General features: G+C 45.8%; 2 protein-coding genes across 4 annotated transcripts in view; one reads left to right on the top strand and one right to left on the bottom strand.

Moving 5' to 3' along the window:
• The first annotated feature begins 18,238 nt into the window (after positions 1 to 18,238).
• Nrde2 (NRDE-2, necessary for RNA interference, domain containing) lies at positions 18,239 to 58,569 on the top strand. 3 transcript variants are annotated; one of them, XM_036206196.1, is made up of 14 exons: positions 18,241 to 18,466; positions 25,839 to 25,947; positions 27,080 to 27,313; positions 30,705 to 30,857; positions 36,012 to 36,462; positions 38,143 to 38,548; positions 40,576 to 40,709; positions 42,681 to 42,801; positions 45,681 to 45,856; positions 47,686 to 48,072; positions 48,975 to 49,900; positions 50,864 to 51,002; positions 57,774 to 57,845; positions 58,265 to 58,569. In XM_036206196.1, exons 1-14 carry the CDS (start codon positions 18,403 to 18,405, stop codon positions 58,388 to 58,390), a joined length of 3,498 nt encoding a protein of 1,165 aa, XP_036062089.1. In that variant the 5' UTR covers positions 18,241 to 18,402; the 3' UTR covers positions 58,391 to 58,569. The 3 variants fall into 3 exon arrangements, with proteins under 3 accessions (XP_036062090.1, XP_036062089.1, XP_036062088.1); XM_036206195.1 differs by having other exon boundaries at positions 27,077 to 27,313; XM_036206197.1 differs by lacking the exons at positions 57,774 to 57,845; positions 58,265 to 58,569 and having other exon boundaries at positions 18,239 to 18,466; positions 27,077 to 27,313; positions 50,869 to 50,935.
• A 1,733-nt stretch (positions 58,570 to 60,302) lies between these two features.
• Psmc1 (proteasome 26S subunit, ATPase 1) overlaps positions 60,303 to 70,770 on the bottom strand; it is a 16,067-nt gene continuing 5,599 nt past the window's right edge. The window contains exons 5-11 of the mRNA XM_036206458.1: positions 67,519 to 67,704; positions 67,204 to 67,332; positions 66,419 to 66,515; positions 63,943 to 64,132; positions 63,071 to 63,222; positions 62,062 to 62,216; positions 60,303 to 60,643 (exon numbers count right to left, since the gene is read on the bottom strand). Of these exons, the coding sequence (XP_036062351.1) occupies positions 60,509 to 60,643; positions 62,062 to 62,216; positions 63,071 to 63,222; positions 63,943 to 64,132; positions 66,419 to 66,515; positions 67,204 to 67,332; positions 67,519 to 67,704 (1,044 nt within the window). The 3' untranslated portion in view covers positions 60,303 to 60,508. The remainder of the gene's footprint in view (positions 60,644 to 62,061; positions 62,217 to 63,070; positions 63,223 to 63,942; positions 64,133 to 66,418; positions 66,516 to 67,203; positions 67,333 to 67,518; positions 67,705 to 70,770) is intronic.

Raw genomic sequence — 70,770 nt, 5'->3', positions numbered from 1 at the left:
CTTTTCCAGCCAAGGTCTTGTCACTGGTTCTGTCATAGGGCACTGAAGTTCTGACCTTTTCTTCCCATTCTTCCTCGGCGTTCATTAAACTTTACAAAGGAGTCTAATGGGCAGGCAATCCTGAGCATGCAGCTGGGTAGCAGTATTGGGCCTTCCTTTACAAAGGAAATGGATGGAAAAGGATTTGGCAAGGACAGAAAAGTCAATTTATAATAGAGGAAAAAAATTCAGAATACTACATACTGTAATTTCTTTCCAGTAACAGTGAAACCCCCCAGGTGTTCAGGGGTCCTGAAGGACCCTGCTTGTATCTCCAAAAAAGCTAGCTTGACTTTGCTAAGCATCCCAATCTTTGGCCCAGGTCATCTTTATTAAAATAAGAGAGGCAGGGTGGTTGTTGAGGGCTCTCCTTGTTTTAAAATCCTACTCTGGGTTTGAGGCACAGCTGAGCAATGTGGTCTGGATGCTGATGGGATGCTGTGGACAAGAAGCCTAGAGGTGAGTTTCTAGTGTTCTTTGTTTGTTTGTTTGTTTGCTAAGCAAGTTCTCTACCACTGAGCTATATTCCCAGTTCTTCTTTTTTAAAAAATTACTTTATTTTATGTTATGTGCATTGGTGTTTTGCCTTCAAGTATGTCTGTGAGGGTGTGGGATTTCCTAGAACTGAAGTTATGTGGCGCTGGGAATTGAACCCGGGTCCTCTGGAAGAGCAGTCAGTGCTCTCCACCACTGAGCCATCTCTCTAGCCCCTGTTCTCAGTTTTTTAGTGATTTCCATCAGAAATACAATTGAAAGGTGTTTTTAAATTTTTCTTTTTAAATTTTATCCAAGTCTGTGTCTATATGTGGTGTATGTGCACATACATACACACCTATGTACACATATAAGGGTCAATAGAGGATGTTGGGTCTTCTCTATCACTCTTCACTGGTTTGCTTTTGTTTTTTGAGGCAATGTCTCTCACTGAGCCTGTAGCTAGCCTACTAGCCAGCGTCCTGCCTCCACTTCCTAGGGGCTACAGTTACACAAGGCCACACTGGCTTTACTAGAGTTCTGGAGGTTTGAACTTAGGTCCTCATGCAAACATTCTACTTGGAATCATCTCTCCAGCCCCACCTGCAAGGTTCTTTAAGGGCTTTGTTCACAGGGCCAAGGACATGGTTAAGTCCTGGGGGGAGCTGAGATATAACTGGGTCAGTATTTGGGAGGGAGCTGTGTTCCTGGATGCTGGGACATCATTCATCATACTGAGGCCCAAACTGACTATTGGGGATGCATTACTCCCTAAAAACCAGCACAGTTGGTTTAGGATTTGTTCTTGGGGGCTGGAGAGATGGATCAGGAAGCTGCTCCTCCAGAAGATCCAGGTTCAATTCCCAGCACCCACATGGCAGCTCACAACTGTCTGTAACTCCAGTTCCAGGGGATCTGGCATCCTCACACAGACATATGTGCAGGCAAAACACCAATGCACACAAAATAAAGATAAGCAGATTTTAAAAACTGTTTTCTCCCCTCTCCTTCTTCTGACAGGGTCTTGCTCTGTGGCGAGGCTGGCTGTGAACTCCCAGCTCTTCTGCCTGACCCCTCTCTGTAGCTGTCACCATAGACGTTTGACAGGTTCATGCTTGTTTCTAGTTGTGTTTTATTTTCCACTCTATTTTCACAGTATTTTGAAAACTTTATTACTGTTGTCTGTGTGTGTGTGAGAGAGAGAGGTGAAAGTGAGTCCACACAACACACACAGAGCACAGCGTAAGTGAAGGTCAGAAAACAACCTGTGGAATTGTTGCTCTCCTTCTATCTTTATGTGGCTTATGGGGATTGAACTCGGTTCACTGGGCTTCTAGGGCAAGCACTTTGCCTGTACTGGGTGAGCCATCTGTGGTGGTTTGAAAGAAAAGGGCCCCCAAAGGGAGTGGCGCCATTAGGAAGTACGGCCTTGTTGGAGGAAGTGTGTCACTGTGGGGGCGGGCTTTGAGGGCTCATGCATGCCCATTGTCTCAGACTACTTCCTGTTGCCTGCGAGATAAGATGTAGGATACTTAGCTACTTTTCCAGCACCATGTCTGCCTGCAGGCCACCATGTCGCACCATGATGATAATGGACTAATCCTTTGAAATGTAAGACACCCCAATTAAATGTTTTTCCTTTATAAAAGTTGCCAGGGTCATGGTGTCTTTTCACAGCAATAGAAACCCTAATTAAGACACTTTCTACCCTTTAATGTGCTGTTCTCATTTTTTTTTAATTTTTTTTTTTTTTATTTAATGTGTGTGTGTGTGTGTTTGTTTGTTTGTTTGTTTGGTTGGTTGGTTGGTTGGTTGGCTTTTCGAGACAGGGTTTTCTGTGTAGCCCTGGCTGTCCTGGAACTTGCTCTGTAGAACAGGCTGGCCTCGAACTTAGAGATCTGCCTGCCTCTGCCTTCCAAGTGGTGGGACTGAAGGTGTTTGCTGCTACCACCTGGCCTCTACTCTCCTTCTGTAAGTGTCAAATGCTACCCTTTGTTGAAGCGAGTGGGAAATGGAAGGACAGAAATTGAGGTTGGCGTGTTTGTGCTTTCATTACTTTGGAGAGCGTTCTTACTCCAGGTACCTCGGAGAGCTCGTTCTTTTTCAAGGTGTTGAGTAGTATGCAGACACCTCTCACTTGGACATTATTTATTTATTTTTTTAATTGTGTTTTTTCTAGACAGGATTTCTGTGTATCCCTGACTGACCAGGCTGGCCTCAAACTCAGATATCCATCTACCTTTGTCTCCCAAGTGCTGGGATTAAAGGTGTGTGCCACCACTGCCCTGCTGGACATTTTCCTTTTTAACCCTCCTCCCTCACTCAATTATTTGGGCTTCTGAAATTAAAATCTCTACCATCTCTGCGCTGGTCTTGACCTTGGTCAAGTGGCGGTTGTGGAGAAAGGGCCAGAGAGTCGTCCCAAGCGTGATAGTGTCGAGCGGAGAAATGGCAGTAAGAGTGATTTGGCCGCATAAAGGGGAAGAGACGGCGTGGGCTGCCAGAGCGGAAGCCGCAAGCCTTTCTCCTGCTCCATGGAAACAGCAAGATGACATTACTGCACAGAGTGGACCGGTGGAGGAGACGGGCTGAGGGACAAGTCAAGATGCTGACTGGCCATTCCAAGAACATACTGGCAAAACTGATCAAAGTGACAGAGTCAGCCTTTTTGGAGAAGACAACAGAGGATTCATTGAGAAGAGAATTGGGGTTATGGATCTTCTCCTTAGTAAAAAAGACACATTGCATGTTCCGAGAATGTAGTTTGGGGGCTTAGGAGTCCTGGTGGAAAAAGAAATGGATGAATTCGTAATCCTGGGCCCCAAAGAAGGAATAACTGTGCCGTGAGGCTGGTGGCAATCAGTAGGTGACTTGGAAGAGGTGGCAGTGTGAGGGAGAGTGGCTGGGTTTTGTTCCCTCCGCTAGGACATGAGGAGGTTGTGCTTTGGGCAGCAGAGTTGGAGGGGACGGTGTGAGTCCTTAGATTAGATCATGAGAATGTTCATTTTGAGAATGAATGAACCCCAGGATAGCAATGAAAACCAATGAGGGAACGTCAATGCGAATGACAGGGACCATGTCTATGCAGATACTATTCCTAGGACTTAGGATCACTGTTGTTAAAAACCATTCATAAAAATGCTTCATTGATATATTACAAAGCCTGAACATTATGTTTGTACAAGAGTCAAGATCAAGGGCTGAGGAGATGGCTCAGTGGGGAAAGCGCTCACCTTGTCTCATGAGGATCTAAGTTCAGATCCCCACCTGAAGAGACTGGGTATGGGGACTGGAGAGATGGCTCAGTGGTTAAGAGCACTGGCAGCTCTTCCAGAGGTCCTGAGTTCAATACCCAGCAACCACATGGTGGCTCACAACCATCTGTAATGAGATCTGGTGCCCTCTTCTGGCATGCAGGTGTCCATGAAGACAGAGCACTCAAGTGAAAAAAAAAAACCCTAAAAAAACAAAAAACAAAAAACACTGGATATGGCAGCAGGCACCTGTGATTTCAGCACTTTCGGGACAGAGACAGGAGGGAGGATTCTGGGGCTTTGCTGGCTAGTCATTGTATCTCAAATGGCAAACTCCAGGTGGACTGAGAAACTAAGGTGTCAAATGATTGAGGAAAATACCTGAAGTTGACCTCTAGCCTCCACATGTATCTGCACAGGTGTACACACACACACACACACACACACACACACACACACACACACACACACACGGGGGGGGGTGGAGACAATATTTAAATGTATAACTCTGTCACAGTGATCCTATTTAGAATAAACTAAACATGAACAAGATATGCTGAGTCTCTACACTTTTACAGTTCTTTCCACTGCATCTCCAGTGAAAGCAGAGCACATCCCAAGAACCTCTTTGCTGGCTAAGTTCTCTCTCTCAGTCACCTCAAGGTAGCAGCTGGGGTACTAGCCTCTTTGGACACTATAATCTGCATTCAAGTGGCAGTCTTTTGAAGAATGTTCCTAGTGGAGATAAGAAAGAATGATACAGTTATTTGCCCAAGCATCTGGGGACTGTTGTCCACTTGCACAAGAGATCATTGCTGGGATGTTTGTGTTTGAGGGAATCACCAGTTCTCTCTCTCTCTCTCTCTCTCTCTCTCTCTCTCTCTCTCTCTCTCTTTATGGTTTTTCATGACAGGGTTTCTCTGTAGCCTTGGAGCCTGTCCTGGAACTCGTTCTGTAGTCCAGGCTAGCCTCAAACTCACAGAGATAGGTCTGTCTCTGCTTCCCAAGTGTTCTGGTTAAAGCCGCGAGCCACCACTGCCCTGTGGGAGCCAAAGAGATACATTGTTTCAGCCACTAAGACTGGCCAGAATCTCCTGTCACCCTCCCAGGCAGGCTGTTGCTATTTTCCTGTGTCCAGTGGTCTTTGGATAGGCCAGGTAGAGATGACAGCCTGTGTGGGTTTGCCATGTCATATCCACCCTAGATCTAAGCAGCAGTCCTGACTGGGTTAGAGGTCAAACCCCTTTATTCACTATGGTTACATCAGTCCTCCCATCCAGACTCCCCAGGTAACTGGAAGCAGACACCTCTGGTTACCTGGGTCGTTCTGGGCAAAGTGGCTCACATACTGAAAAGTAGGTGAACTATGTGACTATGATCAGCTTAAGGAGAGAAAGATTTGTTTTGTCTTACGGTTTCAGAGGGTTTCAGTTGGCTGTGGTGGGGAAAGAGCTTAGTGGGACAGATGTGTTCTCATGGTGACGGACCAGGAAGTGGAGTAGAGCAGACGCAGGGTCTGAGCACAGTACAGTAGCAGACTACTTCCTCCACCAGGCTGCCCCTCCTAAAAGTTCTACATGTTGCCAAAAGATTGTCACCAGTTGGGGGACATGTTCAAAACATGAGCCTGTGGGGAACTTTAGACTCAGACCATTACAGATGATTTTGGAGGCCTCAGGTTGTCTGTTTTCCCAGCTGCTCCACAGCTTTGGGTTCCTTTGGGATAATTATAGCCTACTGTCCTTAAAAAGGCTCCCTGACCAGGACCAATTAGAATCTCGTCCTCTCTGCATTGAACCGCTCGCTTCCTCTTCTCGGTACATTTCCAGTGTGAGCAGATGTAGACCTTAGGTGGGATGGCTGGAGCTGCCTGGAAGAGGCCTGTGGGAGTCTCAGCCGCTTGGATATTTACTGTCAAGGCCAGGCCAGCCAGCCGGGCTGGTGCAGCAGCTGGATTCCTGCTGAGCCCATTCACACTTCTGTGATTGTGGAAGCAGCACCATGGACCCTAACCTTTCCAAGCTCAGCCTCACCTCCCTGTGAGTTTCCAGCTGGGACCATGTTCTACACCGGGGCGCCCTCCTGACATGACACTGGGTTTCCAGGAGGTGGACACCCACCCTGTGGGAATGTCATCTCTGTGTTATGTGAATTCAAACCCCAGAGCCCAGAGCAGTGCTAAGAGCCCTGTCAAGACTTCAATAGTCAAAGACAGTGACTGCTAGGCCACACAGTCTTGGGGTAGAACCTTACAGTCATCCTGACAATTCTACAAGTTTGCAAGGTAACATGATAAAAGACAGAGCTTCCAAAATCCCAGGTGCCTCTGGCCAGGGCTTTGGACCCTAGGGTCTTGCTTCTTGGTTCCATGGATGATGATAGTGCAGGCATTCAGTTACTCAAGGGTAGGAGGCTAGGTTTCCTGGATGCATTCCAACATTGCACAGACCCTGGTGAGGCTGGCTGGCATATTAGAGATACAGATTCAGTACTTTGTCGTTGTTACGCTATCCAATTCAAAAGAAAAATCTACCCAGCACAGTTCATCTGACTGGGTTTTCACAGCACGATGTATGGAGTTTTACAGCAACTGAAAACATAATGGGGGCCGGGTAGAAATGGCGCACGCCTGTAATCCCAGCACTGGGGAGGCAAAGCTGGACGGATCGCTGTGAGTTCGAGGCCAGCCTGGTCTCCAGAGTGAGATCCAGGACAGGCACCAAAACTACACGGAGAAACCCTGTCTCAAAAAACAAACAAACAATCAAAAAATAAATAAATAAAAAATAAAGAAAAAGAAAAGAGAGAAAGAAAACATAATGGGTAACACCCAAGACAGTAAAAAAAAATGACCGAGCTCATAGCAAGTATCAATTTATAGAACATGATAGCGTGGTATAAAATGACAGCCAGCAGCTTAAGAATGAGAAGGTGGAAATTAATTTTATTTTAATTTTTAATATGCCTTTGACTACTTAAAAATATATTAAAGATTAACATAATGTAATGTATATGTTGGCATTTATTAAGCCATTGATTTGGGAGCAAAGTAAGTGATGTATATGTTTTAAGTATTGAAGAGTCAGCAGTGATAATTAACTGGAAGGTCACCAAGGAAGCCGTGATCAGCGTCTCCTGTAGAAGCCCCCACAGATTATGCAGACATATGCTGTTGGAACCGTAGAAGCTGAGATCGGCTGCTTGGTATTCTTGGGAGACATTGAAAACCTGCTCGGATGAATCAGTTAGCTAAACATCTGAGGCTTGTGAATAAGCAAGGAACGAGCTTCCAACTTCTATGCAGCCTTTTAATCCACCTAGGAAAGATCAGGCTCTTCTGGCACAAGCCAATCAAGCTGCGTGGCGAAGGCTCTATGACGTCAGCATCACTAATGAGGCCGAATGTTGCTTTTCTGTGGGAATGACAGTCACTACTATATGATTTTTCACTGCCGAGGTCTTTGAAGTTGAAAGCCCTGACTTGAGTTCTGTTTCTTCTTCTTCTTCTTCTTCTTCTTCTTCTTCTTCTTATTATTATTATTATTATTATTATTATTATTATCATTATTTATAAGAACTTATAAGCCAAGGGCTGGAGAGATGACTTCCGAGGTTAAGAATGGAGGACCTGAATTCAGTTCCCAGGACCCGTATCAAGTGGCTGATGACCACCTCTAATGCTGCTCCAGGGGATCTGATACCTCTGGCTTCTGCTGACACCTGTACTCACATGCACACTCCCCCACACAGACATAGACACAAAGGTGTATGTATTAATTGGCTACAAATCTGGGATCCTCACAGCTGCCTTGGCTTCAAGGATTTGCTAGCAAGACTTGCAGGACTCAAGAGTGGGCTCTGTAGTTGGCTGTCTGTGTCCTGGGTATTATAAGGGGTTTAGAGGGGATTCAAAGAGTAAGAGGGTGTGTGTAGATTATGTGAAAATGGCATATACATAATTTTATAAAAGGGACTTCAGAGCACCCAGTGATTTTTGCATCCATGGAGAGTCTGGAGCCAATCTCTCATGCATATTCATGATTGTACTTACTATTACAGTTTTATAATGAATGCTAGATATCAGCATCAGCGGAAATGAGACGATGCATGGCTTGAGCTCTGACAGGGTCCCAAACGTGGAGCTTGTGTGCCCTCTTCCTGTGGAATCGAGATGTGCGACTCCTGGCACGGCGCTCTGTTTCTTGCCCAGGAAGCTATTCAGCCTCGTTCTGGAGTGTTCTCAACTTTGTTTCATTACCTATGCACAATTAGACTCAGTTTCCAGTCACCTCTCCAGTGCAAGGCCATACCTGCTCTTCCTGGCCTGGGCTCCCTACCCACGAGGATGCTTAAACTTAATTATATTTGCTTAAACTTAGCTATATTCAAGCCTACCTATTCTCCCATCATATTACTTGGGAAATTTCAAGGGTTTCATCTTTTCCTCCCAGGAAGAACCAAGAACAAAGATCAAATAAACTCCGGTATTTTTAACTTTCTTTCTTTTAAAAAAAAAAAAAAGATTTATTTATTTATTTATTATGTACACAGAAGAGGGTGCCACCATGTGAGCCACCATGTGGTTGCTGGGAATTGAACTCAGAACCTCTGGAAGAGCAGTCAGTGCTCTTAACCTCTGAGCCATCTCACCAGCCCCCCCTCCCCCTTTTTTAAATTTTGAGACAGGGTTTCTCTGTGTAGCCCTGGCAGTCTTGGAACTCACTCTATAGACCAGGCTGACCCTGAACTCACAGAGATTCACCTGCCCCTGCCTCCTGAGTTCTGGGATTACTACTTCCTGTGTCCTGACTTTTATATAGACTTTCTGTTCTGCCTTCTCATTGGTTGTGAACCCAGCCACATGACCTCCTCATCACTGCCTGTCTGTACAGACCTCCAGGTCTTCTATGGTTGGTATTGAGATTAAAAGCGTGTGTCGCCATGCTGGCTGTATCCTTGAACACACAGAGATCCTGCCTAGCTCTGCCTCCCAAGTGCTGGGATTAAAGGTGTGTACCACCACCACCCAACTTCTGCTATGGCTTGCTCTGACCCCAAGGCAACTTTATTAATATACAAATAAAATCACATTTCAGTACAAATAAAATATCACTATAGTTAAGAGCACTGGCTGTTCTTCCAGAGGACCCAGGTTCAATTCCCAGTACAGTACCTACATGGTGGCTCACATTATCTGTAACATTAATCCCAGGGGATCTGATGTCCTCCTCTTCTGGCCTCTGAAGGTACCAGACACAGACACACATGGAGACAAAATATCCACACACATAAAAATAGGAAGTTCAGCTCTGGCTGGCCTGGAACTCACTTTGTAGACCAGGCTGGCCTCAAACTTTGCCTGCCTCTGCCTCTCAAGTGCTGGGATCAAAGGTGTGTTCCACCACCACCCAGCAAATAAAAAATTTTATAAAGTCACTTTCCTAGTCAAAGAAAGACCATCAGAATAGTGAGGATTTAGCCATTTGCTTATTTAAAATTTATCTTTAATGGTGAATGCTGTTTCATTGATCTCTTTTATTATCAAGAAAATAAACATGGAGCTGTGAGGATAGTCTAGTGGTAGAGCATATGCTTAACACGTGTGCAGGCCTGGGTTCAAGTCAGTATCCTTAACCAAAACCAAAATGCGTATCACTTTGGGAAGAAGCACTAGCTTAAGAGTGATATCTACCTGGGGCTGGAGACATGGCTCAGTGGTTGAGAACACTTGCTGCTCTTCCAGAGGACTAGGGTTGGATTCTTCTGTGTATATCTGGGGGGGGGGGTTCTCAAAACCTTTTGTGTTTTAGACATATTGTAGATTATGTGAATTATACATTATGCACAAACAGGCTGGTTTAACCAAATAATGATCCTTGGGGTTGTGTCTGGTCACTGAAACCTTTTCTGGGCTAGAACGATGGCACTTGCTGATTTTGTAGAGGACCTGGACTTAGTTCCTAGCACCTAGATCAGGTACTCCCAACCAGGAGATTTGATGTCCTCTTCTAGCCTCCATGGGCAACTACACACATGTGGTACTCATACAAAGGAGCAGGCACAGATACACATCTGTGCTAACTGAAATAAAACCTAAATAAAACCAAAACCACAACTTTTCTATCTAAGACTCCCACTGCAACCCCCCCCCCCCCACCTCCATCCACTCTCATCCCCACTTTTATCTCCACCCCACTCTCATCCCCACCCCCACCCTCATCCCCACCCCCACACACTATGAAGTGGATCCAGACCTTTATTTATCCCCTTGCTGTTAGCTCTGGTTTCCACATTTCCTTCACTTCATAGAGACTAACAGAAAATTCCTGAAGATTGAGTGGGTTGATAAACCTGTTTCTCCAGTTTCCCTGAGTTAGTGTGGATTCTTTCTCCAGAGAGAAAGATGAAAAGGAGTTTGACTTTGACCTACTTTGACCTACTCTGGGTAGACCTGTTTAAAAGTCTCTGATCCCCCAAAACTACCTGGGAACAGGTCCAGGTTCTGGGATCATGACTCTGGTGTGGAAATTGACTCATTCATTTTCTATTAGCTAAGATCCTTGGGTTCCAGGGACAAGTGAACTTCAATTTGATTACCAAAATGGGAAAAATATGGGGGGGGGGAGATATTTGTTTCCTAGAGCAGAAGCCCAGAAGTGAGGGTGGGTTCCAGGGACAAGAAGCAGCAGCTCTTCAAAACCTCTGGGACTCCAGCTCACACCGGCCTTTCTTTCTTCTCTGCTTGGCTGACTCATCTCAGCTTCTGAGCTATTATAGTCTGGATGCACATGAGTGACTAGCTTTTTGTTTGTTCAGTTCCAGTTCTGAAATCCTTGGGGAAGGTTGGGCATGGTAGCACATACCAAGTTGAAGCAGGAAGGTGTTAAGCTGAAGGCCAGCCTTGGTTATGGAGTGAGACCCTGTCTCTAAAAGCAAAAAATTAAAAATAAATAACACAAATAAAGAAAATGACAGGAAAAGACCTTTGCTTGGCCTGGCTTGATCAGAGCCCAGCTGAACACCTATCAGCTGAAGACTTGGCTATGTTGGGCCACATACTCACCAGGACATCACAGGAGACAGGCTGGGATAATGAGGCCATATTGTACTGACACAGGCTTCTTGATATAACATTTCCTTCCCAAAGGAAATAAGATCATGCAGGCATTGTTTTGCCAACAAACTTGTAAGGGTGAAAGCTACATGCACCACACAAATTGGCAGTGGACTAATTTGCCATGGCTATGTCTGCTAGACCTTTGCAAAATTTACTGTTCTGTTGGACTAAAAGTGAAGTTTTGAGCTGGTCATGGTGGTACATGCCTTTAAACCCAGCAGAGGCAGGCAGATCTCTGGGTTCAAGGTCAGCCAGGTCTACAGAGGGAGATCCAGGACAGCCAGGGCTACAGAGAAATCCTGTCTCAAAAATTTTTGGTGTTTTGTCAAACACTGAGTACCTGCATATTTTTGTTTCTTCATGATGTTCTGTTCCCATCCCATCCTCTTATTACTGAAAAGGGGTGGGGGGGAGCTTTACAATGTTTCTTATTAACTAATTGATCCTGATTAATTAGTTAACCAATTGTGAGTGTATGTCTGGGCTTGTGTGTGTCAGTGTGTGTGGAGGTCAGAGGTCAACATGTGGGACTTGTTTCTCTTCTTTCGCCACATAGACCCCAGGGATTGAACTCAGGTGTCTTGGTGGCAAGCACCCTTTCCCACCGAGCCGTCTCACTGGCCCCAAAGGCTCTTTGACGACTTTTCATCTCACGCTTACCATTTCTCATTCCTCACGGCCACAGGGGCTGTCTTCACTAAATTCCAGCCTGTCTGTCTGTCTGTCTGTCACTCAACCCCTCTGCGATGAACTGAAGCTCCCCTCCCCACACACTTCCCTCTTTCCCTTCATCTCTCTCCTTCCAGCTTCAGAGATGTTCAGAGGGGACCAGACAGACAGGAGCTCTAGAGACGAGGCCGGAGAACGAGACAGATGCCAGAACAGAAGCGTGCCGGCTTAGTGTGAGTTTTCTTTCCCTGCCTCAAACCACAGAGATGCTTATGAAGCGGCTGAGCAGTGCACCGGCTGCCGTTAGCCACGCTACCCACAAAGCCAAGTGGTGATTTGAGACCATTTCCGGTTTATGTTGAGAAATCCCTGCCACATGCACTGGAAGTACCCAGAGTTTACTGATGGAAACCAGAGTAATAACAAGTGGTTCGTTCTCATACCCTTTGTGGTGATTTTTTTTATGCAGAAAAGAATATTTAGGGGCTGGAGAGATGGCTCAGTGGTTAAGAGCATTGACTGCTCTTCCGGAGGACCCAGGTTCAATTCCCAGTACCTACGTGGCAGCTCATGGTAACTCTAGGTCCATCCTCACACATACATGCAGGCAAGACACCAATGCACATAAAATAAAAATAAATAAAGTTTTAAAAAAAGAATATTTAAAACTTCTCCTTTAAGAAATTGTTTTTTGAGATGGGATTTCTCTGTAGCCCTGGCTGTCCTGGAACTCCCTCTGTAGACCAGGCTGACCTTGAACTCAGAGATCTGCCTGCCTCTGCCTTCCAAGTGTTGGGTTTAAAGGCGTGTGCCACCATGCCCAACTCAAAACTTCACTTTCAGTTTAACAGAACAGTAAATTTTGCAAAGGTCTAGCAGACACAGCCATGGCAAATTAGTCCACTGCCAATATGTGAATATGTGTGTATGTGTGGTGCATGTAGCTTTCACCCTTACAAATGTTAGAAAAATAGAAATAATAATGTTTCATGGCATTTGAAAAAAACTTTTTTTTTTTTTTTTTTTTTTCAGCCAGGCCGGTGGTGGCGTACACCTTTAATCCCAGCACTCAGGAGGCAGAGGCAGGTAGATCTCTGAGTTCAAGGCCAGCCTGGGTTACAGAGTGAGTTCCAGGAAAGGCGCAAAGCTACACAGAGAAACCCTGTCTCGAAGAAAAACAAAATAAAACAAAAACTTTATTTGAGACAAGGACTCTTTATGTAGCCCTGGCTATCCTGGAACTCTCTTATGTAGATGAGGTTTGCCTCGAACTCACAGAGATCTGCCTGTCTCTGCCTCCAGAGTGCTGGAATTAAAGGCATGAGCCACCATGTCCAGTACATTTGAAAATGTACACAACTAACTTCCAGTGTAGTCGCAACAGAGACTGGAAATCCTGCTTAGTCTCCAGTATTTCTATGTGATCCTTTCCCAAAAAAGAGTGCTGACCTTTGGTTTAACTGATCAATAATCAAGTGGGGCTGGTGAGAAGGCTCGGTGGTTAAGAGCACTTCCTGTTCTTTGTTGTGTTTTGTGGTTTTGTTTTTTTTTTGATATATAGTTTCTGTGCATTCTTTGCTGTCTTAGAACTCACTCTATAGACCAGGCTGGCTTCAAACTCAGAGATCCTTCTGCCTCTGCCTTCTGAGTGCTGGGATTAAAGGCATGTGCCACTACCGCCTGGTGCACTTGCTATTCATACAGAGGACCTGGGTTAAGTCCCCAGCACCCATTTGGTGGCTGACAACTGTGAGCAAGCCCACAGTGCCATACATATGCAGGCAAAACACCGTACACGTAAAACAATGATCACCATTCAGCCTGTTAAAACAAATTTAAAAATTCTTCCTCTGTTTCTTTCTCAGTGAGAAGGATAAAACTTGTGAGTGCTCACTTGCTAGGCAAACACACTAGTGTTGGGGATGTCTTTCTGTATGAGGTGAGTGTGTTGCTCTGATTGATTGATAAATAAAATGCTGATTGGCCAGTAGCCAGGCAGAAAGTATAGTATAGGCAGGACAAGAAAAAGGAGAATGCTGGGAAGAGGAAGGCTGAGTCAGGAGTCACCAGCCAGATACAGAGGAAGCGTGATGTAAAGATACCGGTAAGCCACGAGCCATGTGACAAAATATAGACTTATAGAAATGGGTTAATTTAAGTTGTAAGGTCTAGCTAGCAAGAAGCATGAGCCACGGCCATACAGTTTATAAGTAATATAAGTCTCTGTGTGTTTATTGGGTCTGAGCTGCTGCAGGAGCTGGGTAGACACAGGAAAACTTCAACTACACACTACTACTGAGCTACACATCCTGCCCTTAGTCATTTGTTTTGTTTGTTTTGAGACAGGTTGGACTAAAGTCCAACCCAGGCTGGACTTGAACTCACAGCAATTCTCCTGTCTCTCCCTCCTGAGTATTAGAATTACAGGCATCAGCCACCAGACTGGCTCATTTTTTTTAAATGCTTTTAACAAAACATATGGTTATACCCTTACAACAGTATCACCAAAATCAAGAAACAGAACACTTCTATGATTCCCAAATGTTTCCCTGTGCCTGTGAAGAACACCCTACTGAGCTCTGTTCTGCCATTATATAACAATATTTTCTAAGATTTTTGCATAAATAAAATCATATAATAAGCACTCTTGGTGTCTGACTTACTTTACAGCATTCTGATTTGGAGACACACCATGTATAGTGATATTTTATTTGTGCTGAAATGTGATTTTATTTGTATGTTAATAAATGAAGTTGTTTGGAGATCAGAGGTCATAGCTGCAGCACAAATTTTTTTTTTTAAGATTTATTTATTTATTATGTATACAGTGTTCTGCCTGCATATATGGCTGCAGGCCAGAAGAGGGCGCCAGATCTCATTACAGATGGTTGTGAGCCACCATGCGGTTGCTGGGTATTGAACTCAGGGTCTTTGGAAGAGCAGTCTGTACTCTTAACTGCTGAGTCATCTCTCCAGTCCTGTAGCACAAATCTTAGAAGGTCTTATTAATAAAAACAAACCTGGAGCCAGGTACTGGGGTCAACACTGGAAGATCAGAGAAGCGGAACAAGCCACAGCTACCTCACCTTGCCAGTTTCTCAGTTGATCTTGTTTCCTCAAACTGGAAGCTTCTGTGTCCTCATCCGAATGGTTCTCAGCTGAACTGCTGCTCAAAAGCCTAAAAGCTTAACCAGCTCCAGTTCCTGGTTTTCATGCCTTAATATACCTTTCTGCTTTCTGCCACTACTTCCTGGGATTAAAGGTGTGAGTCACCATGCCTGGCTGTTTCCAGTGTGGTTTGAACTCACAGAGATCTGGATGGATCTCTGCCTCCCAAGTGATAGGATTAAAGGCATGTGTGCCACCATTTTCTGGCCTCTATGTCTATCTAATAGCTGTTCTGTCCTCTGACCGCAGATAAGTTTATTAGGATACACAATGTATTGAGGGACACAATATATCACCACATTTCCCCTTTTTTGTCTAAAATAATAAAAGAAGGTTACAGTCAAGGATTCCATTAACAATGTCTATTCCATTATCATTAGATAGATTCAGACAAAAAACTCCATTATATATATTAACAATGTCCAGTCCAGTAACATTTGATAAACTCAGACAAAAAATTTCATTACTTCTCCTATTTAAAACAAGTAGCCAGGCTGTGGTAGTTCACGCCTTTAATCCCAGCACTCAGGAGGCAGAGGCAGGTGGATCTCTGTCAGAGTGAGTTACAGGACAGACTCCAAAGCTACATAGAGAAACCCTGTCTCGAAAAAACCAAAACCAAACCAAACCAAACCAAAAAAACAAAAACAAAAATAAAAAACCAAGTAGTTCCTTTTTAAAAGTAGACTCAATAATTGACCTTTTTATCTTACCATATCCATATTCTCTCTTTTCTTTTCATAATAGATTCAATAAACTACCTTTTGTCATTTTTATATCTTCCTCTTTTTCTTTTTAGAGTAGATTCAATGATCTATCTCACATAGCCATTAAGCTGAAGTCTGGCAGTGGTAGCACACGCCCTTAATCCGATCACAGGGCAAGCAGAGTCTCTGTGAGTTCAAGGACACAGCCAAGCTTGGTGATACATGCCTTTAATCTCAGTTCGAACCATAGAGACTTGGAGGTCTGTATAAACATGCAGTGACGAGGAAGTCATGTGGTTGAGTTTAGAGCCAATGAGAAGGCAGAACAGAAAGGCAATAAAAAGGACACAGGAAGAAGGTCTCTCTCTCAGGGGAAGGACGGCAGCCACTGATAAGCTAAAGTCTATTAGCTAGTACTCTGATCTCTTGGGCTTTTAACTCGGTATTTGGCTCTTGTTTCTTATTTAAGAAGACCGTTTAGAATTTAGTCTACAGCCATGATGCTTTATCAGCAGTTTATTCCTTCCTATAGTTAATTTTTTATATTTATTTTATGTGTATGAGTGTTTTGATGTATGTATGTATGTATGTATGTACGTACATCATGTTGGGGTGCCTAGTGCCTGAGGGGAACAGAAGGGAGCAATAGACCTCCTGGACCTGGAGTTACAGTGGTTGTGAGGCACCACATGGGGGCTAGGAACCAACCCTTGGTCCTCTGTAAGGGCAACAAGTACATTTACCCATTGAACCACTTACCCTCTCCAGCCCCCTTGTTATAGTTACTTTTACAAAATGTTTCAGTTGAGGAAAAGGCAAGAGGAGGGAGGGTTTGAGCCTGTGCTACAGAGTGAGATCTATCTAAAAACAAAACCCAAACCCAGGACCAAACCAGAAGAGAGCTGGTGAGATGTCTCAGTGGCCATCAGCTCCTGCCATGCAAGCCTAATGACCTGAGTTTGATCCCTCGAATCCACAAAATGGCAGGAGAGAACTGACTCCACAAAGTTGTCTTCTGACTGCCACACATGAACTATGGCATGTGTGCCCTCTCATCTTGCACGTATGCACGAGAACACACACACACACACACACACACACACACACACACACACGTTTTAAAAACAAGTTAAAAAAAAAAACAAAAACTTCCCAGGAAACAAACCTCCAGAAATCATTGATCACATACTTTAAGTCCTTCTTGTGAAGGCTTGCTTATGAAATCTCTTAAATGTTTGTAAATATACAAATACCCACTGTGCCAAGATTCCTTATTACCAATACATTATCATCAGTTTTTTTGTTTTTTTTAAATTCTGAAGCCTTTCACATTTAATTCTTATTTTTCTGAGCAAAAAGAGATGAATGTCGGGAACAGACTGTTACCATCCTAGCCACCTGAAATGAAGGCAGATATTGTCCTAAACAATGAGATACTGTCAGAGATTTGGCGGGACTTGAGATGACAGGATTCTACTGCCCTCCTCTTCCAAGTACTTTTAGGGACCTGAAAACTTGAAGGACATTTATCTTGGACACACACAGTCTAAACATTAGGAAGGGCGCTGCTTTGAAAGATATCCATCCTCCCCTTGGTTAGATGATGAGATTCAAATCTCTGGGTTTAGAATTTTTTACTTATTGTTGTGGGGCATGCTCATGCAACCCTGCACACTTGGAGCTCAGAAGACAACTTTGTGGAGTCTGGATGTAACTCAGGTTTGCTTCACAAGTGACTTTATCATCTGTGCCATCTTGTTGACCCCCTTCCCCTCCAACTTTATTTTTTAAAGTGAAATGTCAAAAATACTTTATAAATATGTAATTATACATATATATACATATTATACACACACACACACACACACACACACACACACACACATATATATATATATATATATATATATATATATATAAAATAGGCAAGTACATGCATTTATTATAACAATATCTTTATTGAGACCTTGAGCTCTTCTGTATTCCTGGAGCATTTATTTATATTATTTTCTTTTTTTGTTTTTGTTTTTGTTTTTGTTTCTTGAGACAGGATTTCTCTGTGTAGTTTTGGTGCTTGTCCTGGATCTCACTCTATAGACCAGGCTGGCCTTGAACTCAGAGAGATCCACCTGGCTCTACCTCCCGAGTGCTGGGATTAAAGGCGCGTGCCACCACTGCCTGGGTATTTTTTTTTCCAGAGACGGAGATCTGTCTGCCTCCCAAGACTAAAGGTAGGCACCACCATTGCCCAGCCCCAGCATTTTTAGGAGTATTTAAAATGGCAACTTCAATTTGGATCACTCACATTTTGCCACGGAGCTTATTACATGTCATACAAAAGCTAACTTTTCTTTTTTCTCTCCCTCTCCCTTCCTCTACGTCCTCTCCTCCTCCCTCTCCTGGAGACAGATTCTCGATGTAGTTCTGGCTATGTAGACCAGGATGGCTCTGAGATTAAAGGCGTGTGCCACTATGCCCAGTTTAAAGCTACTTTTTCTTAAGTGCTTTTTACGGGTGAAACAATGCAATTTGTACATCCATGTACACACACACACAGAGGCAGACAAATATAATCTCAGTATCTTGCAGAGGAGGAAACTAAAGCTTACAGAATTTGATTACTTTGACCCAGTTTACAAGCGGCAGTGCAAGTTTAGGGATTGAGCTGGAATTCCAGTTCCCACGTCTTTTTTTTTTTTTCTTCTCTGAACTTCCTCTTCCGGTTCTTGCTTTTCCAGTTTTCACAGGAGGCTAGTGCACTAACTACCAGGGAACTGTCCTTCCCCGCCCTTACCCTTTCTTCTCCTCCCCTCTCCACCCGCAGGTCTCCGCTCCGCCTTGCCCAAGGGTTAAACCCCAGCGGAGTGCCGGAAAAACTACATTTCCCAGAGTGCATCGCGAGACGGAGTCCTCCAACCAGAGCTCTCCAGACGGCGCCATTTCTGTGGAGGGAGTGGTGGTGCGGCCTGTGAACATGGCGCTGTTCCCGGCCTTTGCGGACATAAGTGAGGCCTCCGGTGGTGGGACATCCAGGAAAGGTAAGCACCCAAAAAGAGTCGAAAGCGACATCCAATGATATTCATGACAGTTTTTCGGGCTCGGGTCTTGGCCTTTGTCTCGGATTTGTTTATCCATGTGTATCCCAGAGTTCTGTGCGGCGCTGCAAAGCCTTCTGGGTCTTGTCTGAAGCCTAGGGTAAAGGCTCTTTCTGGCACTAAGGTGGTCAAGTTAGGGAAGGGTTAACAAAGACTAGGGTGAAGGGACTAACATTACCATACTTTTGGACCTCAGTCTCCCAGAGCTGCAATAATGCAACTCCACTGCACAGAGAAACCCTTTTGAAACACTTTTAATTGTGGTCAGTGTATTCTTTTATTTACTACGCTGTAACCCTCAACAAAGTCTGAGACTGTCTGCTCATCCAGTTGTCAGCACAGGTTCAAAATAGAGAAGTGTTCAATAATGTGTCCGGAATGTGTGGACGGATAGCGCAACGTGTTGCTGAACGAAACGAAAAGCACACAGTACAAGTTAGAATGCTAGAAATGTCGTAGATGAGCCACGACTAACAACATCACAAATGGAACGTCCCAAGGTTTTGTAAGCGTTAACTTTGCACTGATCTTCAAGAGGGTAGGATTTGGACAGATAAGAGCACTCGGGGACCTTCAAAGGCCTATGGAACAGAAGCATGAGACTTATTTAGATAAATGTAAACACAACTATTATTCATAATGAAATTAACTGGAGAATAAATGCATAAAATATATTTAATACTGAAAGTGTAAGATTCAGTTTGAAGGGTTGGTGGCACACGCCTTTAATCCCAGCATTTGAGAGGCAGAGGCAGGTGGATCTTATGAATTGGTCTACGTAGAGAGTTCTAGGACAGCCAGGGCTACATAGGGAGATTCTGTTTTATAAAACAAACAAACAAACAAACAAACAAACAACCCAACAATAAAACTGACTGTATTTTTATATCATATAGCTACCAGTCACTGTTCAGTTTTCTTGAGGTGTCTCGACCTTTTATAATTGGTTTGCTTGTTAGTATTCAAAAGAAATCAGAATTCTCATTGTATTTTACTTTTGTAGACAGGGCCTCACTATGTAGCCCTGGCTGGCCTAGAACTCACAGAGATCTGCCTCTTTAGTGTTGGGATTAAAGGCAAGTGCCACCATGCCCAGGCACATTACATTTTCGGAATGTAGCCCTTAGTTCTCTTTCATTATAAAACAGTTTCTCCTGCTCTCATATTTTTTTTTCAGGTGATTTATTTGTTGAGGAAACTGGTTATTTGTCCTGAAGATGTTTCCCACCAAATCTTAATGTAACATGCTTCTTTATCCCATTATTTCTCTAAAGTGATGATTAGATCTAAAGAACTGATGAAATTTAGATATAATTTTTTGTTGTTGAAGATAGCATGTTTGGAGTGCTGAACAAATAAGTCATTTGAGGGAGATCCAGTCTGATTTGAGTGATATTAAGATTAGACAGTGAATTCATATGTTTCCAACTCTTATCTTTTGGGAAGTTGCTCATTAATTGAACTTTAATATTTTTTAATTTATCTGCATGTATATCTCTGCACCATGTTCATGCCCAGTGCCCAGATCCCCTGAGACTGAAGTTACAGATGGTTCCGAGTCTCCATGGGGGTGCTGGAAATCAAACCTGGGTCCTCTGAAGAGCAGCCAGTGCTATTAACCACTGAGACATCTCTCCAGCCCCTCCATCACACTTATGTCTAATGATTTTGTGGTGATGATGTTTATTTTCCTGTGATGGTCTCACTGTGGGACCCAGACTAGCCTCTAACTTATAATCTTCTTTTTCTTTTTTCTTTTCTTTTTTTTTTTTTTTTTTGTGGAGCTGAGGATCAAACCCAGGGCCTTGTGTTTGCTAGGCAAGCGCTCTACCACTGAGCTAAATCCCCAACCTCAAATCTTCTTGAATGAACTAAAGAGACTGAAAGAGTATAGGTTCTTCTGACTCTAGAATTCTGATTTTTAAAATTATTTACTTTATTTTTGTATTACAGTGTTGGGGTCTTGTGATTTAGACATCATCTTTGCAGTTCCTGGGCTGCTTCATAGGATAGGTCAACTCCCAGGAAAGTGTCTGCCACCACCATCTTGAATGCCATTCTCAGCTCTGTTTGCTGGTGCTTTTTGTATAAATGAGTTTGCACTCCCAGATTCTTTGCCAGAAAATGGGGGTTCTAATCAAAATGAAAGGCTTGGCTTATTCTTAAGAGAACAAACATTTTCGTTAATATCATTGCTTATTTGTTTGTATCATCTGCCCTAAAAATGCTTTTTGAAAGGGTGCCCCCCTGGAGGGGTGGCCACTCATCTCTGAGTTCACTTAAACAGATGAGAAGTCAATGCTACTTTGTTAGGACAAGTTACAGAAATGGATGTTGAACTTGGATAATATGTTATCCAGTTACAACTGAAGTCCTATTTTTAAAGTTTAAGATTATTCATGACAGTTGCTCCTCTGCCTGTGGTGGAACTGAACAAAGGCATTTTCAGTAGAGATGGAGAAGTAGAGCGCCATAGTAAACTCAGCACAGAGGCATTTCAGTGTTGAGTCCTTGGTGATGGTCCATTACCTTGCTTCTGTCCGAGTTCCCTGAAGGTGTAGGTGCTGTGGGTCCCAGCAGTAGGTAGGCAGGAGACATGAATGGCTTTTGTGCAGGGTATTTCCCTCTCTCTTTTGAGGTACCTTGCTAGGCTCTCAGCAAGGTCTAGCCTGAGATATCTGTGCTGACCTCCAGGGACAAAAGGGTTTCTCTCTTCATCTCCAGATGGTAGCTTTCCTTGCTGCTCTTCTCTGTAGTACATTACACCCTGTTTAGTGATCTAAGAGTGTGTGTGTGTGTGTGTGTGTGTGTGTGTGTGTGTGTGTATAATACACCCTGCTTAGTGATTGAAGTGCATATATAATACACCCTGCTTAGTGATCCAAGCATATATATATATATATATATATATATATATATATATATATATATATATATATTACACTCTGCTTAGTGATCTAAGTGTATATATAATATATTACACCCTGTTTAGTCATGTAAGTATATACTTGATTTCTGTTGGGAGTTAGGAGGGTAGGAGTGAGTGGTCATGGCTCCCACCTTCAGGCTGCTTATAGCTTGTGAGAGGTGGGCAGGAGGGGGAGCTGGAGCTGGAAACCAGGAAGACAGGAAGACTTGTGACTACTTGGTGTGTTGTTTGCCTGGAAGATATATATGCATGGACATACGTGTGTGTGTGTGTGTGTGTGTGTGTGTGTGTGTGTGTGTGTGCACATGTAATATTACACGTATATGGACATACATAATATATGTTCATGGGTGTTTTGCCTTCATGTATGTCTGTATCACATGAATGCCTGCTGCCCTCAGGCTAGAGGAGGCTGTCAGATTCCTTGAACCTTGAGTTACAGATGGTTGTGAGCTGCCATGTGGGTGCTAGGAGTCAAACTGGGACTCTCTGGAAGAGCAGCTGGTGAGCCCTTTCTCCAGCCCTGTTTTTTTATTCTTTATTATTTTTTTTAATGGCCAGTTTTTTAAAAAACGGGCCTCAAAATCACAGAGATCCATCTGCCTCTGTCTTCTGAGCTGTGACTGAAGGCATGGGCCACCATGCCCTCCTTAATAGAATTTGAGTTGGCCCCAAATGTTGTAGGAAGGCGGACAAGAGATAATGACGTCACAATTTGTAAATTGACCTGACAGCCTAATGTACCTGGCTGGTGAGTTTAGTTGAACTACAGAGTAGTCCCATGGTATGGTGGAGAGCCTTAGAGGAAGAAGAGTACATCCGGGCTTAAATGTGTGCCCTCGGCCACGTGACTCACCTTCTGTGGGCCATAAGATATTGATCTACAAGGAAGAGGGAGTTGTCCAAGGTACTTAGCCCTATGAACACTCAGGGCATCCCTGCTGTTTTTGTTCTGTGTTAAACTTCTCTGGGAGGTTTGACAATTTGTTTGGTTTAAAAGAGTTCAGAATCTGTCTGTGGACAGTGTGATGGAAGCATCTTGCAAGTGCTTCTATTATTGTTACTTCTGACATTTCATGTGGATTCGTTTAACGTGCTACGAAAGCCACAGTAAGAACGGCTTCTCAGATCAAAATACCATTTGCCTTTTGAGATGAAGGTCACTCTGAGGGTCTCTGCTGATTTGAATTTGTAACCCAGGAGTTTCAGTTCTTTAAGAAAGGACTTCTTTCTCAGTGGCTGTATGTGGCCGACCCTCAGTCTTGTCCTGAGGAAGCCTGACCCGAGGGTGCTCTCTGAAGGCCTTTGGAGAATTCCGCCTTTGCCTTGTGTTTCTTCACCTGCCATCACTGTTTAGAGTGTTGGTGGTGTGAAGAGCCACTGGGATGCTCAGAGAACATCTCTGCCTGCATACTGCTTGTCCCGTCTTCCCCCACTTGTCCTTTGTTTGTGATGGAATCTGATTGATGTGGAAATATTCTGATCTCAGTGAGCAACAAGGACTATTTTCACTTAGCTCCTGCCAGGAATGAGGCTCAAGGGGGGAAAAAAAACCAAAAACCAGCCTCAGAAGGAGCATGGAGACACGAGAGAGAGAGAGAGAGAGAGAGAGAGAGAGAGAGAGAGAGAGAGAGAGAGACAACGAACATGAGCAGTTGGTCGGCGTTGGCTAGATAGGACCTTATACTGACTCACTCCCTTCGAGCCCTGTTTCCACATCTGTAAAGTACTGGGATGGTGCTTCCCTGGAACTGGCTTAGGAGATGTAGAAGATGGAAAGGCTGTCCCCTTGTCCTAGTGTTGGCCTACTGTGTGCACTTTGTTAGTTTCTCCTTCCTTTTCTCCTTTTTAATATTCCTTTTCTCCTTGGGAATCTTCCCATCCTCATTCCTCTTTATCCTGCACCTGAGTACTTGTCAACCACCTGCTGTGTGCCAAGCATTGTCCTAGCTGCTGGAAATATGGCAGTAGTTTAGGCAAAGCACCCGTATTCAGGGAGCTGGCATGCTGTCTGTCTCTTTTCATTAACATGCAGTTACCATGAGGGGCTAGATTCCAGAATATGTAAAGAACTTGTGGAACTCAATAATAAGAGGACCCTATTTAAAAATGAATAGCTATTTCTTCAGACATGGTCCATGAGTGGCCAATATGTAAGTAAAAAGATGTTGTTGTTATTGTCATAAGGGAAATGGAAACATAGCCACAATGAAATAATATTCCACCTGCTAGGATGATGATAACTGGAAAAACAACCACAAGTGTTGATTACATGCTTAGAAATGGAATCCTCCTGTGCTGTGAATGGGAATTGGATGATGCAGCTATTTGGTGAAATACACAGTCTGGCAGTTCCTCAGAATGTCAACATGGTTTATGATCTGACCCAGCAATGGTCTAAATATCCACCCAGGAGAAATGAAGGCATTCATGGAGAACTTGTACATGTAAGTTCTAAGAAGCATTGTTGTGATAGCCACAGAAGAGAAATAACCAAGTGTCTGCTGGCTGGTGAATAGACACCACGAGTGAGGTACATAACCAAATGCCATATGTTTGGCAGTAAAAAGGAATGATGTAATGATACATGGCTGTGGCTTGAATGAACCTTGCAAACCAGAAAGTGGAAAAAGCCAGTTACAAAACACCACATAGTGTATGAACTTATTTATATGAAATAAATTTATATGTACCAAACAGGCAGATCCATTGAGACAGAAAGTAGATAAGTGATTCCATAAGGCAGAGGAGAGAGGAAAAGGGCATGGGTGAGGAGCAGTGGAGGAGCAGGACACAACACAGACCTCTGAGGACTCTTCTTATGCCATCTCATGCTTTTTCCCTTCCTTTCACAGTTAAGACTTAGAAAGTTAAACAGGACTCTGTAGAGCTGTAAATTAAGAAATGTAGAAACAGACATTGTTAAGACGCTAGAGGGACAGAGAGAAGGCTAGGCTGGTGAAGGCATTTGTCGCCAAGGATGACCAGAGTCCAATCTCCTGATAATGCAATACAAATTATTTGAAAGAGAGTGGGAGCTGGAGAGATGGCTCAGTGGTTAAGAGCACTGGTTGCTCTTCCAGAGGACCGGGTTCAATTCCCAGCAACCATATGATAACTCACAGTTGTCTGTAATTCCAGCTCCAGAGTATTGGACATCCTCACACAGACATGCACGCAGGCAAGACACCAATGCACATAAAAGAAAAACATATAAATCATTAAAAAAAGGAAGTTAGGAATTATAGATAAGCCAAAGATTATAAACATTTAATCACACTACTCAGAAGTAATAATTATTAATGTTTATAAATTTTAGTATTAAAGTTCAATATCCCCCCCCCCCCCCCCAGGGTTTCTCTGTGTAGCTTTGCGCCTTTCCTGGATCTCACTCTGTAGACCAGGCTGGCCTTGAATTCACAAAGATCCGCCTGCCTCTGCCTCCCGAGTGCTGGAATTAAAGGCGTGTGCCACCACCGCCTGGCTAAAGTTCAACATTTTATGTTTTGTTTTATGTTTTTGTTTTTTTTTGGTGGTTTTTTTGAGACGGGGTTTCTCTGTGTAACTGGCCTGGAACTCTTAGAGATCATACTGCCTTGTTCTCCTGAGTGCTGGCATTAAAGACATGTGCCATTTATATAAGGACCACCTGGTCCTTATATTTTTGTTTCCAAAGAATGCTGTTGTAAGAAAAAGTTTGCTTTTGACTACACTAGTGTAGAACATGGAGTGTTTCCTGAGTGGTACACTTTCTTGCTGAATCTTTTTGGATACAGGATCTTGCCATGTTGCAGAGCTGGACTACACCCTGTGTATGTAGCTCAGGCTGGACTTGATCTCATGATCCTTGTCTCTGTCTCTCATGTGCTGGGGTTACAGGCATGTGCTGCCATGGATGACTGACTTTCTAACTTTTAGGAGTTTTCAAATGGAATTTGAGGGCTGGGGAGATGGTGCAGCAGGTGAAGGCACTTGCTGCCAAGCCCGACAACCTGAGTGTGAGTCCTGGGACCCACATGGTGGAAAGAGAGAGAGAGAGAGCACCGATTTCCTAAGACCAGTTGCATTGACATGATCAGACACATTAGACAGTGGATAGAATACATGAAATCTTGTTAACCTTTAGGCCACATTGGGTATGTGACTTTTGATCAAACCACAGCCTAATATTACAAGAGGGTTTCAATCTTAAATATTTTAGAATGTGTTAAAGCACCATGCCCTGTGAAAAATTTTATGGATTCCACTCGGTTTCTGTGGACTGCCCAAGATACTTGCCAATAATGGCTGTAAATGCGGATGCCAGCTGATAGGATGGGTGGTTTCCTGGTCTAGAAGGCCTATAGCACTAATGTCATCCATCTTTTCTCTCTCTCGCATGTGCAGAATTAGACTGGCTGAGCAACCCAAGCTTTTGTGTTGGAAATCTAACGTCTCTGAGCCAACAAACTGAAGAGGTCACAGCCCTTGCTTCTGAAGGGTCACCGCTGACAAGGTACGTGTTTGACAGGTGGATTTATTAGCCTTGCGTACTGTTCATAGCCTCAGTGATGCTCCCTAGAAAACCCTGAGATGGCCAGGCATTGGTGGCATGCACCTTTAATCCCAGCACTCGGGAGGCAGACGCAGGCGGATCTTTGTAAGTTCGAGGCTAGCCTGGTCTACAGAGCGAGATCCAGGAAAGGCGCAAAGCTACACAGAGAAACCCTGTCTCGAAAAACCAAAAAAAAAAAAAAAAAAGAAAGAAAGAAAACCCTGAGATGAAAGAAATGAATGGAGTTCGCCCTTTTGTCCAGTGGCCAGTTCATCTGTGAGACCATCTTCCCTCACCTAACTCCTGTGGATTCTGCTCCCACCTTGTATGGGGGGGGTAAAAGTACATGACACAATTAGTGCCTGTAATTAGGCCATGAGGGAAATTACATCATTGTAACTCTCCAGTAACTTCATTGACCTCATTAGTAACCTTTAGAATATTGTTAATTTGGATATTTCTTTAGTTTCATTTTCAACACTTCGATAAAAATAGCCGATATAAGATAACAGAGGCTAAACTCTCCTAAGCTCATTGGGGAGCTGGATGACACACATCTTCCCTGACTGTGAAGGAAGGTTTTGTAGACTATTTGACTGAGAAATGTACATTCACAAATATAGACTAGATGGCCTCATTAACATGGTGAAAACCTCATACTCCACATACTCTGGAAGCCTCTGGAAATGATAGATGATGACCAGGGGGAGTTTGTAAATTGGTACAGTTCTGAGGAAGAAGAACGGTTGTCACCTTTACAAAGAAGGACCATGACCACAGTTAAATCTTCTTTCCTCTAAAATGTCCACTGGGATAACACAGTTCTCTAGAAAGAGTTTCCAACAGTTTGCTGGAGGGACCGGCAGATTACTTTCCCATTACAGCTGTGCACACAGGTTTACGGTGTTAGGACAGTGTCCTCGCCTGTCTTGTTCAATCTGAATGTCTCTAAGGTGAGTTTCATCCAGGAAGGAGGAATCGGTAGTGTATGGGCTAGGAGTGAGCATTCATGCTTTTTTGCGGACTCCTCATCTGTGTGTGATTCCCCCTACTTCTCTTTTGAAAATAATCCCAAAGTTGACTTTTCCAGCAGGAGTCCTCTGAAGTCAGAGCTCTCAGATGAGAGTGACCCTAGCAAGACACTCACACAGATCAGCCGAAAAAAGAAGAAAGAGAAAAGGAAAAAAAGGAGACATCAGCACCGCAAGAAAGCTAAGAGGAGACACGAGCAATCGAGCAGCGGTGGGTCTGAGTCGGACACAGATTCTGGGAAGGACAGATCTTCCAGAAGCGTCAAGGACAGTCAGAAGGAATCTGAGAAACCCAGGTGGGGCGCTGCTTGCAGATACAGGGGTGTTCTAATTGCAAAGGTTCTTTCTTGATTGTTGCCCTCGTTAGACATTTGAACGACTCTTTAATCAGTTGATCAAAGCCTGCTGTGAGCAGAGACCAGCCTTGAACTCCTGATCTCACAAATCTCACAAGTGGTAGGATTATTGGCCTGTGCCACCACACCTGGCTTGATTCTGGGACGTGGCATATGTGCCGTGAATTGGACGGCGGGTCCATGCACCGTGGAGTGGCAGGCTCCACGCTTAGAGAGGCGTAAAAGTGTTGTTTGTTATTCCTGGGTCACACATGTGCTGCTTTCTCTTTGGTTCAAGTATCCACAGCGTTTGAATGCCAACTTGCCCTTTTCCTTTCTTCCCATTTCTGTGGACGCTCTGTTGATGACCCTGGGATTCCCTTCCGTAGGGCCATTACTTATCTCCAAACCCCACTCTGCTGTCCACCTTAAAGTCTTACCTGGAACAGAATAGGTGGGTGCTCACCATAGCTCTCCCTCTGCTTAGGTGAGTGTCCCACTCCGTGGAAATGGATATTAGACCGTGCAGGTGCTGTGTGGTGAAGGTACCTGGCTTAGGTACTTGCCTGTTGTTGTGATAAAATACCCTGAGCAAAGCAACTTAGGAGGAACAGTTTATTCCCTCTCACCATTGAGAGTGTAGCCCATGGCTGTGTGTGTGTGTGTCGTGTGTCTGTGTATGACGGCGGCAGGAGCTGAGGCAGTGGCTCAGGTTGCATCAGAAGGGAGAGGGAGGTGTCTGCTGCCACTCAGCTCCCTGTTTCCTTTCCTTCGGTCCAGGGCTCAGGCCATGAAACAAGTTCAGTTTCCAGGCGAGTGTTCCCACCTCAGTGAACCTGGTCAAGAAAATGCCTCACAGGTATTCCTTGAGGCCACCCAGATCATCTAGATGATTCCGTACAGTTGTGTCCGGAGGCTTGTCTCTTAGGTGGTTCTAGAGCTTGTCAATTTGACAGTCAGTGTTAACCATCACACTACCTGAATTATTACTCATTTAGCTTTTTTTTTTCTTGTGTGTTTAGAAGATAGAAGTTACAATTTTTTTCCCAAATTGTTTTTTTCTCAAATGGCTCACATTAAGAACGCATTAATTACTGTACGTTTCCATACAGTAAGCACTAAGATATTAGTGAGTTGTAAATGGCTTTCCATGATGTCAGGAAAGTGGGTTCATGGAGGGTAGGTAGCACACCATGTGGGACTCTACTTCAGGGGAGCAAGGGACAAGTTCCCCAGAGGTGACAGTCACCAATTGTTCCTTCCTTTGTGGATGCATGCTCATCCCAACAGACTTACCTCCTTTTGTTGCCCTGAGGGTTTGGTAGAGAAACCACAGTTCTCCAGCAGGCAGTTGTGATTTCCTTCACTGTGGGCTTTAATTCAAGACTTGCCATTCAACAGTTATTTAGTGAGGAGCTGCTCTCTGTCCCTAAAATTCCATTCCCTTTATTCCCTGCCAAGAAGGATCTGGGCAGAGCTACAAAACAAAACCTGTAGCCTTACAAACTCATTTCTTCTAGAGGCCAGAAAGCCTGCCCTTCCGCTCTTCACTCCTAGGAGTGGTTGCGTTCATTTGTGTCTGGGCTGAACATCTGCCACAGGTTGGTTCCAGGAGACAAGTCTTGTCTTACTGGGAGCTCTCGCCATTCTGCCCTTTTTGTCGGAGTTCCAGATGTACATAGAGCTGAAGATGAAGAATCTGAGACCATGCTAGAATGGTACTGGAGATGCAGCAAGTCAGAGTCATGGCTGCCTTAGTTCGGGTAACCACAGCAACTCTTACAAAGGAAACATTTAATTGGGCTGGTTTACAGTTTCAGAGGTTTAGTCCATTCTCATCATGGTGGGACATGGGCCGTGCAGGCAGACATGGTGCTGGAGAAGGAGCTGAGGGTTTTACATCTTGATCTACAGGCAACAGGAAGTGAACTGAGACACTGGGTGTGGCTTGAGCATAGATAAGCCCTCAAAGCCCACCCCCGCAGTGATACACTTCCTTCCCAAGGCCACACCTCCTAAAAGTGCCCCTCCCCTATGGGCCAACCATTCAAACATGGGTCTGTGGAGGCCATTACTATTCAAACCACCACATGGCATTTCTTTTTTTGGTTTTGTTTTGTTTTTCGAGACAGGGTTTCTTTGTGCAGCTTTGGTGCCTGCCCTGGAACTCATTCTGTAGCCCAGGCTGGCCTCGAACTCACAGAGATCCGTCTGGTTGTGCCTCCCGAGTGCTGGTATTAAAGGTGTGCGCCACCACCGCCCGGCGGCAGCATTTCTTTTTTTAAAAGTACTCACTTGTAATAGAATGTTTGAAGACTTTTAAAGTAAGTTAGGTGAGGTAAGCGCAGTGCACTTTAATGTAAAGCCTTGTCACCTTTGGCCATGTGGTTGTGCCCTTTGCCTAGTGCTCGGAGTGTCTTAGGGCAGGAATAGTTTTCGCTAAACAGCCTTGTTTAGGAAATGCCTCTGCAGTTGTAGTGGTGGAGGCCTGAATGAGAATAGCCGCCACGGGCTCGTGGTTCCACACTTGCTCCCCAGTTGGTGACATTGTTTGGGAAGGATTAGAAGGTGTGGCTGTGTTGGAGGACTTGTGTCACTGGGGGTGTGGACTTTGAGTTTCAAAAGCCCACACCATGCTCACAGTTAGTGCGCTCTCTCTCTCTCTCTCTCTCTCTCTCTCTCTCTCTCTCTCTCTCTCTGCCTCATGGTTGTCATCTCACAATGTGAAGTCTCAGCTACTGCCCCCATGCCATGCTCCCTGCCATGAGGGTCATGGACTCTAGCCTACAGAAACTGTAATCCCCAATAAACTCTTTCTTCTGTAAGTTGTCCTGGTCATAGTGTCTCTTCACAACAATAGAAAGGTGACGAAGACAATAGTTACAGACATTAAATATTTGCATGTGTCTGCTTGTTTATTTCCCAGAGCTTCCTGCATAGGACCACTACGCAGGATCTCTTTCTTTTTTTGTACTTTTTGTTTTAAGACAGCATCTTATTAAGTTGCCCAGGCAGGTCTGGAGCTTATGATTGCTCCTCTTGCCTTCTGAGAAGCTAGGACTGTACAGGCCTGTGCTGCCAGGCCTGGCTGAATGAAATATTTCAAAGGAGTGCCGCCTGTATCCTTCAGGGTGCTTACTGAGATGGCTTCTCTTCTTGGTGAAGTGTCATGTCATGGGTGCTGGTTTTTCCAACCCTTCCTGTAGTGAAAGCCCTCTTCTCTTCATGGCCTGTGTGGTTATCTGTACCTGGGTGCCTTTGATGTCAGGAGGGTTTGACAGGGTTAGCTTGCATATTTCTGAGGATGCCAAATGTTTTAAAGTTGTAAAGTTCCTTTCCCTTTGTCTGATAGTCAAGGAAGTAATGCTGCTGCTGCTGCTGCTGCTGGACACCACTCCATTTGGCTGGAAGACATTCAGACTCTGACAGAAGTCTTCAGGACAGATAAGAAACCAGATCCTGCCAACTGGGAGTATAAATCTCTCTACCGAGGGGATATAGCAAGGTAACCAGTATTGTAGCCCTGGTTTGGTTTCTCTCTCTCTCTCTCTCTCTGTTTTTTTTTTCTGTTAGAAGTGACGTCTTTCTCCTTTGGCTGTCTCAGCACTGTCTGTCTGTCTTTCTCTCATGGATTCTGTTGCGTTTTGCCTGTTGTTGGGTTGTGAAGGCACAGGTCTCTTCTATGTTCTAAAATAAACGCTTTAGCTGGAAGGTCAGTCTGGGGTTATCTTATCCCTGGCGCATAGCATAGTGCCTGGCCGAGTGGGTGTTCAGTAAAATGTTTGTTCAGGAATGAATCTAAAAATACCTTATAATAATTAACTTTGGTAGGGTATCCAGGAACTATTTGGTCTGATGTGTGTGCCATTTGAAAAGGTGGCAAGAGCATTTTTATTTATTCAGCCCCACACATATGCCACTTAACAAATGACATTTGATGGTAATGCCTTTGTCACATTATTTCTAGCAGACACCAGCAGAGTCATAAAGTAGGGGGTGGCATTTGCTGCAGGAATGAATTAGAATTCTTTCTCGTAATCTGTCAGGCATATTGAAAAATGTGCAGGGTGGTGCATCCTTTAATCCCAGTGACTTGTGAGGCTAAGGAATGATTGTCACTCTGAGAGACACCTAGGCTACTTGGGGAGACTTCTGCCTCAAACAGCAACAATGAAGCAAAGTTTGAGTGTTTACTGACTCCCTGTAGACAGTTAGGACCTTGTAGGACTTGGGACATAAAGGACAAAGATGGGACCCTAGGTCCCAGTTCCCAGGTCTTGAAGATTTAATTTAAGCTCTGAGACCTTGGAGATCAGTTTTCTTTTTTGTTTGTTTGGTCTCTATTTTGAGCTCCCTCTATAGTCCAGGCTGTCTCCACACTCACTGTGTAGCCCAGGCTGTCTTCACACTCACTGTGTAGCCCAGGCTGTCTTCACACTCACTGTGTAGCCCAGGCTGTCTTCACACTCACTGTGTAGCCCAGGCTGTCTTCACACTCACTGTGTAGCCCAGGCTGTCTTCACACTCACTGTGTAGCCCAGGCTGTCTTCACACTCACTGTGTAGCCCAGGCTGTCTTCCCACTCACTGTGTATCCCGGGCTGTCTTCACACTCACTGTGTAGTCCAGGCTGTCTTCACACTCACTGTGTAGCCCAGGCTGTCTTCACACTCACTGTGTAGCCCAGGCTGTCTTCACACTCACTGTGTAGTCCAGGCTGTCTTCACACTCACTGTGTAGTCCAGTCTGGGTGAATTGCAGCCTCCAGTGTGTCGCTGCACGTCCTGTGTACTCACGTTACACTCATCTTGAGGAGCTGTACCCATATAAACAGTCCCACCACAGTGTCCTTTATTCCAGTATGTGAGGCTGTGTTTGTTTAACGCTTCTTCCTACACCCTCCCTACCTATTTGATTTGATTTGAGCTGAATTCATTTGAATCAAATGTACTTATAACTTCATTCATTGAAGTTCCTAAGTTTGTGTGTTGGTCCTACTTCTGGGGTTAAGAGGAGCCAGTAGGTGGTTTGATAAGAATCTTATAGGAAATGTGTAGCATGAATCTTAAAGAGTCTTATTAATAAAATCAAACCTGAGGCCAGTTATTGGGGTGAATGCTGGATGATCAGAGAAGCAGAACAAGCCACAGCTACCTCACCTGGCCAACTTCTCAGCTGATCTTGTTTCCTCAGACTGCAAGCCTCTGTGTCCTCATCCAAATGGCTCTCAGCTGAACTGTTGCTCAAAAGCCTGAATGCTTAACCAGCCAAATGCTTCTAGTTTCTGGTCCTCAGGCCTTAGATACCTTTCTGCTTTCTACCATCACCCGCTGGGATAAAGGCATGAGTCACCATGCTTGGCTGTATCCTTGAACACATGGATTTCTGCCTCTGGAATGCTAGGATTAAAGGTGTGAGTGCCACCATTTTCTAGCCTCTGTATCTAGTGGCTATTCTGTTCTCTTGCCCCAGATAAGTTTATTAGGGTGCACAATATTTTGGGGGAACACAATACCATCAAAGAAATGTGTCTTCATTGCAGTAATGATGCCTTAATTATATCGTAAGTTCTACTCAAGATTCTTGAACAAGTAGTAATAAGATGTTGAACAAGATGAAAGTAGTTAAATTATGCCTCATTCATACCGTAGAATAGTTTGAAGGCAATAAAAACGATCTTCCTGTGGCTGGTGGATGGCTCAGTAGGTAAAGGTCCTTCCCATCAAGTCTAACAACCTGAGTTACAGGCCTAGGACCCACATGGTGGAAGAGAGAACTGCTTCCCACAGGTTGTCCACTGACCTCCATGTGTGCACTGTGGCTGCACCTTCCCTGCCCAAATGTAATTAGGGACTGGAGAGAGAACCCAGTGGTTAAGAGCACTGGCTGTTCTGCTCTTCCAGAGGTCCTTTGTTCAATTCCCAGCAACCACACCATGGCTTACAACCATTTATAATGGAATCTGATGTCCTCTTCTGGGGTACGGATGTACATGCAGACAGAGCACTCATACATAAAACACTTACATAAATAAATGTAATTAAAAATTATTCTTTAAGGGCTGGAGAGATGGCTCAGTGGTTAAGAGTGCTTACTGCTCTTCCAGAGGTCCTGAGTTCAATTCTCAGAACCCACGAAAGAAAAAAAGAAAAAGGAAAAAAATTATATTCTTTAAGAGTAATTGTATTGTGAGCTGTGTAAAAGCAGTGGGGAGGGTTCAGAGCTATATGATGTGTTAAAAGGACGTGTACACATGACTATCCGGAAGTAGGTATCTGAAAACAGTGGGATTTTGTGTTCCTTCACATCTTCATTTATGATGTGTTAAAAGGACGTGTACATGTGACTGTATCCAGAAGTAGGTATCTGAAAATAGTGGGACTTTGTGTCCCCTCCCATCTTCATTTACTTTGCTCTAGTAGATACCCTTGTTATTTATTTCTAGTTTTATTTTATATGGATGGGTGTTTTGCCTCCATGTATGTCTGTGCACCGTGTGTGTGCAGTGCCCATGGAGGCCAAAATGTCAGATCCTCTGGGACTGGAGTTAAAGATGACTGTGAGCTACCATGTGGGTCATGTCCTCTGGAAGAGCAGTGCTCTTAACCGCTGAGCCATCTCTCCAGCACCCCCCGCCCCCCATTAATTTGTCCTTTGGAACTGAAGAGTCTGTTCCCATCATGGCCGCCGATAGCCAGGATGTTCTTTATCTCCTAATTCCTCTCATTTCACGGCCTCATCATGGCTGCCTATGGCCAAGAGATTCTAGCTCTGCTACTAATGTTGCTCTGCCTGCAATCCCATGGTACTTCCTCCTTTCTGCAACCCTTCTTCTGTGCATTATCACACTGGGGTTTTCAATCTGCTCATGTCACTACTCTTGATGCTGTCACAGTGTTCAGGCCATGCAGCGTTTAGGAGAACTTTTGCGTTTGAGAAAACATTTCCCTGAATTGGGATTCCCAGCACTGGAGCAGTGACAGAGGTACAAGGCAAACAGAGAAGGCATCTGGACAGTGGAGGAAGCAAGGAGGCGGGAGAGCCCGGCTTGCCTGGCTGTCCTGGAGCCGACAGGTGTGGCATCTCTCCCTATCCTTTTCTCTCCACATGACATTTTATTTTGCAGGATTTCACATACATAGCAAAGGCTGGAAGAATTTTGTACTCATGTACTCCTCCAACATTCTGCCTCTGATACCCCTCATGCTTGCTTCCTTCCCATCTGTCCATCAGCCCTTCTGAAGTTTTGATACATTTCAAAACGAGCCACAGCCAGTACACTGTCTCCTAAGTGTGCATATTAGTAACTAGAATTCACTAGTTTTTAGGGGTTTTCTCTGGTTTCACATTTGCGTGCAGTTAATCTCTAGCCCTGCATGTTGATGAACACCTGCACCCGTATAACCATGACCCCTGTGACACCCACACATTTCTCCATGTTCCTCTCCAGGTAGCTCACACCCCATGGGTCCAGCATTTGCTTCTGTCATGATTCCCATCCTGTTAGTCTTGTCTACCTAGAGTGTTGTAAGTAGAATCACACAGCGTGCACTCCCCTGTGCCTGGCTTTTTTCACTCAGTGTGGTGTTTCTGAAACTCAGCGTATGGCATTTGTCAGAAGTTTGTCTCATGTATTATTTATTCCATTTTATGGCGTTACTGCTGTTTGTTAAGAGTTCTTCTGTTGATGGCCACCTGGACTCTTTCCAGTCTAGCTGCTGAGAATATCTGAGTACAAGTCTTAGTGTAGACGTATGGTTTGTTTTCTCTTGGGCAAATACCTCGGAATCGAATTGCCAGGTCACAGGGTGTGTGTGTGTGTTTAGATTTTGAAGGTGCTGCCACACCTTTCCCAACATGAGCATTCCCACCAGCAGCCGATCGGAGTACTGCTAACCACGTCTGTGCTGTACATCTTGACAGCTTCAGTTCCCTGGGGTGTGGGGTCTGCCCCAGCCTGGTTTTATTTGGGCATTTCCTGGAAGGCTACTGGTACTGAGTATTCCATGCCCTTTTCGGCTCTGTGTCTCCTTGTGTGAGTGCTGGTCCAGTCTCTTGCCCTGGTTTTAGTTGGGTCATTTGATGACAGTTGTACACAGTTTTTGTTAGTCTCTGCCTGAATGTTCTGTAAAACACTTCAGAGCCCAGGAACCTCTTTTCCTTTTAGTAGAAAAGAACCAAATACAATTTCCTTTGACTCATTAAAAAGAAAGAATCTTAGACCTCATGCTGCCCTCTGAAGCAGCAGGGTATAGCGCAGCATTGGGAATGGGGACCGAGTGCCTGGCAGACAAGTGCTCTGGGTTCCTGGTGCCATTAAGAGTGGTGTGAAAGGGGATGACACTCTCAGCCTTACCTGTCACATAAGGCTGTGATGAGCAAGTGCTATAATGTGTGTGACAGACCCTCACAAAGCTTCAGAGAAATACATAGTCGTAAGATCTAGAAGGCACAGTCTTATTAAATCCATAGAGGTGTTACCAGCGGGTTGAAGACCAGGGAAAAGTCAAGCCAGGCAGAGTAAGGCTGATGCTGATCCCTTGGGGCTCTTAGTCTATTCAAGGTGAATGCATAAGAAGAATTAGGTCTCAGGACGTTCAGTTGTACACAAGGAACGGGACACACATTTTGTCTTAGCTGCTTGTTCTCTTTCTAATCAGGTACAAGAGGAAAGGAGACTCCTGCCTGGGCATTAATCCTAAGAAACAGTGCATATCTTGGGAAGGGGCTCCTGCAGCTAAGAAGCATTCACACAAGCACCTGGAGCGCTATTTTACCAAGAAGAGTGTGGGATTAATGCGCACTGAGGGGATTGCTGTGTGTAGTAACACTGAGCCCCCCTCCTCTGAGCCAGTCACGTTTATCCCCGTGAAGGACTCCGCTGATGTGGCTGCTCCTGTTGCAACATGGCTGAATCCTCTGGGGATTTATGATCAGTCAACTACACAGTGGTTACAAGGACAGGGTCCACCAGAGCAAGAATCAAAGCAGCCAGACTCACAGCAGGACAGGGAGAGTGCTGTTCTCAAGGCCAAAGTGGAGGAGTTTAACAGAAAAGTGCGGGAGACTCCTCGGGACACTCAGCTGTGGATGGCATTTGTGGCTTTCCAGGTAAGTGTCACTGGCCTGCTTCTCTTACTTTGAAATGGCAATTTTGATTTTACTCTGTAGCATCCATCCATCCATCCATCCATCCATCCATCCATCCAATCATCCATCCATCCATCCATCCATCCATCCATCCATCCATCCATCCATCCAATCATCCATCTGTTCGTCCGTCCATCCATCCATCCATCCATCCATCCATCCATCCATCCATCCATCCATCCATCCATCCATCCATCCATCTGGTGGTACCAGGGATTGAACACAGGATCTTGCATATGCAAGTATTCTACCACTGATCTCCCAAGCTCTTCTTTGTTTCATTTTGAGCTAAGGTCTAAGTTGCCAGGGCTGGCCTTGAACTTGCCATCTTCCTGCCTCTGCCTCCAAAGTAGTTGGGATTATAGGTGTGCACCACTACACTTGTTCTTGTCCTGTAGCACTTTGAACTGCTCTGAAAAAGCCTGGGCCTGGTTTCTTGCTGGTTGTAGCCTTTGACCTGAGCTTGCTCAAAGTCCAGTGAGGAAGCCCAACCCTCTGAGAAGTACATGCATAGTGTATACACATACCTACTACCTACCTACCTACATACATACATAGAGTAGGAATGCTGTGTGGTTATCTGGGAACGGAGTAAAACTTGAATAGAATGTTTCTGTTTTTAGTAGGGGCTAGGGTGTGGGACTGTGGTTGGAGGGGTTGGGGATGAATGAGGGGTGAGTGGCTGTAGGGTTGATGCTGGGATAGAACCTAGGGCCTCACCTGCTAGATAAGCACTGATTGGGATCTCAGCTCAGGAGTGCAGTTTTGAGAGAAGTGGCTGAGGACAAGGCATCCCTGAAGTGCAGAGTACACGCAGCTGCGTCTTGGTCATTAGTTTCATTTTTGAGTAGTTAGATTGTGGCTGTTTGATTGGTAGGATTGGTTTTGCCCTGTTCATGCACTGTGCTAGTTATTGATGTATAAATCTGTGTTAAGAACCATATAGACGGGTCAGTGGTTAAGAGCACTACCTGCATAAACATGAGGACCAGAATTCAGATCTAAGTACCCATATAACAAGCAAGACATCTGTGTACACCTCTGACTCATTTCTAAGGGGTGTGTGTGTGTGTTCTGTGTATATGTGTCTGTCTGTCTATCTGCAGAGAAAAGAAATTTGCTGGTGAGATCCTGCCTCAGGAATAAGACAGTGTGATAGAGGAGGAGAGCTGACGCCCTCTTCTGGTCAACAGTTATACACAGGCATGTGTGCCTATATACATAATAACACACACACACACACACACACACACACACACACACACAACATAGTAATAAGTGACTTTTTTTTTTTTTTAATTTTTTTGAGACAGGGTTTCTCTGTGTACCTTTTGATGCCTGTCCTGGATCTTGCTCTGTAGACCAGGCTGGCCTCGAACTCAGTAAGTGACTATTAAAACCCAGAATGAAAAGGACAGACAGTTCTGTCTAGATGTAAAGGCAGAATACACCAGGTGTCACAGGCACCCAAAGAACTGTGTTTACTAAAAGGAATTGTTGTAAGAGGTTTATCAATAAAATCTTACAAGTAGCCCAATTTGAAAGCCGGAAGCCCACTGGGAGTCATGCTAGCCGAGCACTGAGAACTGAGGAGCACATGCATATAGTTTGCATTAGTAAGCTGTTGTTCTTGTTGTTGAGGACGAGGTCATGAGGGGCCCTGGCCTGTATGCCCTCGAGGAAGGAGAGCAGGAGAAGCACCGGAAGTCCCTGAAGCTCCTCCTGGAGAAGAAGCTGGCCGTGCTGGAGCGGGCCATTGAGAGCAACCCAAGCAGCGTGGACCTGAAGCTTGCCAAGCTGCAGCTGTGCTCGGAGTTCTGGGAGCCCAGTGCGCTGGCCAAGGAGTGGCAGAGGCTCCTCTTTCTGCATCCCAACAACACAGGCCTGTGGCAGCGGTACCTCTCCTTCTGCCAGAGTCAGTTTGGCACATTTTCTGTGTCCAAACTCCACAGTCTGTACGGCAAGTGCTTGAGTACCTTGTCTGCTGTTAAGGACGGTAGCATCTTATCCCACCCTGCCCTGCCAGGCACTGAGGAGGCCATGTTTGGTAAGGAGATAAACAGAAGTGCTTGTGTGGGAGGGCTTTGTTTTTGTTTGGCTTTATGCTTATTTTAGAAAGGTCTGAATTATCAGAGCAGATTTTTTATTTCAAGCATTACCACTCTGCCTAATTATCACAGAGTGGGTAGGTAGATGCTAGAGCCCATCCAGCTCACTGGGTGGGTGGGTAGGTAGGGTGCTACATCCTGTCCATCTCACAGGGAACATGGTTAGGTAGGGGCTAGAGTCTGTCCAGCTCATAGGGTGGGTGGGTAGGGATGTCTGTCGGCTCACAGGGTAGGTGGGTGGGTAGCATGTTAGAACTAACAGAGTTAGAAAAAGATGACTGGACACCTTTTCTGTTTATTCACCAAGTAAACTTATTCCAGTCTTAATTGCTTTGGCTGTCAGAGGTCTTTCCCGTTGAGACCCCCAGTTATCGGGTGTCTGGCAGTGAGGTACATGAGTACTTACTACATACAAGTGGGTGACTGGAATTAAATGTTAATATTTTTGGTGTGTCCCTCAGTGATCTTGGCAGTTGTGAGGTACAGCAGGCAGCATCTTATGTAGCAGGTGGAGCCTCATTCTTCAGCTTGGGTTCTGGGTTTACCCTTTACTGTGACAGTGTGCGGATTCTGATCTGGAACAGTGTGCACATTTCTGAACCTTGTCAGGAACAGTAGGCTAACACTTGCTTTACGAGACCATTGTGACCATGAAGTGAGATAACGTATGATGTACCTGCATATGACAAGCATTTATTTCATTAAGCCCTTTGTTATTAAGAATTAATTAGGGGCCTGGAGAGATGGCTCAGCCGTTTAGAGCACTTGCTGGTCTTCCAGAGAACCGGAGTTCAGTTCCCAGCACCCAATGGCAAGCTCCTAATTGCCTGTAACTCCACTTTCAGGTGATCTGACACCCTCACACAGACATATATTCAATGTGCATGAAATAAAAATAAATAAATTATATTTTAAAAAGGAATTATCATTAACATCTAGAGACACGGATGTGTTGATTGCTCTAAAAATAATAAGCATTTTCCACACTGACAGAGAGTCTTGTATTTGGGGCTAAAAGGTTCAGTTCCATGCATCCATGATACCCTAAGTTTAATCCCTAACACCAAGACTAAATAAGGGACTTTCCTTTTGAAAGTGTCTCATTTGATATTATTCATGATATGCTTATATAGCTTAAAGCTACTTAGTAAGTGGAATTAACTCACCATTTAGATGATCTGAATGTTTCAAATGTGGCACTGTGGGCTGTTCACTCTTGGCTGAACATATGGTGAATGAATGGTGAATAATGCCATCTAGTGATGGACTGAGTTCAGCTCTTTGCTATTTCTCTTGCAACAGTGAGCTTTGAGTACTGGAGAGCTAACATTCAGGCCTGCCTTTTAGCTTATTTTAGAATTTTATATAAAAAAATATATATATATGGTTTATTGTTAATATTTGTATTCTGTGTAGTTTTATACAAAAAATAGAAAAGCTACACTTTGATTATAGTATGTTATTAGTCCCTTTCTTTGTTTATTTAAAAAGATTTTAAGCTGGGCATAGTGGTGCACACCTTTCGTCCCAGCACTAGAGAGGCAGAGGCAAGAGGATCTCTTGAGTTTGGGGCCAGCATGTCTATGGAATGAGTCCAAGGACAGCAGGGGTTACACAGAGAAACCCTCTCTCAAAATCCAAAAAACAACAACAACAACAACAACAAAAATAGAATTTTCAGGTTTATTTTTATCTATGTGTGTGTCTGTGTGTATATGCACATGTAAACATGTACCTGAGGAACCCAGCATAGGGTGCTAGATCCCCTCGAAGTGGTAGTCATCTAACATGGGTGCCAGGAACTGAACTCAGGTCCCCTGGGAGAGCAGCAAGTGCTCTTAACTGTTGCGCTGACTGTCCAGCCTGTTAGTCCTTTGCAGTCAGGACACCAAAGACAATGGCGGCGTTGAGTTGCATTTTGAGAAATGGCGTTTTCTCTCTCTCTCCCTGTTGCTCCTGTGTGCAGCCCTGTTTCTTCAGCAGTGCCACTTCCTGCGGCAGGCTGGCCACGCCGAGAAGGTCATCTCTTTGTTCCAGGCCATGGTTGACTTCACCTTCTTCAAGCCTGACAGCGTGAAGGAGCTGCCTACTAAAGGACAGGTAGGGCACACTCTGTCTCTCCCAGAAATCCTGCAGTGACCAAGGAGAGTTCCTCCACAACAGCAGTGGGATGTGCAGGCTCGATTAATGGGGACCCTTTCCCCCAGATACAAAGTCCATGGAGAGGCTCGCCTCCTCCCTTACCACCCGTTCGAGTGCAGCCTTGCCGCCACAGTTACGCCACCCCGAGCCGCGTGTCGCTTTCTCTGTCTCGTCTGGGTTGTGTTGCTACCTCTTCCTTGCCTTAAAACCTCTACCTGAACTGTGAACGAAGTTCCACGTGGGCGTGTGCTCAGCAGTGCTCATCACAGAGGGGTGACCAGACATTTCCAGTGTTCACTCCATGTGGAACGTAACTCAGCGTAAGAGCTCTGCGGCTATGAAAAACAGCCACTTCTCTCTGTCCGCTCTCTGCTTTGGGAAAGGGGCTGTGGGCAGGTGGTGAGAACATCTGGACTCAAGGTGAGCCCTGGGAAGATTTTTTGAGAAGGTCTCACGTGAACTGCCAGTGCAGACCATTTTTTATCATGATGCTACCTTAGACAAAGTTGGGTTAAAGAATTACACCTGTTAATGCTAGTACAACTAATTGTTAATTAGCCTTTATACAAAGCAATTTAAAAATGTGCTGTGATGTTTTAATTCTGTGCTGTGCTTCAGAAGTGCTCTGGGTGCTATGGTGAGGCCCCGAATCCTCCTGCCCTCCCCTCTGCTGAGGCTCCTGATCTGGGATGAGAACAGTTTCTGCTCATGATGGCAGGGTTTCAAGGACCCCTGCTCTGCTGTGTTCAAGCCCCCAGCCATGCCTGGAGATGTTGAGTTCCCTAAGCATCTGCATGCATCTCAGCTAGAGCTGTCCATTGCCCCTCTAGTGGGAGATGCTGCCACCGTAAATGTGCTAGTGTAAGACTGAACAGGGAGAGCCTGTGACACTAGTCTGTGCCAGTGGATAAACAAGCCTTGTTATAAACACACATCATACTCTTGAAATACCAGCTTTTGCTTGCGTACATGGTTTCTTTCTTTCGTTCTGGCTGTACTAGAAATTGAACCCAGGCCTTTACACTTAATAGGCATTGAGTTTTTGTTTTGTTTTTAATATCACTGTTTCAAAAGCCAGTCTGTAGTCTTTCCAGCCCATTTCTTGAGGGTGATTGACACTCATTTGCTATCCAAGGCTGGTGTCAGCACACTCTCTGCCCTGTGACCCTCATAGGGGTTGTTCCCCACAAGGGATGTCCTGCAGCTGTCAGTCTATAATGTGCTCCCCAGAAACTTGCTTGTCCTCCAAAGGTTCCTGGAGAAAGTTTTCAGTAGAGTAGATTTTTGGCTGCCTAACGTGCTGTTGCTAGTCGATACCAGGATCAGGAACAGGATGAGTTCCTGTTCAGTGTTCATTCATTCTGTTCCTGGGGATGCCTGCCTGCCTGCCTGTATGGTGCTTTACACACTTCAGATCTCATGTCTAAAGGACGGCAGGGCCCGGCCTTCAAATGCAGATGGCTTTGTGCCGCAGGTACCTCCCTCCACACATCTGTGCCTAAGGCATATATATATTGAGTTCTACTGTGTGCTGAGCTAGATGAGAGGATTAAGGGCGAGAAGAGCCTGCAGTGGTTAGTCTGCACTGGCGGGGTCAGAACTGGGAAACGCTTTCCTACTCACTGCAGACCCTTGTCACTGGACCTGGACCAGCCTTTCATAACCTGATCTTAGAAGTCACTGAGTCCAGCCCACACTGTAGAGCCATATACTAAGGGTGGAGTAATGGGGCCCATCTCAGAGACTGCCTGCTGAAATAACTCCTTTCTCTGCTTTGCTGTGCATATGGACTGACTCTAAACATTGGATGTACGATGTTTTAGGGATCCTGTGCTCCTCAGATAGCCACCTGTGCTTATTTGGCCTGATGACTCAGGAGTCTCGCTTGTTGTTAGGTTGGCCTAACTTCTGTTATTTAAACTTGAACAGGTGGAGTTCTTTGAACCCTTCTGGGACAGCGGAGAGCCCCGTGTTGGGGAGAAGGGAGCCCGAGGCTGGCGGGCATGGATGCACCAGCAGGAGCGTGGCGGCTGGGTGCTTGTCAACCCAGGTGAGTGCTTCCAGGGCATGCTTTCTCTTCTGGGGTCAGGTTTCCCCTTCATGATCGTTTCTCTGTAGAAGCTGCTTAACCGTGGCGGCTTAAGAGCACTGTACAAGCATCAGAATGTCAGAAGGACTTAACCAGACCCCGTGGACTGCTGGAGCACCCAGCTCCCATTCCCAGCATGCAGCACTCTGAGCATCTGAGGGCTGGAGGCTTCCAGATGCTCAGAGTGCTTCCTTTTCCAGGCTGCTCTTGAAGTAGCTAGAGTGTTGTTAGCCCCCTACTTCCTACTCTTCTGGGTGTAGATTTAAGGAAGTCTTTTTGTAGTGTTCAGACTAACAAATTCTTGCCTCTTTAGGAACCTTAAAAAACAGTAGTAACTACCGCGTGCATAGTTGTCATTCCGTCTGACACCAAAGTGCTTCCTAGGGTTATCCTTCTAAAGAGCCGGCCAGGAGGAATCCAAGGGGACCGCTGGCTCCCAGTCTCCTGGCCTCAGTTTCAGTAACAGGAATGGGGCGGGGCTCAGTGGAGAAGAAGGTGTTTAATCAGAAGCCGGGTAGAGCTGGGCAAAATGACACACATTGGGGACCTCGTTTTTCACTTAAATTCTTAGGACTTTCTTTGATTCTTAGTTCTGAAGTACTTGTAGGTGTGCATGAAACTGAAAAACAGAGAGTGTGCCCCTGTGTCCAGAGGGCACTCAGATTTTACCAGTCTGCATTTCTGTGTGTGTGCACGTGTGTGTAGATGTGTGTATGTGTGTCTGTGCACACATATTCATGTATATGTGTGTATACATGTGTGGTGTATGTCTGTGTGTCTGTGTGCTTTATGTGTGTGCGCTTATGTGTGTGTGTATGTGTATGTGTTTGTGTGTGTCTCCCAGGCAGTTTCGTCACTTGGTTAGCTTTGTGCAGTCTCTCTCAGTCATGACACAGAACTATTTCGACACTCAGGGCTTTGTTTATTGTGCCACTGTTTTTTAGCTGCATCGTCCTTACCCATAGCTACTCAACACATGGATCTGTTCTGATACATATTACAAATGGAATCATTACTTGTGTGTGCGTGCGTGTGTGTTACATGTATGTGTGTGTGTAGGTGTGTATGGGTGGTGCTGGCTTAGGCATGCTCATGTGTGGAGGTCCTCTGTTGCTTCTCACCTTATTTTAAGAGACCGTTTGCCACTGGATCTACAGCATCCCACTTTGTCTGGACTTGCTGTCCAGCAAGCCCCAGGCTTTCCTGCCTCCTCCTTCTTCCCCCGACCCCATCGATGGGGTTACGGGTGCACACTGCTATCCTGAGTGCTGGTGATCACATGCAGTGAGCACTTCACCCACCGAGCTATCTCCCCAGCTGCCATACAACTTGAAAAAAAAAAAAAAAAAAAACAGAGTTGCAAAGTAAAATATAAGATTTACCATGGTAACAGTTCTTAAAAATGCAGTTCAGGGTGTTAAGTGTATTTACACGGTACATAGCTGTTCCGGCGGATCTCTAGAGCTCTTCACTGTTTTCCAGCTGAATTAGTCTTGGTTATCATCATCCCTTCCCCAAGTCCTCTCCTCCCCTGGCAGCTACAGTTCTACAGTGAGTATCAGTTGCTGACTTCAAGAACCTCCCGAAAGAGGAGTCACATATGTGTCCCTGTGTAGCTGGCTTCTTCTTCTGCTTGTAGTGTGTTTGGGAGTTATCTGGGTTATAGCATATGCCAGAATTTCCTTTCATTTTAAGTTTCTGTTATAATCCCCTGTGTGTGTGTGTGTGTGTGCATTTTGCTTATCCATTCTTCTTTGGATGGATGCTTGGGCACATCTTTGGTGCTTCTTAGTGGAGCTGCTGTGAACACGCGTGTACCATGCCTGACTCCACTTCCAGTCCTTTAAGGTATACATTCACAAGTGGAATTGCCCAGTCATGTGACAGCCTTTTAATTCTTTAGCTGCTGTCTTGTCTTCTAGCACCATTTTAGGTTTTTACCACCAGGTCCAGTTCTCCATATCCGTATTGTCACTTGTTTTCTCTGTCCAGAGGGGACTTTGTTTAGCTCAAGTCCCTGGGGCTTGTTCGTTTGCTGAGCATGAGTCTGATGTAGATAAGCCACAGTTTGTGTCCTTCCCCTAAGAAATCGGGGCCATTGATTTTGGCTGTGGTGAGTAGGGCTTCCTTGAACCCAGGTACAGAGGTCTTATTTGCTTGCATTTGTGTGTGGGCACGTGGACCTCAATTTTCACCTTTCTGCAGTTGTGGTAGGAGCCTGTTAGTTTAGAAGAAGGAGCCAAACTCTTTCTGGATGTGGTCACTCCATTTTCCTAAGCCCTAAAAGTACTGGGCTTTGCAGGCAACTGATAGTACATGTTCAGACTTAGGAAACAAAGTGAAATACATTGTTGGACACTCTAAACTTAGTTTTTGAATCAAACTATAGTGATAAATCATAATGAAAAATATAAAGCCATTGGCTAAGCATCAGATGGGTTAACCAGTGCAGTCATTAAATTCCATTTGTTCAAAATAATTACCTCTAGCTAGCTATTCTTAAAGTGCATTAAAATGACATGGGATTAAGAATTCAGTGAGTCACATGTAGGTGGTGGCAGCATTGGCACAGATAGTGTTTTGTCATCTCAGGAAGTTCTGTTGGGCAGTGATGTTCTAGAATCCATTCTCAGTTGTTTTTTTCTGTGAAAGCATTGAAAACATCACTATTCCATCCTTTATCTACTTGTTTTTTCTGGGACTCTCCCTGAGTCCTTGAGCCAGGGAGGCATCGTGGTAGATCTGTGTGCCACATGCCCAGTGTAGCTGTCACAGAAGACCGGTGGTGATGGTGGGTGTATTTCCTGCTTCAGTGAACTAGATGTTTCCTTCTTATCTAGATGAGGATGAGGAGGAGCCAGAAGAGGATGACCAGGAGATAAAAGATAAGACTCTGCCCAAGTGGCAGATCTGGCTTGCTGTTGAACGTTCTCGAGACCAGAGGCACTGGCGGCCCTGGCGCCCAGATAAGACCAAGAAGCAAACGGAGGAAGACTGTGAGGACCCCGAGAGACAGGCATGTACCCTTCACTACAGCAGAAAGCGTTCAGCCCCCCACCCCCACCCCATTTATTTGTGCATGGTAGCCAGAAGAAGGCATCCTTTCTTCTTATTCTCCACCTATTCCTTTGAGACAGGGTCTCTCCCTGAACCCAGGGTTCTTGAATTTCTAGGCTAGGCTGGAAGCCATCAAATCCTAGTGATCTTTGTGTCTCCGCCCTTCTGGGATCTGGGGTTTTAGGCGTGTCTTGTTAAGTAGATGTTGAAGACCTGAACGCTGATCTCATGGTTTTGAACCACTGAGCCATCTCTCCAGCCTCCAGGGCATGTGCTTTCCCTCGGTGGATGGGGAAGGAGTTAGAGCTAATACTTCACTTATGTCAAGAAATGATCTGGTGTTTGATGCTCTGGTAGGGGCTGGCATTTCTGGAGATTTTAAATAAAGGAAGATGTGCTATTTTGTTTGCTTGTTTGTTTATTGTTATGTTCTGTTGAGGTCTGTAGTCCAAGCTGGTCTTGAATTCATGATCCTCCTGCCTTTAGACTCCAGAGTGCTAGGCTTACAGGGATGTGCCACCACGCCTGGCTAAGAAGTGCTGTTTTGAAGTCTGGAATTGATCCAGTTTTTACAAGATGCCGCCAGCTCATTGTTTGGCTTATGATGCAATGTGTATGAGGCTCTTGTGACCCTCCTTGCAAGTGAGTTGCCTTGAGGGGGTGGGTTGCTCTTGCTCACTGCTGGTCCCCTGTGTCTACAGGCTGTCCTCTGGCTAGTGCTCAGGTAGTGAGAACTAGTGGATGCAGAAGAGATAGCTGATGCTGGAGCATGCAGACCTCAGTGCTGGCGGCATTTGAGGTGGTGGTACAAGGATGGAGTTAGGACCCAGAGAGTCAGGGTGGACCAGAAGAAGCAGCCTCTGGTGAAACCTCGGCAGGCCTGGAGCGGGGAGCTGAGAGCCTGGGAGCCCTCAGGCCCCTTTGCCACTTGAGCTGCCGAATGTTTAAAGCGAGGGTCCTTGTTTTGGTCCTTGGGGATTTCCTGGAGTTCATAGTCAGCCGATTTCCAGAGCAGACTGAGCTTCTTGTCATTTTGCATTTTCTCTGTCGAAGCCCTAGGGAGAAAAGCTTTCTGATGAGTTGCTGGTTCAGTTCATTGAATCCTGGGCAGTCCAGTGTTACAGTGCTTGTACCTGACTTCCTCTACCAAGTGGCAAAGAAGCCAGTCAGTGTGAAAGCGCCTGAGACAGGGTTGTGTCCTTGGCTGTGGCTTTCGAAGTGATGTAGGAAGTCACCGTGAACACTTAGAGCTAGCGCCGGGCTCCATGGCTTGTCACACAGCCATTGCTTCTGCTGTCTCCTGCTTACCCTGGTGTACCTGCGTATCTGTCTTTGGGGCAGCTCTCATTTTTTGAAGCAAACTTTCTAGAAAGAAACTACAAATAGTGTGCCTCCCACCCTGAAGTCAGAGCTCTCTGTAATTGTTAGCTGCCAGTGGAGCTGGAGTTGTTTGCTTCCGGAGTCAAGATCTTCTGTGAGTCCAGCAGGTTGCTTTGGAAGCTGTTGGCTTCGGCCTATTGGTCTTTCCCTTTTTCCCACGGTGTGCACAAGTTCTCAGTGGCCCATCCAGACTGCAGCTCTGTTCCTCAGCTCCTCACGCTGCCTGGGGTCCAGTCGCTCGTGTTGCCTGGGGAGCCTCTTGATTCTTTGTGTTTTGTAGACGACCTAACTGCTGTCGATTAAAACTTACTTTGCTTTGACTAATGCTGGGTTAGTGCCTCTGTGTGAAGAGCCGTGCAACTGTGACAGCTCTGGTGTCTCACTGGCTGCGTCTCGTCTTGCTGGCAGGTGCTGTTTGATGATATTGGACAATCTCTGATCAGACTTTCCAGCCCGGACCTTCAGTTCCAGCTCATTGAGGCCTTTCTGCAGTTCTTGGGCGTGCCTTCCGGCTTCCGGCCTCCAGCCTCCTGCCTTTACCTGGCCATGGACGAGAGCAGCATCTTTGACAGTGAACTTTATGAGGAAAAGCCCTTGACCTACTTCAACCCTTCGTTTTCGGGCGTTAGCTGCGTTGGCTACATGGAGCAGTTGGGCTGTCCTCGCTGGACCAAAGGTCACAGCCGAGAGGGCGAGGAGTTTGTCCGCAACGTCTTCCACCTCGTGCTGCCTCTGTTCTCAGGCAAGCACAAGTCTCAGCTCTGCCTCTCCTGGCTGCGGTATGAGGTTGCCAAGGTAACTAGCTGCCTCCTCCCTCATTTCATGTCAGTGTCTCACGGGATCACAGGGGTTCCAGAAGCACCCGAGTACCACTCACAGAACTTCCTCCTTTAGTGACTCTTGCAGGCGCCTCGGATGTGAAGGAGCAGCAGGAGACAGGCCAGTGCTTAGTGGCCAGAGCTGTCTGTTGTCTGCGATTATCCAGGCACTTAGTGCTAAGAGCCAGCGTCGGCCTAAGCAGGGTTAGAGGATCTGGGGCTTCTTAGGACAGGAAAATAAGCTGCTTACCCTAATAGCTGGCCCAGACTCTGCTCTGCCCTCTGCTGGCCAGTATTAATACCAACTCTTACGGATAATGTGCTCTCAGTTCGTTTCTAAAACATACATATCCTTTGATAATTTCATACACAAATACAGTGTATTTGGATCATAGCTACAGAGTTCCCCCACCCAACTCTGTGGAACTCTCGCCCCTACTTCATGTCTTGTGTTTTTTAATATGTAAGTCCTCAAACTATCTGCAGCTTACACACAGCAGGTTGTATGGGAATTGTGTCTTTGAAAAGTGTCCTTGACTGGATGATTGAGTCATTAGAAACATGGAAGAGAGACATGGGCTCACAGTGTAGCTGATCATTTTCCACCCTCAGTGAGCTCTTGCCTTTGGACAAAAGAGAAATGTGGCCCATCTCTGGAGATGAGCCTTTGGAGAGGGGTGGGCCTGCTTGTTGGGTTGGGCCTGGTCTGTTCAGGCTGGCACCCATGGCCACGTAAACCCCGATTTCATTGCCAGCTCGGGGCTGGTGCCAGCCAGATCTGACAGAGGAGGTGTGGACTGCTGCCTCGCCAGTGCCTCCCCAGGCTGCAGGACAAGGAGTGCTCGGGGACCCAGCACTGTTCTTTTCTTTTTGCTGTAGGTCATTTGGTGTCTACACACTAAAAAGAAGCGATTAAAGTCGCAGGGAAAGAACTGTAAAAAACTAGCCAAGAATCTCCTTAAAGAGCCAGAAAACCGCAACAACTTTTGCCTCTGGAAGCAGTATGCACACCTGGAGTGGTTGCTTGGCAACATAGAGGATGCCAGAAAAGTGTTTGATACAGCACTCAGCATGGCAGGCAGCAGTGAGCTGAAGGACCGTGAACTCTGTGAACTCAGTCTGCTTTATGCCGAGCTGGAGATGGAACTGTCGCCTGACTCCAGAGGAGCCACCACAGGCCGGGCTGTCCATGTGTTAACGAGACTGACCGAGAGCAGTCCCTATGGGCCCTACACCGCGCAGGTCATGGCCACTCAGGTTCTGAAAGCTCGAAAGGCTTATGAACACGCTCTGCGGGACTGTCTGGGACAGACTTGTGCCTCCGACCCGGCTACCGCAGAGTCCTTGGACTGCCTGGGTAGCTTGGTGAAATGCTTCATGCTTTTCCAGTATTTGACTGTAGGGATTGATGCTGCTGTGCAGATATATGGACAGGTGTTTGCCAAGCTGAAGGGCTCTGTTCTCCCAGAAGGTCCTGGGCCGGAGGACAGCGCCAGCTCTCAGAGTTTGAGCAGTGTTCTCGAAGCTGTTACCCTGATGCAGACAAGTCTGCTACGATTCCACATGAACATTAGTGTGTACCCTCTGGCTCCTCTCCGAGAGACGCTCTCAGAGGCTCTCAAGCTCTATCCAGGCAATCAGGTTCTCTGGAGGGCATATGTACAGATTCAGAATAAGTCCCACAGTGCTAACAAGACCAGGAGATTCTTCAACGTCGCCACCAGGTCTGCCAAACACTTGGAGCCTTGGCTGTTTGCAATTGAAGCTGAGAAGATGAGGAAGAGGCTGGTGGACTCTGTCCAGAGGTAATTACTGGCGGTCTCATGCATGGGTCTCACAGACCTTTATGGGATGGTTATTGTGTACTCAGCCCCTTGCCAGGTCTCAGGCTCTGCCACAGCTGCTGCACTGCTCTAGATGCTTCTGCTAACAGACTGAAAAGTGAGTAAGATACTCCATCCTCATTAGAACCATTGGTGACTGTCTTCCTGTGCCAGGTGTGGACCTGCCCTTTATTTCTGGTGTATCTGAGATATAATGAGAACATTGTGCTGTCAAGCACGGACTCTAGAGGTCAGCTCTGATTCAAGTGCCCGCTCTGCCACTTGTCACCTGGGTGACTTTGGGCAAGCACTTCATCTCTTGGACAGTTTCCTCTTCTGTCAAGTGGAAATCATGGAAGAGCTGACCTCCTGGGGCTTCCCTCTCAGGTCCAGGGCAGCAGGTGCTTGGCTGAAGGTTGTACACAGTAGTTGTGAGCTTCTGGGAGCATTCATCAAGAATGGCGTCATGCTCCAGTGCCTTCTTTTGACATAGCTAAATGGTCATCCTGGAACCCTGAGCTCAGGAGTCCTTGTTCCTTCTGGAATATTTGCTGCTGCTTCACGTCGGTCATCTACATGGGATTGCTTTTAATGACACTTCCTTTCACTTGGTTTTTGTTTCTTCCATTGATAGTTTATTCACTCCACCTGAGTCTAAATGGAAAGACCTTTTCTCTCCCCAGGCAGGACTTTGCATTCTGATCACAGGGTGGGCTTGTGTAGGCTTCCTGGGCAGGCTCAGCATAGTGCAGAAACACAGCCCTGGCCAGTGCCTTTGCTCCAGTCTCACCGGCACAGGCTGTTAGCATGCTCACCCCTGGGGGACAGTGCTTCCCGAGAAACTGATAGAGGTGCTGCCGACCTTGGTCATTGCTGAAGTATGTCTTCCTCCGTGATCTTGGGGACAGAACTGATCTTGGAATGACCTGAGTTCTTTCCTTGCAGAGTAGGTGGTAGAGAGGTCCATGCCACCATCCCAGAGACCGGCCTGACGCATCGGATCAGGGCTCTGTTTGAAAATGCAATTCGGAGCGACAAGGGCAGCCAGTGCCCCCTACTGTGGAGGATGTACTTGAATTTTTTGGTAAGAAAATATTTCTTGACTCTCTGTTTTTGTTTTGTTGAAGCCCTGTGTCTAAATTTATAAGTAGAAAAACCTGCAGCTGTCAGTAGCCACCACCTGGGAAGGAGAGCCTTATTTTCAGCCCTCGATTTGGCATTGTTCTAGTGCTTTCTGGAGGGCTGGATTTGTGGATAGGTATTGTTTAAATCTGGTTTTATCATGGAAGATTTTGTCTACTCCGTCTGTGGTGATTGAGAGTTTTGCTGGGTATAATAGTCTGGGTTGGTCTCTTAGTGTCTGCATAACTTCTGTCTAGGACCTTCTGGTTTTCAGAGTTTCCATTGAGAAGTCAGGTGTTATTTTTATGGTTCTGCCTTTATATGTTACTTGGTCTTTTTCCTTTGCGGCTCTTAAATATTTTTTCTTTGTTCTGTATGTTTAGTGTTTTGATTATTATGTGGCGAGGGGACTTTTGTTTTTGACCTAGCCTATTTGGTGTTCTGTAAACTTCTTGTATCTTCATAGATATTTCTTTCTCTAGGTTAGGAAAGTTTTCTTCTGTGATTTTGTTGAATATATTTTCTGTGACTTTGAGTTGGTATTCTCCTTCTTCTATCCCTATTATTCTTAGGTTTGGTCTTTTCATGGTGTCCCAAATTTCTTGGACGTTTTGTGTTAGGACTTTTTTGTCTTTAGTGTTTTCTTTGACTGATGAATCTGTTTTCTCTATTGTGTCTTCATTGTCTGAGATTCTCTGTTCCATCTTTTGCATTCCGTTGGTTATGCTTGCTTCTGAAGTTCCTGTTCATTTAGTCAGGATTCTATTTCCATTATTCCCTCAGTTTGTGCCTTCTTTATTGTCTCAATTTCAATTTTCAAATCCTGAATGATTTCCTTCACCTGTTGATTACTTTTTCTTGGCTTTCTTTGATTTCTTCCAATATCTTGTTTTTTCTTTCATTTTTTTTAAGGGAATTTTTTATTTCCTTTTTAAGGGAGTTTTTCATTTCCTCTTTAAGGGCCTCTATCAACTTCTTAAAGTCATTTTTAGGGTTGATTTCTTCTGCTTCTTCTGCGTTGGTATGTTCAGGTCTTGCAGATGTAGAATCACTAGGTTCTGATGGTGTCATATAGGTCTTTATGTTGTTGCCTGTGTTTGTGCACTGGCGTCTACTCATCTCTTCCTCTGCTCGGTGCAGGCAGTGTCTGTGTCTGAAGGTGCCTCTCTTGTTCGAATTGATAGTCTTGGTCCCCTGGGACTTCTTGGTCGAATTGGTGTTGGTGGCCTCTGTTTCTCAGGGAGCAGTTGTTCCCAATTGGTGCAGGGTGGGCTTATGGCTCCAGTGGTTGTTGGGTTCACAAGGGCTGGTTTTTTGGTGAAGGAGCAGGGAAAGTTAGCTGTCTGGTCCATGGGGCTCCAATGGCTGAGTCCTAGGGGCTAGAGACCTGATCTGCGGGACCGGAGATGGGGCCTTACCTGTTCCCAGTGGTGTAGGGTGGGCTAATGATTCTGGTTCGGTGGCTGGGCGGCGCCTTCTCTTACATTCTCAGGTCGCGTTTTTGTTCGCTTGTCAACACCTCGGCTGATCTTGTTTGCTCAGACTGCAGACTGCAGGCTTCTGAAACCTCTCCCGAATGGAGCTCAGCTGAGCAGGTTGATCAGTAGGGCAATCTCACCAGCATCTCCAAGTTGTTGGGTTTCCGGATTGGCAGCTGTGGCCTGGGTCGGCCTCGGGCAGATGTTTGGATCCGTTCTGGTTGCATCCCACGGAAAGGCTCCTTCCCTAAGTGCTAGGATTAAAGGCGTCCCTGCTCCAAGCTCTTAATCTCCATGTTCTGACCAACTCTTCAGCGGATAAAAGCTCAGCTTCCGGTCTTTATTACGACGGCCTCTGCCTCTGCCTCTCTGCCTCTCTGCCTCCTCTCTGCCTCCTCTCTGTCTCCTCTCAGCCTCCTCTGGGTCTCTCTGCTGCCTCTGCCTTTGTGTAGTTTTGGTGCCTGTCCTGGAACTCGTCGATTTGGCATTGTTAATCTTTATGTGAACCTGATTGAGTGGTGTCCTCTGCTTCAAGATATCTGGAAGAATGGAATTCACAAGTAATTATTGAGCTGTTGGTTTCTCTGAATTTTTAAAAATTGCAGCTTGGAAAATGTCCAGGACCTTCCATTTCAAAGAAGCTGACATTCTTGCCTTTCTACACACACAATCTCCTGGTCTTTATTAACCTTGTTATTAAAAGGCAAGGTTCAGTCAAGACAGTGAACTTGTGATTGGGACCTGGAGGTCAGTTCCAGCATGCACAGGCCCTGGGTTCAGTCCCCAGCACATTAGAGAGAGGGGGAGGAATATACTCTGGCCTAGCTCTTAGAAGTCACGTGGGTGGGGTTGGGGATTTAGCTCAGTGGTAGAGTGCTTGCCTAGCAAGCACAAGGCCCTGGGTTCGATCCTTAGCTCCACCAAAAAAAAAAAAAAAAAAAAAAAGTCATGTGAGTGCCTTTCCTGAACTATCTGTTCATTAGCCCTGGACTGAAGGCCTGAGGGAGCTGGGGCCATGGTACCCAGGACAGCTTGGTGCATGCGGAGAAAACTGGCACATTCTTGGGTGCAGAGTTGTGTCAGTCATCACCAGGGTCTGTACCTGAACTTCACAGTCATTCTTTTGTGTCTAGATGTGTTCCAATGGTGTGTGTGTTCATGTGTGTTCATGTGTGTTGTGTGAGGAGGCCAAATGTCAGCCTTGGGCGGCTCCATTCCTCAGGTGCTATTCACTCCCCCACCCCCTATATTTAATTGAAATAGGCTCTTTCACATGGCTTTGAATTTGCCAAATAGGCTAGGCTGGGTGCCTGAGAGCCCCGATCCCCATCTCTGCCTCCCCAGTGTTGGGTTAACAAGTCCGTGTCTTGCTTGTTTTTCACGTATGTTCTGGGAATCGTGCTCCAGCACAAGCACTTTACCAGCTGACTGTGTCCCCGGTTCTTCCAGTCAGTCTCTAGAGCCAGAAGCCCAAGTCTATGGCCGAAGAGGGTTCTGTGCCGAAATGGTGTTTGTGGCACATCCTGATTGGACTGCCCAGCAGCCTGGCGCAGGCAGCAGCAAAACCTGGCTTTCGTCAGACCCCTGCCCGACTTCCCCGTCCCCCTCAGTCTTCCCAAGGAGAGGAAAGAGCTTTCGAGTGGACGGATACTTGTGTATTCTCCAGCTTCACGGCCCAAGTGTCCAGATGCACCCAGGGAAGGTCAGATGACAGACCTTCTCTGAGCCCGCAGTGAGCCAGGTTTGCTTGGGTTGTGTGCAAAAAACTGCTGTTGACTTGAGAAGTCTGGACCTGGAAGGACGCGTGTCTTTGATGCGGTTGTGTTAACACCAGGACGGATTAGAGCAGTGACTGGCTGGCAGCTCCTGAGGCAGCTGGGTGGGCTCCTAGCACTTTGTTAATTAATCACAGTTAAAAAAAAAAACAAAGCTCAGTTACAGGGTGTGGTCAACAAGTGTCTGGGGAGGATGGGAAAGGCCACTGGGAGCGCTTACCTCTTGTGTACCGTGGTCTCTGCACGTGTGCAGACATGCTAGCATGCTTACTTTTCCCTGCAGAAATACTGAGGACGGTAAAGCTTGCTGTGGGTTGGCTGTAGGAAGAAAGGGTCAGACAAACAGCAAGTTTGAGACTTAGTCCTTAGGTTGCACTTGGGCAGACTGAGTTTGAGGGGACGATTCAGCTGTTACTCTGAGCCAAGCTGGTGGCGGTGTTGAGAAAGTGACAGTTTCCCCCAGGACTCGGATTGTGTTCCTTCTCAGTAGCAAGGACATCTAAGGAGATAAGCCAGTCAGCCGTTATGTGACCCGCTGTGCACAGTGCAGGAAGCCTCACCGTGTAAGAGGAGCTGTGGCCTTTCGGGGTTGTCCCCGTTAGATCTTTACCTTCCATGTAGTGTGCTGTTCATCTCTGCTCACAGATCTTAGGCCATTTAGAAAGGCTTTCATTTTCAGGGCTGGTGGGAGAGGAAGACTCTGCTCAGCCTTCCTCCTAGTGTGAAGGACGAGCCCCTCCTGACCCTCTGTGTCACCTCAGGAAGTCACACAGGAAGTGCTAGAGAGAGGTGAGGTTTTCATTTGGGGAGGGTGATGTCAGTTTTTATAAATTGTCTTAATTTTCTGAGATGTTGTGTCCCCATCAGAAGGTGGCACACATCAGTTGGTAACGGAGATGCCCAAGCAGGTGATTCTTAAACCCTAGTTGGTGTCTAGAAATGGACAGTGACAGGCCTGGTGGTAGCTGCCGCCCGCCTTTGGAGAGAAGAACGTGTGCCTGGCTCAGGGCTAACTAACTGTGTGCATCATGCATCACATGGTGCCTGTGAATCTTGGTTCCTGGGGTAGAAGGTGAAGCCTCTGGAGCAGGAGGGATCAGATATTCAGAGACAGGGATAGTGTGACCAAGCCAGGGCCATTTATTTTTCCCATCTATAGTTTTTCTAAAGAGAAATTGCCCACTGACAAGCCGGCTGAGCAAGGAAAAGGGAGACGCACACCTCAAATCTGCCTCCTTAGAATGGGGACTGGGGATATTCATGTGGTAAAGAAATGGGAACAAGCTGCATGGGAAGGGCCATGCATTGTCTGCACGCGTGCAGTCAGACCTCACAGTTCTCCCTGGGATACCGTTCTCAAAATGGGGAAGTGTGGCCTGAGGGCTGGAGTGTTTTCAACCTCCTGATGTCCAAGGTCACACTAACAAGACACGTGAAGAGCCACGGCCTTATCAAAGATGGCCTACAAGTCCCTAACCAGTAACCCAGGCAAGCATTGTTACCATGAAGCATCAGAGCTGCTCTCTGTGGCTGTCCTAGGAGGAGACTGGTCCCACAGTCAGCCGTGGGACTTAGAGAACTGCTGATCTGAAGCCAACTGAGAACAGGTAGCTGCAAGGGAGAAGCACAAAAAGGCTGGTGTGACGAGACAGGCCAGCTGCATCTGGTGGCAGATCATTCTGAAAGCTGGGTTCCTGACCTCCCAGAGCCTTGGAGACACAGTTTCTTATTCATTTGATGGCTGTTTCTGAGAAGGGCTCTTCCATCTTCAAAGATGCTTTTGAGCGGCTAAATGTCCACATGTACAGTTGTTAGCCCTTCCTTTAGTGAACACCTAGCACATGACTGTGCTCACTAGTCAAGGACTTGGCTTTTTGTAGCGGTTCCCTTCTCTGCTAGCTGTACTTCCTTTGGTTTTGCACAAAGGCCGTTAGTGCTCTGAGATGTTCTGGGTCTGCCTGATAGGACATGCTTTCCTAGTCACAATACCAGGGGTAACAGGGAACTCGGGGAAGGAGGGAGTGGCCCTAGCCTGTTTCAGTCCTGACAGAGATGTGCAAGGACTCAGTGGACATGAAGAAGGTAGGGTCGGAAGAGGCAGGTGGCTTCCAGGAGAAACTGCTCTAAGAGGGGCAGGTGTACTCAAGGCCGTGCCTTAGACTGTGACATCATGGAGGGAACGCAGTCACCTCTAGGCTCTCACCTGGCTTTGGGTCCTTCCACACCTGATATAGGAAGGCAGCTTCCTGTGGTGACTTTGGAAGGACATGCCAGAGAGCAGTTCTTACATGAGGGTAGTCTCCTTGTGCCTGGGCTTACTGGGGTCCAGGGTTAGCTGTACATGGCTGAGAAGTGCAGTAATGTGACATAGTTTTCCTCTTCCATTTCGTCAGTACTTACGAGAGGACATTGAAGCGTGTTGACTTGGGAAGGAAGGAGAGCACATTAGCTCTTTGGGGATAAATTCAGAGGCTCATCCTCAGAGCAGGAGTCTTCTGAGCCACACATATGACCATGGGAGTCACAGTCTTCCTGTGACCATGGGAATCAAACTTGAAAAAAAGAGAAAGGGTTGCAGAGGCTGAAGAAATGGCTTAGTGGTTAAGGGCACTTGCTGCTCTTCCAGAGGACCTGGGTTCCATTTCTAGAATATCCAGCAGGCGGCTCACATCTGACCCGAACATCTTAGACACACACACACACACACACACACACACACACACACACACACTCACTCACTCACTCACTCCAGAAACATTTGTGTAGTGTTTTGGATCATAGGTAGCCTGTAATATTAATACAGTAGTGGGGCAGTGGTAGGGCTCTTGCCTGGCCTGCAAGAGGCCCTCCAGTTCCAGGAGATCTCACAGAGCTGCCTAGGTGGGAGCTGTAGAGGGCCAACATCAGGCTACCTCTAAGGCAGAATGACGTCTAGGCTTTGACAGAAACTTTTAATAAGCTATGGGCAAATTAGCCTTTGAGTCTTTACTATTTAGTCAGTTTTAGACAGTCTTTTTACCTAGTCCAGGCTGGTTTAGGAGTTGTTCGCCTCCTGCCTGCCCCCCATGTGGATGTGCAGCCATGCTTGTCTTCTAAGGCCTTCCAGAGAAATGATGTAACTAGTACCCAGGGGTCCTCGTCATTTGGTCTCTGAGGATAATTTTCACAAAATGGCAGATCCTTTCCCATGCGTACAAAGTCATCAGCCTCACCTCATGGACATGTCTCATCCCGAGCACTGTCACTAACACCTAGACAGTAGGGAAAGAGGAGATTCAAGGCTTCAGAAATCAAGTGTTGAACGACCCAACTCAGCAGTGGCCCAAGAACATTCTCTGGCACCTGGGAACCATCCCACAGGTTGTCAAGATGGTGTCGGTTGACACAGGCCAGCTTCTGGTATCTGAGGGCAGGCGCAGACTGTGTGCATTGTAGCCTTAGCCTCCCTGGCTCACCTAACGACGATCTCTTCCTACTCAGGTTTCCTTAGGGAACAAGGAAAGAAGCAAAGGTGTGTTCTACAAGGCACTCCAGAGTTGTCCCTGGGCAAAGGTAAGCTTTAAACACTGCCGTCTTCAGCTTCCCATGGGCCTTCCAGCCGCCTCTGCTCATCAGTGTCAGGGTGTGGCTCTGCCAAAGCCGTGTCCTAGTGACCCTGTCCTGAGATGATGCTCCATGGGGTTAGCGCTTTCCCAACATTCTCCTGCAATGCCCAGATGCCCATGTCCTACCCAGATGAAGAGGTGTTGGGAAACCAAACAGGGTGAACTAGATTGCTGACCCTGCCGGCCACGTCAGAGTGAGCGCTTCACTCTGTATTTACTGTTTACAGCCATTTGCTGTTTCCCCTGGACATGCAGAGCTGCCGGAGCTAGGCAAGTCTCTGCAGGCGGTTGAGTGATGGGACTCACTGGGACCCTCCGTGATCTTGCTCTGTGCTCACGGCCAGTGTTGTCTTTCTCCGCTGCTAGGTGCTGTACATGGATGCCATGGAGTACTTCCCAGACGAGCTGCAGGAGATCCTGGACGTGATGACTGAGAAGGAGCTTCGTGTACGCCTGCCCCTGGAGGAGCTGGACCTACTGCTGGAGGACTAGCGTACCCCTGGGGCTGTGCTGGTCTGCTGAACAGGGAGGGCAAGGGGCCCAGGAGAGCCACAGCTGTGCAAGGGCTTTCTTGACTGTCTGGGTGGGGTTTGGACTGTTTACATATTATATATGTGACCAACTGCATGTACAGATGGAGCCATGCCAGAGATAAACCTTTTGTGGTTGTGTGCAGCTTCCTATTCCTTCTCTCAACCCGCTTAGTCAGCACTGGCCTGTCACACTGCATGTGTCCACGATCCTGTCACAGGTCTGGCTACTTGCCATGGAGACCTCCTCTTTCCCTGGGCTGGTAAACAGATACATTGTTCTTTATCTTCCACCTGGTTATCTAAACGTTTCCTGCTTGCTCTGGTGATCAGCAGCACCCACAGGGACCTTTGGGTCTGCATGGCACTGCTCAGAATCTATCCTCCATCAGAATTCAGGTGCCCATGTGCTCAGTACTGTGGAAACCCCTGGGCAGGGCACCATACCCTAAACCTGGAACCTGTGCATAACCTATGGAGGGTAAGCCAGGGTGGGCGTGTTGGTGCAGGCCTTTAATCCTGGCACTCAGAAGGCAAAGAGAGGCAGGGGACCTCTGAGTTTGAGACCAGCCTGGTCTGGCTACACACACCTTGTCTAAAACAAAACAATTTTAAAAAGTGGGCAGGCTGTCCTGGGTTATCTGAGTAGGCCCAGCCTGGTCACGAGACTCTTGGAAAGTAGAAAGGAACAGACACAGGAAGATGGATGGGCGTGGCCTCTACAAGCTGCGAAAGGTCCTCAATTGACAGCATGTGCTGACCTTGACCTGGGCCCTGCAGCTACAAGGAGCTGAATTCTGCCAACCCGGACCTCAAGGAAACTGGATTCCCTCTTGAGCTTCCAGAATGAGGGCAATGGATACCCAGGTTCTAGCTTTCTGAGTGGTCTCTTGACCTGTGAACTGAGATAATGTGTACTCTTTAAACTAAATCTTGGTGGCAACAAAAAAAGGAGTATGCCGCCTTCTCACAGGCCACCTGCCGCCTTGTGGCTCTGAGGAATCATCTATTTAGAAAGGAAATACAGCCGGGCGGTGGTGGCACACGCCTTTAATCCCAGCACTCGGGAGGCAGAGGCAGGTGGATCTCTGTGAGTTCGAGGCCAGCCTGGTTTACAAAGTTAGTTCCAGGACAGGAACCAAAGCTACATGGCAAAACCCTGTCTCAAAAACCAAAACAAGTGCTGCAGTTTCTGAACCCAGAACAAAGGCAGGCACCACTGGGATAAGATCCTTCACTGACTTCTTTTAGGGATCCTCAGCCTCTTCAGAACAACATGTACTGTCCATTACGGAGTCCTGCAGTCCACAGAGCAAACTGGTCTCCTGAAAGAACAGCCACATTAACTTAGCCTTTATTATGCAAAGACCACTGGCTCCATGGCTCTGTCTGAGGCACTGGCTTTGGACACATGAAGGGGGCCCCTGTGGTTGCCAATAAGCTTCCCTAGTGCAGGACCCTCCTGTCTGCTGCGGAGCTGTGGGCGTGCAGCCTCAGAGCAGCTGTCTAAGTGTTGCTTATGCTGACTACTTTTGTCAACCTGACAAGCTAGAGTCATTTGGGAAGACAGAACTTCAACTGAGAATTAGATTGGACTACAGGCAAGTCTGTTGGCATTTTCTTAGTAAACGATTTATGTGGGAGGGCCCAGCCCACTATGAGTGGTGCCATCCCTAGGCAAGTGGTCCTGGGGTGTATAAGAAAGCAGACGGAACAAGCTAGGAAGTAGCATTCCTCCAGTTCCTTTCTGCTTCAGTTCCTTTCTCAGGTTCCTGTCCTGACTTCCCATCGTGAGGGACTGTAAGCCGTGAGATGAAGTGAACGCTAGCCCTCACCCCTAGTTGGTTTTGGTCATAGTGTCCATCACAGCAACAGAAAGCAAACCAGACAACCCTTTATTGGGAGCAGAGCAGCACAACACAATGACCCACAGATGGAGATGCCTGATGGGCACCCTGCACAGCATCCTTCAAGATAGGCTCTACCAGCGAAACTCACTGGAAAAATGGATTCCTTGGGGCAGCTTCCCATCTTCCCAGGTGGGGGAATTCATTAACTTCCCTGTAGCAACCATGGGGCACTAGAGATAGAGCCCCTCAGGGGTGCCTTCTTGCTTTTTATAAAGAACATTCTCTTTAGATTTTTTGAAGTCTTCATTTGTAACTTTCATCCTGCGTTCCCGCAGGGCCATCAAACCAGCTTCTGTACAGATTGCCTGAAAGAAAGATCAGTATAAGCTGGGCTTCGTGAGGCATGCCCTTAATCCCAGGCAGAGGCAGGGCAGCCAGACAGCCAGAGAGCCACGGTCACACAGAGAAACCCTGTCTCAAAAACCCAAAGCAAAAAAAGAGAACAGTATGTTCAGCCTGAAACACTTACTTTTTATCTTATGGAATTCAGAGAGAGATTTTGAAATAAAGTATAAGACAGACTAAACACAAGTTGCTCATTTGGGAGCAGGTTATTTTTTAAATGTCTCATGCATCATAATTTCTGAAAAATCCAAGATGTATAAACTGGGAAGACTTTAAGGGAGAGGACTGGCCCAGGGATCTAGAGGTCTGAGATATGGCTCAGGTTCTGACAAGCTATGTGGTTTGTAAATTATTATTGTTATTATTTATTTTTACCAGAGCTGAGGATCGAACCCAGGGCCTGTGCTTGCTAGGCAAGCGCTCTACCACTGAGCTAAATCCCCAACCCCAGTCAGTAAAATCTTGTAGCTTTACTTTCATTAAAGATATTTCTAGGAGATGGAGAAAGTGATAGGCTCAAAGGCAGGGACTTGAGTGTGTATGCCCATTTCATTTACCTGGGCTCAGAGCATATACATACTCCTGTTAGCTATGTTGGTGTACAGTAATTATTCTAATACATTTCCTCAGTAGTTCTTGCCCAAGTGAAACAAGAGCCCTTGTACACATGTGTTAAAATGCAATCCAGAGCACTGAGGAGATGGCGTAGGTATACATATACTGGCATTGCAACTTTTCTGAATGCTGGAAAAATTTTAAGTTCATGTAGTACAATTAAAAAGTAATTGCCAATGAAAAAGAAAAACGAAGCTATTTAACTCAGTTCTGTAGGACTGATGCTAATGACCTTGGTGCAGGCGCTGGCCTGGAAAAGCACTCTACAGCTTCTACCTAACCAAGACACCCATACTGAGGAAGATCCTGCTCTTGAAGGAAAGGAGCTGGCACCACATTCATTGCTCACAGGCCTTGATACAAAGACTGGGCAGCCGAGGAGAACCGCACTAACTCATTTGCAACAAAACTAACAAGTAAACTTGAGTAGCTCATCAACACAAGGAGGGAATAAGAGTGCAGTGTGGGGGACCCTCTGCAGCTCTGGGGTTGACCTCTAGGCCTTGTACAGTGAGTGGTAAACAATGTTAGTGACTGATCCTTGTGGGTTAGCAGGGGTATGGTCATTTACTTCATAGATTAATGCATTAAATGACTTTGAACAACAGCAAATCTTCCATTTGGATATACTATTAGAGCCTCAAAGTGACTGATGGTAAAACCTAGGCGTCCACACACTTGGCCTAAGTGTCACCCTAGAGTTTGCAGTCTTTCCTAAAAGGCCAAGTTCCCAGATGGCAAGCAAGCCCACCCAGTTACCCACCTTGATGTCAGCCCCAGAGAGGTCATCCTTTGCCATGATCAAGTCATCCAAGGTTACATCATCAGCCAGTGTCATCCTGCTTGTGTGAATCTGGAAGATCCGCTTCTTGGTCTTTTCGTCAGGCAGAGGGAACTCGATCTTTCTGTCAATGCGGCCTGCAGGTACAAAGCTTTCAGCCACTTCCCCAGACCAGACTGCTCCAATTCAGAGCCTTAGCCCACCCCACAGGTGTCAGACGATGATGTGGGGGTGACACATGAACCCTAAAAAGTGAACTCACTTCTGTGCTTTGTGAACATCGATACCTGAATTGACCCTCCCTTAAACCCCCTGATTCGATACCTTCAGGAATAGCAAGGGAGATCTTGAATGGCATTTGTGATCTACCTTAGGAACATTACAAAAGCTAGCAGCAAATTATGGCTTCCAGTGCTAACCTGAACAGAAACAGTAAATCATGGCCTATGACTCCTTAGGGATGAAAGCAAATGCTTGAGGCTAGAAATTCTGAGTATGGGGAGGAAAAGATCACAGTGCAAAAATAGAAAGCGAGGGATCTCAAGGAGACAGACTTGAACTTGTGTGTGTACACGTGGTGAGGACAACTTCAGGCACCTACCACCTTGTTTCCTGAGATCAGTGTCTCTCACTGACCTGGAGCTTGCCAAAGGCAGCTTGCTAGGCAGGCTGGCCTGCCAGCAAGTCCCACTATCTGTCTCTACCTCCCCAGTGCAGGTGTGTGTATGTGTGTGTGTGTGTGTGTGTGTGTCACAGCTGCACACCACACCCACCTTTTGTACATGGGTTCTGCAGACAAAATTCAGGCCCTCCTGCTGATAGGCAGGCACCTTTCTAACTAGGCCATCTCTCCGAACAAGTAGATGTGTTTTTGGTAAATTATGCTGCACAATTGTATTTGCCATTCTGTGTTCCATTCTATAACATCCCCCACAGCACATTTCAATCACAAACCATTAATTTTCTACAAGGAAACAAAAGCAAATTTGACCTGGTCTGATAAGTGCTGGATCCAAAGTTTCTATTCGGTTTGTAGCCATGATAACTTTTACATCTCCCCTCGAATCAAATCCATCCAACTGGTTCAACAGTTCCAACATTGTTCGTTGAATTTCTCTCTCACCTCCAGAGTTTGAATCATATCTTTAGAAAAGGAAGAAACAAAGACCCAGCCATTCTGTTAAAAGCAAACATGGAGCATGAAACTCAACGTTCTTTTCTTGGCTCTGACGAAACATTATCAGCACCTGTGCTTTGGTGGGGACTTGCCTCTGAAAGTTCACATCTAACAATGGCCACTGTGATGGATGAGTGATTAATGCCTTCTAAGGGTGGAGGAGCTGGCACGGGCCCCCCCTTTTCTCTGCTGACTGCTGGATGTTGGAGGACTGAGAACAAGCATAGTCTTGGAAGCAGAAGCAGCCCTGAGCACATGCTGATGCTAGGGCCCCAGAACAGAGGGAAAACAAGCTTTTGCCTTTTTAATCCACCCAGTTACCGTGTTGTGTTTGCAGCAGCCCAGATGAAGACACTTTCCAACCATCACAGATCACAATTCTGCATAGCAACTCAGTGCCTCAAGCTCCATCATTTTTTCTGTCTCCCTGTTTGGTGCCTGATGACCCAACCTACTAACTGGGGGGCAGAGACTACCATCATTACAGTGAGCCCCTAGAGTCCGGACGGTACTGGCTTCATGCAAGTGCTATGACATGAATGATTTTCTGACATTGCCTGGGCGGGTGTTTAAGGCCCGTGGAGGCCAGAGAGCAAAGTATCCAGAGGGCCATGCACAGCAAGGACTTGCTACCCAGGGAGGGCCTAACGTTGCTTTATCACACACAACAGTTCAGGCACGTTTACCTTTTGGTCCCAATGGCATCAATTTCATCAATAAACACAATGGATGGTGCATGTTCTTCAGCAACTCGGAACAGCTCCCGAACGAGTTTGGGCCCGTCACCCAGGTACTTCTGAATGAGCTCTGAGCCAACCACTCTCAAGAAAGTGGCTGAAGTTTGGTTCGCTACTGCTTTGGCCAATAATGTTTTACCTATTGGGGGCAAAAAGAATAAGACAAGGGAGAAAATCATGTAGCTGCTATTAAGAACCCTCACCCTAATGGATGGACACACACCAGCAGCTATCTGGTGCTCTGCTCTCCCAGTCTAACTATGGACTCTGACAGCTTTGAACACTAATCTTAAAGTCATCACAATAACACCCAGCAAATACTTTTTACCTGGTTATTTCTTTTTTATGAAAAAAAAAATTGTGTGTGTGTGTGTGTGTGTGGGCATGCGCACGTGTGACACCTTCGCAGAGGCCCTTCCCTTCTTCCATCTTCACACGGGTTCCGAGGATCAAACTCAGGTTGCCAAGCTTGTGCAGTAGGCACCTTTATCACGGAGCCCTTTTCTCAGCCCTACTCGGTTATTTTCACACCTTGAGCCCAAAGTAGCCTCTAAAGCAGTGGTTCTCAACCTGTGGGTCATGATGGGTCACACACTGGACATCCTGCATATCAGATGTTCATGTTACAATCATAACATAACAGTAGCAAAATTACAGGCATAAAGTAGGTATGAAATAATTATATGGTTGGGGTTACCACATGAGGAATTGTACTAAAGGGTTGCAGCATTGGGAAGGCTGAGGGCCACTGCCCTAAATGATCGTGATAATTACCTACAGAAAGAACTGCTCTGCACTAGCAGTATAACAGTCTGGTTTTTTTTGGAAAGGAGTTTTTCCCTGGGTCCATTCTAAGTTGCATATACATTTAATGCAACAGTCATGGCGGTACAGGTCTAGAATTTTGGCATTTGGGAGGTAGAAGCAAGAGGATTAGAAGTTGAAGGGTCATCTTGAGCTATATAGTGAATTCAAACCCAGCTTGGCCTTTATGAGGCCCTATGTCAAAACTAATGAATGAATGCACAGGTCACAGGGTCCCACTACTAGCAAGGTGGTACTGGGTGGGCATGTGAGTGGCCTAAATACTGGAAGCAGGACCAGTCAATGGAGCCCACAGATGAAAGCTGGGGAAGGAAGCTCGGGAGACATCTCAGTCTGCCCAATGGAGGCAGTTCCTCTTACGAATCTCAAATGGTGTTTCCAATGTTGCTCTAGCCCCTGGTATTTTCTTTCAGGTCACACACATTCACAAAACAAGTTCTCAACCTTGGCTGACTGTATACACTGAATTTACTTGGAAGCTCTAAGCAATGTGGATGCTGGTTCCAGCTCCAAAGACCAGTCACCAGAGTACTCAATTAAAGACTTTTAAAGCTGATAAGACCGTAGCCCCCGTGAAAGGAGTGAGGAGGGCTGGGTGTTGGCTCAGGATGCAGAGGCAGAACTGATAACTGCCTAACTGGCCTTAGGCAACTGGAAAATGACCAAGGGCCAAGCTTTGTGACAATATGTGGTAATGATGCTGTCCTTGGCCACGGGAAGATTGGCAGGTGAGAAGCCTTAGGAGGCAAGACTATTCCTGGGAGACCAACCAAGGTGGTGAAGACAGTGTAGCACCTCTTAAGAGGATGAGATTTTCGTGTCCAGAAGCAGCTGGCTTACAGGCAATCCCTGAACAAGCCCCGCCCCCTCCGACAGGGCTGCCCACCAGGCACTGCAGTGTCCAAGTAGCATTCACTACATGCTGGTAGGCCAGCGCCCAGTGCAGCAGCTCCAGCCCTGCACCAGCTCAATGCTTTGTGCCCTGGGCTCAGCACCAGCCTCTTGGTAGCTTTACTTTCTGATAAGATGAAGATGTGTGGCTGCTTCTTCTAGCTTCAGGCTTCTGGGGGAAGGTACTTCTCAGTCCCCTGGTAGCTCTTAACACAGGCCAGTTAGAACTCAATGTCCGTTCTCTCAACAATGACCACTCTTGTTTTCATCTGCAGAGTAACCATTGCTACATATTGGTCTCTACAGCTTAGGACAACTAGCTAATGAGTTAAATGTGTATGCATTTCTATCACCATCCAACAAACATTTACTTAGTACTACTGCACCAGTAGATAGACCTGATCCAAACACCTCAGAATAACTTTGAACGCCATCTCCACTATGGGTCTGAGGCTTGGTCATGCTCCAGATCAATGTGTGCATGCCTTTGAGGCTGGGACCAGCATGGCCAACCAAGGTTGAGAATTCGTTTGTGTTGTGTGTGTACAGGGGTGGTACTGGTTTGCTGGACTGAACCCGGGGCCTTTTGCACGCCACCTTTCCTTCCCACCCCTTCCCAGAGTAAAGCTAAGGAACTGTGTGGTGTCTTCTATTTTGCCAGTGCTGCTGGAGATAGAGTGATTTGTCTACAGTGTCCAACATGGCATACCTGTTCCTGGTGGACCATAGAGAATGACCCCCTTAGGGGGCTTTATCCCCATCTCTTCATAATACTCAGGATGGGTAAGAGGAAGCTCCACAGATTCCTACAGAGAAGAAGCATTCGGTAAAATGAAAGTCTAACTGAGTTATTAGCATTATTTGACACGAAACTATCTTGTTTTCCATAAAATAAGTAGAAACCTCATTCTTTTAAGAGGAGATACACCTGACTTGCACTCGGGTAGGGCATGCTGAAGAGGCTACGCGTCTCACTGGAGTTTTCACTACCTCCCTTTCTGGGCTATGTGTTTCCCTTTTCTTTTCCAGAAGTCAGCCTTGAGCATCATTTAAGCCATTCTGGAGCAACGTAAGACTGAAGAAAGTTAAGACTCCAGCTTTTTTTTATTAAACTACAGGCCCACAGTCACCCCGAATAACCACTTCTCCCCAGGCTCTAGGACTACTCAGGCACAGGATTATGTGCTAGGCCCCAGCACTTGTGTGAGCCTGCAGGCACCTCCACACAACAGCACAAGTCAGCACAGCTAGGAACATCACATTTTCACACAAAACTCACTCAGCATTAAATATACATTTAAAATGCTGCAGGACTATCACAGTTTACTGTGACTTCTGATTCCTAACAGTACAGAACAAACACATAAAGATCCACAGCTGGAAAAATAATCAATAAAAAAACAAGCAAACATGCAAAACAACTCCAAAGCATCCTAAATGGGACAGCTATAAGAAACCAAAAGTCTGGAAACCCAGAGCTGGCCCCTTCCATACCTTAATTTCCTGGATTTGGTTGTCCAGTCCCCCAATATCTGCATAGGTCTCCTGGGGGGCCTTTTCCACCTTCATCACTGTGACCAGGGGATCTGTGTCATCCATTAGCACCCCTATCACGGCATGCACCTACAAAGGATCAAGTCTTAACATGTGACCATGAGGTCCCTTCACCCTGTTTGTGACAAGCAGTACCAGTTACAAGTGTCTTTCTCCCCAGTCCTATGAGTGCTCTGGCAAGCCACTTCTGGGACAAAGAGCCAGGTCTAAGGAAGGACATACTCTTGTGGGTTTCCTCAAAGACCAGCAACTCACCTTGTGGTTGAGCAGGACTGAACAGCCTGGCTCCAGCAGATCCTTGTCCACAAATGAGAGGATGCTGACGTAGTGTTCTGAGCCCACAGATGTGGACACAATGGCGTGATTATCATCAATGATCTCTTCCAAGGTTCCCACAGACATGGGAGTCCCCCTGAGATCATCCACTTTTGATCTCTCCTCCTAAATATAAACAAGAAGGAAAAGCATTAGCCCTTAAGTTAGATGATCCGTTTCTCTGCTAGAGTCACAAAGCAGCAAGCGCCTTCTTTTTTCCTTGTTTATTTGTTTTCTGTGTGTGTGCATCTAGTGTGCAGAGACCAGAGAACTTGCTGTGTGTGCACTCCTGGCTACCCAGAGCTTCTGGGTGGTTCTTTAGTCTTTGCCTCCTGTGTTGGGGAATACTATTTTAAGGTGTGTTACTTTTGTTTCTGCTGCCTTTGTTTAACTCTGTGAAGCTGTGTTGCTGTGCCTGTGTAAACACCTGATGGTCTAATAAAGAGCTGGATGGCCAAGAGCAAGGCAGGAGAAAGGATAGGCAGAGAGGATAAATAGAGGGAGAAATCTGGGAGTTTCCCTCTCTAGGAACGAGAGAGGAAGGAGGAAGTATCTAGGGGCCAGCCACAGAATAAGAGTAAGACACACAAGAAAGAAACGGGAAAAGCCCAGAGACAAAAGATAGATGGGGCTAATTTAAAGTTAAGGAAATGCCAAGCTAAGGCCGGGCATTCATAAGTAATAAGCCACTGTGTGTGTTTATTTGGGAGCTGGGTGGTGGGCCCCCCAAAAGAGCAAAAACCCCAACAATATTCTGGCATCCAACCTGGGGCTCATATTTCCATAGCCCCCAAGAAAGCTGGAAAGGAAAAAAAAAAGATACAGCTCCTTTAAGAGGTGCTGCTGTTCACCTGGCAAGTCAAAGCGGCAAGCTAAATGAAAACCTCCTGTGCCAACACAGGTGTTGGTTTCCACAGCTAGGACGACAGTTCAATGCAGTTTTCAGTCAGGAGCCTTGAAGGGGCTTCAGGCAACCCAAGAAGCAGGCTGAGCCAGCCGAGAGCCGCACATGGAGTACCTTATCAGCCTAAGGTTTGCTAGTACGGTCAAAAAGACTAAAGATACACAGTAAAAGAGGTCCAGACGGAAAAACCTCTAAACAGGTTACAGTGTGTTTAACAGTGTGTGTAGGCTTAAGAAAAGGAAAAGGGTATAGTCATAGAAAAAGAAAAAGAATTTATAAAATAAAGTCTTTAAAGAGAGAGTAAAAGGAAAAAGCCACTCAAGATGGGAAATACACAGGTAGTCTGGATCCTGTATGTTATTGTGTTGATTCTGAATTTTTTTGATTGTTGAAAAACAAAGGATAGCTGCAAAGAGACCTGGAATTGAAAGAGGGACTGTTGAAATAAATCAGCCTATATACTTTAGGAATGTCTTAACCTTTAAAAAGTCAAAATACATTTGTCAAATGGGAATAAAAAATGCTTTGGAGTTTTGTTCCTACAGGAAATGAGAGGTTGTGGATTCCTTCAGGATTAATATGGATCAGGTTTGATCAGGGGAGACCTCCTGAAACTTGACAGGTGATATCTATCAGCAAAGGTTACTACTGCTGGTCTTCCCAGGACTTGGTCATTATCTCAAAATTTTCTTTCTGGGACCCTAAAGATTCTTCATCCACAGACAGCAGGAAGCAGTTTGGAGAAAACTACGCCCACATTCCCAAGAGTTGGGAAGTATGGGTGGTTTTGGTTATTTTGTGGGTTATGGATGTTTGTTATCATTTAGGGAAATATAGAATAGTGATACGAATTTAAAGTTATTTTTGTTACATACATACTTTTGTATATATGTTTCTACTCTTGTTTAAAGGATTTTTGTATACTGATAAAAATTTAAGGTTATTTTTGTCACAACATATTGTATATATGTTTCTATTCTTAAGGTATTGTGCCTATGCAGTTTATTTAAAAATGTAAGGTAAAATTCTAGTTTTTGAAAGCTGTTATATATTTTAGATAGATGTTCTTCAAACCTTTCAAAGATCTACAGAATATGGCATTTAAAATGCTTTGTTAACTTAAAGTTTTTCATGACAATGAGACACATGTACTCCTGGCAGCACCAATTTACTTCAGAGAAGATGATGGGCATTGAAGAAACTCCTTATGGAGTTTGCTTTCATCGTGGCAAGGTCAGCCACCGGGCAAAGAAACTGTTCTTGCCTTTGACTGCTGACAATGTGCTGTGCAGACTGGACAGGAAGGACACAGAAGAAAGTGACTGTTGAACTTTGCCAATACAAGGCAGGACAGTCCTTCAAATTTCCTGTTTCACCGAGAAGTCTGCCAGATACTATGGGCCTGACAGCTGAAGATGGCTGTCCTAATGTTGCAGAGGAACTTTGGGTGACTGTCCAGGTAGCCAAATGTCTCTGTTGTTAGATAATATTACATCCTTCTGGGCCTTTGATGGAGTTGAAGACTAAATAGTTATAGTTGCATTTTTCCTCAGTTATGACAGAAAGTAAGTTAGGTATAAAATTTTGGATTCACTAAGATAGGATAGATAATGTATTATTTCCTCTGAATATGCTAACTACAAATGGACAGAATATTGTGAATGTAATCCTTGACAATTGTTATTGGATATAGTCTTACTATGTTTAAATTAAAAACCTTTCATTTTTATTTAGACAAAAAGGGGGAAATGTTGTAGAATATTATTTTAATGTGTTACTACTTTTGTTTATGTTGCATTTGTTTAACTCTGTGAAATTGTGATACTGTGCCTGTCTAACACATCTGATGGTCTAATAAAGAGCTGAACAGCCAATAGTAAAGAGAGAAATGGGTGGGGTTGGCAGGCAGAGAGAATAAATAGAAACAGAAATCTGAGAGAAGGGAAGGGCCAGAGAAGGAGGAGGACTCCAGAGGCCAGCCACCCAGTTACACAGCAAGCTATAGAATAAGAGTAAGATTTATGGGAGTAAGAGAACAGAAAAACCCAGAGGTTAAAGGTAGACAGGATAATTTAAGAAAAGTTGGCAAGAAACTAAGCCATGCTAAGGTTGGGCATTCATAAGCTTCTGTGTGATTTATTTGGGAGGTGGGTGGTGGCCCCCCCCAAAAAAGAGCAGAAATAAATAACAATACTCCGTCTTGCTATAGGGCGCTGGGATTAAAGATGTGCACTTCACCTGGATTTCTACCTTTTCATTGGGTAACTTGGTTGCCAGGGTGCACAGCC

Source organism: Onychomys torridus, chromosome 14 (genome assembly GCF_903995425.1).
Source record: "Onychomys torridus chromosome 14, mOncTor1.1, whole genome shotgun sequence".
Classification (NCBI taxonomy): domain Eukaryota; kingdom Metazoa; phylum Chordata; class Mammalia; order Rodentia; family Cricetidae; genus Onychomys; species Onychomys torridus.
Note: the sequence above shows the minus strand (reverse complement) of the source record. Positions and strands in the feature narration are given on the sequence as shown.

What these genes read in the sequence shown, in the direction of transcription:
- Nrde2 (XM_036206195.1), top strand. Translation starts at nt 18,403, where the DNA reads ATGGCGCTGTTCCCGGCCTTTGCGGACATAAGTGAGGCCTCCGGTGGT. An exon ending in TACCGAGGGGATATAGCAAG is followed by an intron (nt 30,858 to 36,011) that starts GTAACCAGTATT and finishes CTTTCTAATCAG; the next exon opens with GTACAAGAGGAAAGGAGACT. An exon ending in AGAGTTGTCCCTGGGCAAAG is followed by an intron (nt 57,846 to 58,264) that starts GTAAGCTTTAAA and finishes CTCCGCTGCTAG; the next exon opens with GTGCTGTACATGGATGCCAT.